This window comes from Camellia sinensis, chromosome 2 (assembly GCF_055761805.1).
Source record: "Camellia sinensis isolate YWXY chromosome 2, ASM5576180v1, whole genome shotgun sequence".
NCBI lineage: Eukaryota > Viridiplantae > Streptophyta > Magnoliopsida > Ericales > Theaceae > Camellia > Camellia sinensis.
The window spans coordinates 230,454,883-230,526,971 of record NC_138962.1 but is presented as its reverse complement, the minus strand read 5'-3'; the positions used below and the strand labels follow the sequence as shown (position 1 = coordinate 230,526,971).

The 72,089-nt window shown below is 40.8% G+C and overlaps 1 protein-coding gene across 1 annotated transcript; it reads right to left on the bottom strand.

The window, feature by feature from the left end:
• Nucleotides 1-46,394: 46,394 nt before the first annotated feature.
• On the bottom strand, nt 46,395-47,395 carry LOC114311912 (Late embryogenesis abundant (LEA) hydroxyproline-rich glycoprotein family). Its single transcript, XM_028258076.2, has one exon. It carries the CDS (start codon nt 47,223-47,225, stop codon nt 46,623-46,625), a length of 603 nt encoding a protein of 200 aa, XP_028113877.1. The 5' UTR covers nt 47,226-47,395; the 3' UTR covers nt 46,395-46,622.
• Nucleotides 47,396-72,089: the final 24,694 nt, after the last annotated feature.

Here is a 72,089-nt window from a genome sequence, read left to right as displayed (position 1 = left end):
GGATGGATTGATGAATTCCCGAAGACGATAGCCACCCCCTTCCCATGAGGGTATTTCAACATCTGATGTAAAGTGGAAGAGACTGCCTTTACCTGGTGCAACCACGGTCGCCCCAAAAATAGGTTAAAGGTTGCAGGAACGTCCAAGACATGAAATTCAATGTTGTGTTGTCCTGGACCAACCTGAGTCTGAATTTTGACAGTCCCCATCACCTCCCTGCTAGTATTATCATATGCTCTGATCACCTGAGTAGTTGGCGCGAAGTCCACGGGCTTCAACCCGATTGCATATGCTGTTCTGGCTGGGCAGACATTGATGGCGGACCCGATATCAACAAGTACCACCGGTATCCACTTGTCTCTACATTCCACGGAAATGTAGAGGGGTTTGTTGTGATTTGTGCCCTCAGGCGGTAGTTCTTTGTCTGAAAAGGTTAATGCCGGGGAACCTCCTCCCGGAAAAACCAGCCCAACCAGCTGTTCCGGTGTAGTATCTATAGAGAGTTTGGACTTGTCCATAGCAGATAAGACAGCTTGTCTATGTACTCGCGACGCCATAAGCAGTCCCCAGATGGGGATGTCTGCTTGTATCTTCTTCAGCTGTTTTAGTACAGCTTCCTCTTCGATCTGCTTCTCCTTCTGTTTCTCAGTTTCTTTATCCTTCCCAGATGCCTCGGGTTGGTCTAGGTGCGGGGGCTTGAAGTACCGCCCGCTTCTTGTCATGTGGTCAACCTCATCGAGGTACCAGGTGTCATCTGGTTGATTGCTTCCCCAGTCTTCGTCTGTGTGGGCAAGACATAAGTCATCATCTTCCCACCACATTCTGTTAGCATCCAAAAGGCACCTGTCCGGCTTGGACATGTTTGTACTCACAGCACTTTCAGCCTGCATGCTCACAGCATCCTCTTTTCTTGTGCGTGCGGCACTTTCGATCCCCTCATGGATTTTGGATTTCCCGGTTCTCTTAGAACCCTATTGTTCTACCTGCGTCAGTGCAGTTTGTTGTTCAACTTTCCCTGCATTCACAATGCTTCTACCCTGAGCGAAATTCTTTGTACCGGCGCTCTCTGGCAATGCACTATGACTCTCGGCCCTTCCGGCCATCACTGGTATTCTCGCCCCTACTTGGCCTTGTTCTGGTTGAAATTCTACATTGTTCGGTTGATCATCTAACCATCCGGTAGCTTCTGCTGACTCCTCATATTCAAACCAGTTAACTGCCGCATCCCCTGATTCTTGGTCACTGAAAAACTGGAGGTTGGCAAGGCCCTCTTCTACAACCGTCAGATTGTCCATTCCTTGTTCAAATCTGTCCCCCTGAATCGTACATAATTCTGCTTCTTCTGGCAGCCCTACACTTAGCTCAGATTGGCCCACCGATAGGATGTAATCACTTGGGTCGTACGCTTCCCCAGCAAAATTTCCAGACTGTTCAAACCCTGCCTCGACCATTCTATCCCCCTCTGTAACCCCTGCTGCGCTATCTTCCACAGTCACCACCGCTGGTTCAGGTTGGATTGTAGAGATGTCCAACATGCACAAAAGGTCAGTGCAGTCGGGAAAGAGCACCTCCATCTTGGGTAGATGGGTAGGAGTAATATAGATGCTAGGATCGTAAGACACGACCCCAGTCTGGATAAGGTTGACTCTTTTGGGAGGTGGAGCTTGGTTATGTGGTGGGAGAGGATTGGTTGTGACGTTGGGTTTCTCTGGAGGTAGAATTATATTTTTGTCAACGAGGTCTTGAATCTCGTGACGCAGCCTGAAACATTGGTCAGTATCGTGACTGTGCTGCTGGTGGTATGCACAGTACTTGGTTGGGTTGTGAGAGGGAAGGAGTGGATTTGGCAATGGCCTCGGCTCTAGGCGTTTTAGATGCCCCTTTCTGATCAAGACCCCCAGAGCCTTAGACAAAGGCATGTATAGTGGGGTGAAGGTTCTTTGGCCTCTGGGCTGGTATTTATTGGTTTGAGTATTGCTTCTGGATGCACCGGAGAAGGGTGTGGCCGCCATGGGCCTTGGAAGGGGAGGGAGAATGGTGGTAACCATCAGCGCCACTCAGGCCTGCGTTATTGTTGCGGTTAAATGTTCTCCAGGGCTGCTCCCTGTCCTGGTCAATCAGACCTTGCTTCATCGCATCCTCGATTTGTACCCCCATCTCATGTAGATCCGAGAAGGTGGGAAAGGGGAGTACAATCATTTTCTGCATAAATTTTGGTTGGAGATTGCGCACAATCATCCTGATTTGATCCATATCAGTGGGCCTCAAGGTCATCATCGAAGCCTTAGCCCGCCATCTGGTCACAAATTCTGAGAAGCTCTCTTTGGGTTCTTGCCTCGTCGTTTCGAGATCACGAGTCGTAATCTCGATCTGGGTATTGTACGAGTACTGTGCGACAAAGGCCTCGGCCATCTCATCCCAATTCCTCTTTACTTCGTCTTCGAGCTTCGCGTACCAGATAGCGGCTACACCCGATAGGGTTCGACCGAACAGCGAAAGCTTTTGTGGTCAGGTTAGGCCCATTGGCCGCAATATATCTGAGAATAACCGGAGGTGGACCATGGGATCTCCGGATCCGTCAAAACGATCGATCTGCGGCATCTTGAACCTATCTGGCAACGTTACGGCCACATCGGTATATCCGTCCTCGATATCCGGAATGGCCTTTACTCCTTGTGATTTCTTAAAGAGCTTCTCAAGCTTGCTCAGTTTCAGAGCTGTATGGTCTATTTCGAACTCGAAGGGAGAGTCCGGGTGGTTGGGTGTATGGGTTTTGGATAGTTGAGGCGGAAGCGGGGGCGGAGCTGGCCCCGTTGGAAGGTCCGTGTCCTCTAGGATGTTCTGGATATTGGGTAAGGTGTTCTGGGTGTTTGGTAGAGCATTCTGGACAGTAGGTGCTTGCTCGGGTAACGGGACCCCTGGTGGAGAAGGAACTTGATGTGAGGCCGATGCTGCATTTTGCTGTTGTAGTCTAGTGATTAACTCGGCCTGCTGAGCCATGATCTCGGCCTGTTGTTTGGCAAACTCATCCCGGTGAATGGCGTCCTGCTGCATGGCTCTCATGGTTTCTTGCATCTGACGCATCATCTCCTCGACTCCTGTCGGTGTTGCCATACTGCCCTGGCTTGTCTGAACTATTGGCAGGTCTATTTCTATAGCAGCGATTGGGATCTCAATCTGACTGTCCACTGACGGGGTAGTCCACTGTTCTGGTGATCTCTGCCCGGATACACTGCGCTTCCTCGGTCTCTGCCTGATAATCGGGGGTAGAGAATGAAACACTGGCTATCCGTCAACCAGATCCTCAGATCGATTGAGCCGACGACCTCTTGTCCAAAGTGCTTGGGGGGTATCTGCTGGGTTTGAAGCAATTGTGCTAAAACTGTCCTAGCAAAAAGATAAATAAAGCAATAAGGAAATAAATAAACAGTTAAATGGACAGCATAACAGCTCAAAATAAATGCACAACACGCAGCAAGGCATAACAACACACGGTCGATAAGCTGAATACACACTGTCCTCAAACACTTATCATTATCCCCGAATCACTGTCCCCAAAACTGAATCTCTGATACCCGCAGATAACTGATTCTTAAACACTGACTGATGCCCGCAGGCCTGATACCCACAATACTGAACTGATGACCGCAGGCCAGATGCCCAAACCCTGTAAACTGATACATGCATTCGTATGGAGACGCACCCCAAAGCACATAACAAGTAAGTGAGAGCCAAAACACCCCTATGTTGGGGTAGGGTTTCCCTGTCCTACTTTGTCAGGAGCCAGGGTTTCACTACGCACGCAGCGGTTTCAAATAACCTATAAACGGGTAAGCAACCTGTCCTAGTTTGGAATGGTCACTATGGATCCGAATATGCACTAGGTCGAATGGTCAAAAAAGGGTGCCCCGGTAAAACCAGGGTTTGTGTTCCCATACTGGCAGAGCCCACAACCGGTCAGCCTTATGGTCATGCCTTGACAAGACAAGCCTCCGGCAAACCGTTTAGGAATAGTAGATGGCAAACACGGTGTCCTAGGCGCACCAATGCAAATGCAATGCAAAAAAACACATAAGTGTAATCAAAACAAGCTATCATGAGTTCGAGTCAAGTTCTCTAAATCCCCAGCAGAGTCGCCAGAAACTGTAGACGTCCCCAAACGCCCCGGGAGGGTGAGTCCCATTCTGTTCATTTGGGGTCACTACAGCTCGAACTCTCAAATCGTCACGGTTCTTAATCTGAAACAAAGAGTCCAAATCCGGCAAATCGTTTTGAGAAAACAGATTTTGAAAGAAGTGCCAAACATGGACTGCTTTGCCAGATACAGAGTCGCCACCTAAATATTTTATTTTGGGGAAATTTAGAAAACCCTGACTCGTTTGCCTAAGGCCACGTGTCCGTCATCACCAAAGTTGCCTCGGCTCGGGAACTTGGGTACGATTGGGGAAGGTCACTTCATGAGTACCCCCGCTCGCCCGATCAAAGATCGGCCTCTACTAACCATGATATCTATTTTTGAAAACATTATGCGTTCTTATTCCGGTTATTAGCCTAGGTTACTACGTGATGCGCACAGCATACAAGTATAGATTGGATCGCCTGAATTGGAACAAAACATTTCATGTTTGTTTGTTTGAAAATGGTTTGATGGTGCTACTCGCAAGTAGGCTAAGACGTGGATTTGCCACCCTCAGGTGGGATTAAGAAAAGATGTTTTGCCACTATCTAGTGGGCTTAAAACTCACAGTTGATGATTTGTTCCAATCTAAATAACCCAACCTTCACCAACAGGCATTCAGGCAGTTATATCACATAAGCATATAGCCTCATGGTAAGCATGCTATTCATGGCAGTCACTCATACGCATGCAAGGATGCTAAAGCATAAAACTTACCGAGTACTCCAAGCCAAAACAAAAGCTAATTAGAAATCCATGCATGATCCTAATTATGCAGAAATGCCTAATGCAACACATGCAAAATGTAACTATAGCAGACTCGGCTATTCTAAACATGGCATATGAGATGCAACAGCTAACAAGTATTTAACTTTGAAATTGAAATACAAATGCAGTTAGTATGATGCGCCGAGCCCGGTGCATGCAAAATAGATGAATGATGCAAACATGCTGTCATACTGTATGCTAATTGAAATATGCCCTAATCTAACCATCATAAGCGGGTAAATAAAAAGGAGAAAGACGTGGTGTTGGAAGACATACATCACACACACGCACACTTATTACAACACTGCCCTCGTGCAGAGGGTCCGAATAAATAATATATAGTCCTAAATGAATGAATAATACAGTCCCGAATAAATACAAAAATCCTAATTAATTTACAAATTAATCTAAGAAAGCTATAAACTGGCATGCAAGCCAGGGACTACCTTGACTTTGATGAATGATGTATGTTTGGGCTGTCTTGCGCGGAAATCCACTGGGATGCCCCAATTAGCCTCTGTTTTGCAATTTATTCTTGGAAAGCGCGCCAAGCACCGGAAGACTGCTGATTCTTGATTTGCTGTAACAGAGAGCAAGAAAGGGCATGGCAATGTGTTTTCACAAATGTATGCATGCCTCGATCCCCGTGCCACCAATCACGCATATCGATGCATGATGGCCGAGGAGTCGAATTGCACGACTCAATATGAAATGAATGCACATGTAAACACAACAAAACCTAAACTCCATCATGGATAATCCGGAGTGTCGGTGACTGGGAATTGAGACACGTTCCGTCACTCGGAGTATGAAACGTACCTCGTTTCCCGTGCTCAGGCTAACTCCTATCCCAAGCACAATGCAATATGCATGACATGCATGAATGCAACTAATATACAACCTAGCATGCACAATGCTATGAGATGGCATACACGATGCACGAGATAACATGGCATACACAATGCGCTAACATACAACCTAGCATACGCAATGCTATGAAATGAAATGGCATACACAATGCACAATGGACTTACACCAACACAAGTGGACCTCAACCACACTCACATAAGTAGCCATGAGATGAAAATGAGACAACTCGAGATGCGTGCACACGTGCATGCAAACCGAGGACCGAACCTAAGGCACGAATGCCACTCTACCAAAGCATGGCAAGGCATGGAACATGGCATACAAGCATGCAAATTTCAGCACTAAAATATGCCCCAAAACAGTCCCAAATCGTGGAAACATGGCTCCCGATGCATGAAATGAAACCGAAATACAAAACTAGGCCTATGCATTGGCCTATAGCTATACAAAACATGCACTATTTGAACATGGAATGTAAAGACAGAGTCAAGAAAGCCCAAAAATAAGTACATTTACAGTTCTAAGCAAGGTCAAACGGCGAATGAAAATGGGACTAAACTAGCATGCAAAAATGGCCCTAAATGTGAGATAAAGAAGCAAGTCATGGCTGCTGGCCTCAAACCCGAGAGGGCCCTTCAACAAAGTTGAAGAGGGGCCAAAAACATGATATTTTCCAGTTGGTGGCCAGACCCAAAACAGTGTACAAGAATGCTCAAAATGCTATGCAAAATAAGGCCAAAAATAGAGTTATAACACAAAGTATAAAAAGGATGCCTCAAACAATAAAATACCCTTAATGAAACATGAATAGGGGGTCAAAATAAGGTCATTTATAGTTCGGACCAGATCCCAAAAACAGAAGCAAAAGAGGCTAACAAATCATGCAAAAATATGGCCAAAAGAGAGATATAAAGGCAAGTGATAAATGAAAGCCTCAAAAAGCAATGAGCCCTTCAACAATATTTAAGAAGGGCTCAAAATAAGCCACTTTTCAGTTCATGATAGAGGTCAAAACAGTTTATACATAGGCCAAAAATACTACACAAGAAGATGGCATACAAGGGAGATAATGAAGCAAGTGCAACAAGGAGACCTCAAACAGGTAAATACCCTTAAACAAACATGAAAAAAAACTCAAAATAAGCCTAGTTCCAGTTAGGGTCAGAGCCAAAAATAGCAAGCAAGTATGACTTAGAAAGGATACAAAAACAAGCTAAAAAAGAGAGAAAAGGGTGCTCACCCTTGAAGACCAAACTTTAGCAGCCTTTTGGACCAAGATGCAGCACTCCTAGGCTCTGGAGAACAACCTCAAGCTGATGGAATGGTGGATGGAAGGGTGGGGCTATGGGTTGATGAAGAAATGAGTGTAGGACTTGAGAGGTTTAGTGCTTGGAAGTATAGAGAGAGAGAGAGATACAACAAGGGAGCTACGGGGGAATTTTTGTAACCCTAATAACAGAGCTGGGGCTGCTGTTATATAGACAAAAGAGGGGGAAAAATGGGGGAAAAATGGAGGGAAAACAATCCAAGTTTCCCTCCAAAAATGCACACCCCCGGATATACAATCTGGAGGGAAACAGAATATACAGCTGTAAGGAACAGGGTGCAAGGATCATGACTGGCCAGCTATCTAGGGTTTAGGTGGTCGGCCGGCTACCTCCCATGGCCAGTTGGCTAGGGGTCAAAAGGGTCAAGATGCATTGGTGGCCGGCCACCCCAAAAAGAGAGCCTCTGATGTGTGCACAACACAACCCTGTGGTTAAACACTAGAAATAGTGAACCAGGAGAGACAACAACCCACTTTTCAAAGGGGTTCAAAAGGTTCAACAACAATTACTGGCCGGCCACCAAATATTGGTGGCCTCCCAGATGTGTACATCACAAATATGGGGTTTAGGGTTCAAGAAAATGGCCCAAGGGTGGTCAACATTGGCTTTGAAGTGAGGAAAAACGGGCGACGGAGGGCGATGGAAGAATAAAACTGGTTGTTTGAACAATTGCTGGCCTCCCACCCTTCTACGGCCTTCTTACCAATGAAACAGAGGTCCCTGCCAAAAACGAACCAAAACCGATGCAAAATGAGGGTTCGGGGGCCGAAACGCACAGTTCGGGGCCCCGAAAGTGGGCTGTTAGGCACCGTAAGTGGTGTCCGACCACGAATTTGGTCTCTCGGACCGCAGTATCCCTCAAAAGGGAGTAAATAAGAAGTATGCCAAAAACCGGAGCAAACGGAGATGGTTAAGCGGTCCTGAACCGAGGCACACGGCCAACGATTCCGAAAAACCAGGAACCGGACTCCAAACGGGCAAAAATGGCCTACGACCATGAAACGTAGCCTACGGCCACTGAGAGATGATCTGCGGGACCTCTCCCTCCCCTCGGGAAGAGAAACAGAGAAAATCGAGCCTGGTTCGCAAACTGAAGTAAGGCGTGAAAGAGTCCGAAAGTTCGAAGGCAAGGCTCGTAGGTAAGACTCCGCGACTTCCGAACGAGCACAATATGCAACATCACCAAGCGCTCAATCGGTGACGTCTGAGTGTTAAGGTCGGTCAAAAATGGGGTGTCTACACTATCTCAATCTATGGGGCTGCCATACAGATTTCAAGCCGAGGATATACCCCTGGGTATTTAAACCAGACTTTAGTCTCGGAAATCCCGAACCTTTGCGTTCTAGGCATGAGCCATTTGAACTCTAGTTTCCACCATCTCAGTTGGTCTCCTAAGAACTCACTGCAAACACAGGCAGGTGGCTATACCAGACCACCAGAAGTCGTTTGGACACGACAAACACCAAAGGAATTGCACCATTAGAGGATTTAAGGTCTCCTAGACCAGAAGATTTAATGTCTCCTAAACTAGAAAGTGCACAAGACAGTGCGAATGATACAAAAAATACAATGTGCACAAGACAGTGCGATGCAGAGCGAATGCACAAAACAGTGCTAAACAGATGCACAAAATGGTGCGATGCTAAAGGTGTACAAAACAGTACAAGCAGGGTGAATGCACAAAATCAGTGTGATACAGATAAGGTGTGCAAGATAGCGCGATACAATGCACTAACAAGTGCAGGTAAGGTGCACAAGATAGCGCGATGTGATATGCAAAGCACAAGACAGTGCGATTGAGGTGCGCAAAATAGCGCGAATGATAAATTGCACAAAACAGTGCGATGCGCAAAATAGCGCGAATGTAAACTGCACAAAACAGTGCGATTGAGGTGCGCAAAATAGCATGAATGATAAATTGCAGAAAACAGTGTGATGCGTAAAATAGCGCGAATGTAAACTGCACAAAACAGTGCGATTGAGGTGCGCAAAATAGCACGAATGATAAACTGCACAAAACAGTGCGATGCGTAAAATAGCGCGAATGATTTGAAATGCACTAAACAGTGTGATACGCTAAACAGCACGAGTGATTTGAAATGCACTAAACAGTGCGATATGCTAAACAGCGCGAGTGATATGAAATGCACAAAACAGTGTGAGTGAGATACAACCACAAGATGCACAAGACAGTGCGATAAAATGCATCTTCTATGCAAGTATGGGGGAATTTTCTACGCAAAAGATACAAGCATTTTCTGTGCAAGTATGAAAGCACATTGTAGACACCCCATTTTTGACCGCCCTTAAGACTTGGGCACTACTGATGGTTTGCTCGGTGTTGAGAGATGTGCAGGGCAAAGAATCAGTTTCTTCAGCTAGAAGAGAGGCAAATCTTTCAAAACACTTTGTTTAGGGTTTTGGAGTTGAAGAAAAGAGGAAAGGAGAGGAGAAAACTAGTTTGGGAGAAGTTTGGCATGAATCCGGGTAGAAGCGAGTCGAGCAGCCCACGCTGAATCGGGCTTATCTGTCTGTACACTTGGATTTTAGCTATGGGGCCACCACCATCGGAAAGCTTACTTCCGGGGCTTCATTTTGCACTCAAGAATCTCCTAGAGCCAAGTCCGGGTGGGGGAGATATGATCAGTTGAAGTCGGGCATCATCCCGGTTGGATCGAATCTGCGTGGCTTCACGAAAAAGGGCATAACTTTTTGCATAGTAGGAATTTTGACACAAGGTTTGCGCCATTGGAAAGCTAACTTCTGGGGCTTCAATATTCATACCCAACGGCCATTTTTTGACATTGGAATCATCTATCGGCAATCTATTTTTCCGACCGGAAAAATATTATGCTGACCGGCACTTTATTTTGGCCGACGACCAAATTTTCTGGCCGGTTTGCACCATTTGCACTCTCCAAGCCTGGTGCATCCCAGCTGTGCCAGTTGGAATGCACCAGCACACTCCCCCGTGCATATATGTTGCTATTTTGAACCCTTGACCACCTTTGGACCCCTCTTTTGCACCCTTTGCTCAAGGCTTCTTGAGGAAGCCTTGACCCCTTATCTTGGCTTCCTCAAGAAGCCTACCAGCTGTCCAAGCTTCTCCAATAAGCCTTGACCTCCCCTCAAACCCCTTTGACCCTTTGTAGCTTGTCTTAGAAGCTTAGCCTTGCCTATATAAGGGGCCTCTCCTCCTCCATTGTTGCGGTTGGATTTTTGGAACAAAAAACCAGAGATATATAGATATATCTGATATATACATACATATATCCCTTCATCTCTTACTATATCTCTCCCATTCAACCATCAAACACCCTTGTTCTTGGGCCATTTCTTCATCAACTCATAGCACAAGGCATCCTTACTCCATTCCAGCAGCTTGAGGCTGTTCTCCAGAGCTTAGGAGCACCTAAATTTGGTCCAAGAGGTGCTGGTTTGCTGGTCTTCAAGGGTGAGTCCTCCTCTTCCCTTTTCTAGTCTTTTCTTGCTTCATATCTAAGCCATAGTTGCTTGCATTTTTGGGCTCCGACCCAAACTGTAAATCATCATATTTTGAGGTCCTCTTCATGTTTGATTGAGGACCTCTTGCTGTTTGAGGACAGTAGCTTGCACTTGCTTCAATATCCTCCTCGAATGCCATAATCTTGCATAGAATTTTTGGCTTGCGTGTGATCTGTTTTAGAGCCTGATGTAAACTGAAAATAGGCTTATTTTGAGCCCCTCTTCAACATTGAAGAAGGGCTCAACACTGTTTGGGACCTCCATGTTATACTTGCCTTTATATCCTCTCGTTGGTCCCCATTTTTGCATGCTTTGGCAGCCTATCATGCTTCTGTTTTTGGCCTTTTTACAGTTCTGTAAATATGCTTATTTTTGGTCCCTCTTCAATGTTGTAGAAGGGAATATTTCAGTTTGGGCTGTGCACATACCACTTGCCTCTTTGGCCACCTTTTGGCCCTTTTTCTTGCATAAGAGCTTAGCCATATCTATGTTTGTTTTTAGGGTTTTTACAGTTCTGTAAAGTGGCTTATTTGTGGCCCCTCTTCAATGTTGTTGAAGGGCCCTAACATGTTTGGGGTCAGCAGCTGTGAGTTGCTTCATAATCTCATGTTTAGGGCCGTTTTTGTATGCCATTTTAGCCCTATCTTTGCTTGCTGTTTGGCCATGTCATAAACTGTAAAAATGCTTGTCTCAGAGCTGTCTTGCTTCTGTCTTCATGCTCCATGTCCATATTGTGCATGCTTTGTATAGCTGTAAGCCATTTCGGGTGCCAAAAGTCCATGTTTCGGGACTATTCCATGCATCGGGTGTGTTTTCGCCTCATTTCGGGGCTGTTTTCCCCTACATTTCAGTGCTGAAATCCCATTGGCATGTTTGCATATCATTTTCCATGCCATTGCATTGCATATGCCACTGCCTCGGTTTGCGTGCCCGTGTGCACGCATTTCGAGGCACTTCATTTTCATCCATCGGCCTCTTATGTGAGTGTGGCTGAGGCTCTCTCATGTTAGTATAAGTCCATGTTGCATTCTATATGCCATTTTAGCCATTGCATTGCATATGCTATTGCCTCGGTTTGCGTGCCCGTGTGCACGCATTTCGAGGCACTTCATTTTCATCTTATGGCCACTGATGTGGATGCGGCTGAGGTCCACTCACATTGGTGTAAGTCCATCTTGCATTGTGTATGCCATGTTTCAATACGTTGTGCATGTTATGTTGTTAGCATTGTGTGTGCCATGTAGTTATATTGCATGTTTGTATGTTTGCTTGCATGCTTAGGTCGCATGTGCATTGTTGTGCATTGCCTCGCCTCTTGACCAACCATGATTGAGGTTGGGTCCCTTGTATGTTTTGTGTGCATTGCATTTGACATTGAAATGCATACTTGACTCTTTGGCCATCATGCATCGAAATGCGTGATTGGTGGCCCGAGGGTCGAGGGCCATGTTCCCTTGTGTCCATTACATGATAGGGAGTGTGTCCATGCATACATGTGCCTGAAATCCTATGCCATATGCTGTCTATTCTCTGTTGCTGTCAAAATTGTCTTCTGCAGGGAGCTTCTGCTGACCGGCATAATTTAGTGCCGACCGGCACTTTTTGAAATGCCGGTGACCCAATAAATAGCCGATGGAAGTTGTGAACTGCCGGTGGGAATTTTCCCTAGCCGGTGGTGCTCTGCAGCATGCAAGGAACCTGTCCTGGAGTTTTGGCAATTTTCAGAGAGACAGGGCAGTATAAACAGAGGTGGCAGTGTTATGGTACGGGCTTTCCGGGCGAGACGGATCCGAGTATGCATCACTCACGCATCCCAAGGCAGGGCTGCGGCCACCTTCTTGTTGCATTTATTTTGTTAATTAATTAAGGGTCTGTAATAATTAATTAGCTAGGATAGTCGATTTATTATTCGGACTGTATTATTCTTTTGGTCCCTCCGAGGGAGGGCAAACTTGTAATAAGTGTGGGTGCGTGTGTGCATGTCTTCCAACCCCCACTTCTTTCTTCATTTTATTTACCCGCTTATGATGGTAGACTAGGGCATATTTAAATTAGCATAACAGTATGATAGCATGCGTGCATCCATACATTTGTCTTACATGCACCGGGCTCGGCACATCATGCTAACTGCACTTGTATTTCAATCCCAAGTTGAGTACTTGTTAGTTGCAGCATTTCACATGCCATCTTTAGGATAGCCGAGCCTGTTTAGAGTGCATCTTTGCATGTGTTGCATTAGCCATTTTTAACATGAACTAGGATCATGCATATGATTACTGACTAGTTTCTGTTTTGGCTCGGAGTACTAGGTAAGCTTTTATGCTTTAGCATATCGCATGCGTGTGAGTGTTGCCATGACAGTATGATTACCATGAGGCTAGCTGCTTAGGTGATATAACTGCTTGAATTCCTGTGGATGAAGGTTGAATTACCTAAATTGGAATAATGCATTAAAACTGTGAGTTTTAAGCCCACTAGCTAGTGGCAAAATCATCTTTTCTAAAAGCCCACTTGAGGGTGGCAAAATCTGCATTTTAGCCTACTTGCGAGTAGCAAACCATTTTCAAAACAAACATGAAATGTTTTGTTCCAATTTGGGCGATTTGGTCTATACTTGTTTGCTGCGCGCATAACATAGTAATTCTAGGCTAACAATTGGTTTAAGAACACACAATGTTTTCAAAAACGGATATCACGGTTAGTAGAGGCCGGTCTTCGGACCGGGCAAAAGGGGGTGCTCATAGCTGACCTTCCCCGATCGTACCCAAGCTCCCGAGCTGAGACAACTCCGGTGATGACGGACATGTGGCCTTCGGCACCGAGTCAGGGTTTCCTAAATTCTCCCATAAAAAATATTTAGGTGGCGACTCTGTATCTGGCAAAGCAGTCCATGTTTGGCACTACTTTTTCAAAAAAATCTGTTTCTCAAAACGATTTACCGGATTTGGACTCTTTGGTTCAGATTAAGAACCGTGACACAAATCGAGTCCGAACTGTAGCATGAGGCCCATGGGCGCGTCTACACACATTCTATGCAATATTGAAAGCATATTCTATGTATGAGACAAGCAAAGCATATTCTATGCAGAATTGAAAGCAAGCATATTCTATGCATGAATCATAACAATGCGCGGCACGTATGCAACAATAGTGTATATGAAAGTTCACATTCTATGCAATAGAGGAGTATCAAATATGTACTCTGGTGCCTTTGATTTGCCTCTTAGAGGACTTCGCAACACACTCAGCTCAAAAAGGGCACACCCTGTTCATATTGGCGAGAGATAACATCTGCATGTGAAACCCTCGGGTGCTGCTTGGACTGCCATTCTGACTTGAAGCAGGCTTACACTTGGGGTCGAGATACACTCATACTCCAGAGGAAGGCGAGGCCTGACAAGATGCACCTGGAATGCAGCCTCGGGTTTTGCTAAAGTTGAAACATGCTAAGATGCTCCAAATTTTCCCTCTTTTCTTTTGCTTTGCAGTCCGGAAGCTAAATAGCTTCAGATAGGTCCTTGTTTTACTATTCTGACACGACCTGGGTTGAACCCTGCGGCTTTATGAAAGAACCAATCCTGTTTTGCACAAATGTGGAGAACGACACGGCACTCTGAGCACAAAACGATTTTTGAAATTGAAATGAGAAAAGGGTTCTCAACCGGGTATTGAGCCTACAACTGACCACAGCCAAAACGACTCAACAACGGAAAACAAAGGTAGAACAACCTAAACACAACTCAACAAAGGATAAACAAGGTAAAACAACCTAAACACATCTATTGGCACTCAAACGACTCAAAACAAGAATCGAGACAAACAAAACACACAAACACAACACTCAGCTATGTTACAAAGGCAAGAGACCTCACGGTGCACGAGGAGCCAGTTTCTCTGGGTATTTTTTTCCCGAAAAATGCTTGGGAGCACTAATTGGTGCTCCCACTAATTAGGTGGCAGTGGGTCCCGCCATTAATGATGTGATGTTTTGGTCTTTGAGTTGTATTTTTTTTTTTTACTTTTTTAATGCTTTAGTGCTATTAGTGGTGATGTTTTTAGTGGGATGAATCATTGTTGTTTTTTCCCACCCTTTCTTATTTGTGATTCTCACATCACTCGACCCTCAGGCTCGGCTTTTCTCACAAAACCCTTTTCCTCACTTTTTCTCTTAGTGCACATCTCTCTATTCTTTAATCTCTCATTTTTTTATCCCTCCCCTTGGTGGTTTATGGATAAACAAGAAATTGCGGGCTCCTGCCCCTAGCATTCTGCTAGATTCTTTTTCTTCTGGGCACAGCTAGTGAGTTCCTCCCACAGAGGAGTTACGCTACAACTGGGTGTGTAGCAAATCAGCAGCTGACACCGGTTGACGATGCTCTGCTCAGGAGTTTAGGTGTGATTAGATGTGTCCAAACAAGGAAGTGGAATATCTTAGTCCATTCCATTTCGTGCTTCGCACTTGGCTTGATACCTTGTTACTTGGAGGATGAGAGAGCTTTCGACATTTTGCTGTTAGCTTCAGTTGTGCCCTTTTCTGGCAGGTAGAGTGCTATTTCTGGCAGGCATGTTAACAATGGGGAAAAGACAGAACACCTAACTCAACTGTGCCCCTAGTTTATCATTTTGACCATTTTTTGTTTCTTCTTTTTTGCTTTTCTACTAAAACAATTTGACCAATATGAGAGTTAGATTAACACACTTGTTCAACTTTTTGATTTTGAAAATCATGCAAGTTAGGTCATGAGCACTAAAAATTTTCCTTTTTTGGGTCCAAGAAAGGGTCCAGTTTTTGGAAAAAAAAGTGGAATAATTTTCGAGAGAATCAATCAACCTCAGTAAGAATCCTCAAAAACTAGTTTTGCAAATGGCCACTGCTTGACCAACACAGAACTTACTCTTGAGATGCACAACCTCATATCCGAAGGAAAATTGCCCCTTGCTTGAAGAGAGCTGCATGGCAACGGAGAGTTACCCCCTGTTTGAACGACACCGCGGCGCATTGAATGGCAACGGAAAGTTGCCCCTTGTTTGAATGGCACCGCAGCGCATTGTAGTCAGTCCTCAGAATGACGAACACAACCAAATTCTCGGATACAGAGAAGGCGAAGATGATCAAAACCATTACATGGGCACAATCAATTTGAAGTGTTTTACGGCTGGATTTCATAATGAAGTTGCCTACGTATCCCAAAGATGGGAATCAAGCCTTACGTAGTTCAGGGTTAAGGTACACTCGGGTATTAACCTCTCCTTTTGCGCTCTAACTTTTGCCAAGACCGCCCTTCCGAGTTTTCAACCTTGCGTGCTCTGTTTTTCTTCTTTTCAATTCTTTTTGTTCTTTTCTTTTCTTTTTCATCTTTTCTTTTCATTTTCTTCATTTTTTTTCTTCTTTTCTTTTCTTTTCTTTTTCTTTGTTCTTTTTTTTCTTTTTCTTGCTCTAACTTTTGCCTGCGTCGCCCTTCCGGGTTTTTGGCCAAGCAAACCTCTCAAGGGTAAAAGTGTAACTTTGTCCATGTTGAACGGTTTGAGATCTTGAAGTCATCTGAATCCAGGAGAATGGCTGTTGTTCGCTGATGATGTAGAAGTCTATCCAATGGAGGGTGAATTTGCCCTTAGTGTTGTGGATAGGAACTCGGTTGTCCTTCAGCAATGTCTTCTTCTTTCTTCCCTTCTGGGGTTTAGCATTCTTACCAATCTTCATTGATTTGTGGAATGATCCATCTTCGGCTCTTCGAGCGCAATCTGGTATCTTTTGCCCCTAGTTCGAGGGGTGGTTCTGATCTAGCTTTGCAAGCTTCTTTTGATGACATCTGATCTTCTTGATCTGACTTCGTTGCCCCTAGTTCGAGGGGCGCTTCTGATTCGGCCACACAGGCCTTACATGGTGGTTGACTGTTGAATATTCTGAATTTAAGTTCAAGGTTCGAAAGCAAGGGGTCGAGTCTTGAGACTGAGAACGATTCTAGGTTGCACAATCTCAAGAGCGTCCACACAGGTCTTCGCAGGACAGCGCACAACATTTTTGAAACCTTTTAAGAAAGCGACTAATCGCTCGTGCTGAAGACAATGTAGGATCAATCTGGATCAAGCCAGGATCCTTCTCAATACTCACATTAGCAAGCATGATTTCATTCATTAAGGGTTTAGCACGTCTCTCTTTCTTTTAGTTGATCAAATTTTGCAAAACCCGAGAAATTCCTCCCTCTTTGTTTTCATCACAATATTCAAAAAGTTAATTAGGTCAATGCAATGATTTTCAAAGCACAGAAAAGCAGGTGAAAAGTACTGTCGTTTCATTCAAACTTCTGGCACAACTGGCACAAGGCAGAAGCGAACACAAGAATGTAAAAATCACTGCTGTTCATTCAAATCTATTGGCATTACTAGCTCCAAGGCAGAAACAGACTCAAAAGAAAGTGAAAAGACAAACATAAAACAAAATAGTGATATCCGAGGTAACATCCCTGGAATCACCCGACTCTAACAAAACAGGACTGACTCGATACAACAAGATAGACCCAACTGACTCAGTATGAAAAGACTGACTCTACACAACGGGATAGACTCTAAACGACATAACAAAACTGACTCAATACCGAGTCAGAAAGTACAAAAATCAACATTCACAAATGCTTAAAACAATGCGTGCCATACGCCACATCTGGAGTAAACTGAGTGCCGCCTGCAGGTGGTTCATCCCCTGATCACATGTTCGCATTATCCCCTAAGTTCACCGATCCAGTGTCGATAGACTTTGCCGAGCTTGGCGCGGCAATGACCCCGTTGTTAATCAAATCTTGCACTTCGTGGTGAAGACGAAAGAAATTGTCGGTGCTATGACCGGTTTGTTGATGGAAGGCACAGTATTGGGCAACATCATGCGTAGCCGGAAGAGGATTCGGGAGAGGCCGAGGCTCAAGGGGTTTGAGATGGCCTTGTCCAACAAGGATTTGGAGAGTTTTGGACAAAGGCATATAGAGGGCATGGAAGATCCTCTGACCTCGGGGTTGGTACTTCAAAGTTTTTAGATTTTTGCTGGACGCACCAGCAAAGGGATTGACAGGTGCTGGCCTGGTTTGCTGATCTCTTCTGAGTGGAGGATTAGAGCTAATAGGATCATTTCTGGTATGACGGCCCTTCTCCCAGTTTTCCCCTTGGCTTGAACTGCTATCATTCTGAGTGACGAAAGTATCCTCCACAATCTTTACAACAACTGCAATCACTTGCTGTTTGTTCAGCCCTTAGGCTCTCAAAGCCTCCACAGCCCATTGAAGGTGTTCATGGAGACCAATGCCTGCCCCTACCTTGTTCTTACCACTGGCCTCCACTTCGCCAAGGGATTGGCCTTCTTCCAATACAACTTGTCCCAAGATTGGGGAGCCTTTTGTCGTGAAACTCCTAGCATGTGATGTGGCCGATGATGGAGCCAATGTCCCAGAGGCCAGATCTGTCGCAGTTCTTTGAAGATCTTCAATCACTCTCTTCAACTCAGAAGTAGTGGGTTCACAGGTTTGAGATGATTGGGATCCAGGTGCATCCATCATGCATAAGTCCATGCTTTCTGGAATGAACATCTCAGGCTTGGGTAGATGGGCCGGGGTGATGTATATGCTGGGGTCATAGGTAGATGGCAGTATATGGATGAGATTGAGATAGGCAGGAGATGTTTGGTCATTGGGGTCTGAAGGTGGAGCTATTGTCCGGTTGTCGATGAGATTTTGGACCTCGTGACGAAGGCGGTAGCAACGGTCGGTGCCATGACTGCGCTACTGATGGTACACACAGTACTTAAGGGGTTATGTCTAGCTGGGAGTGGGTCAGGCAGAGGTTGAAGATCGAGGGGTTTGAGATACCCTCTTTCCATCAAGACTTTTAGTGCGCTAGTCAGGCTCATATAGAGGGGGGTGAAAGTTCTGCCCTGAGCTCGGGCTAGGTCGGTTGTTTGTAGGCTTGGTTTGGCAAAAGGGTTGGCTGTGGCGACTGTATTGATTTCGGTGGGTTTGGGAATAACGCTACTACCAGCATTGGTACTCCCTGTAAAAACCCTCCTTGTCGGTTCACTTGTTCTGGGAATGATCCCACTGTTGAACGCATTTTCGATCTAAACCCCCAGTTCATGCAAACTTTTGAAAGTGAATAGCAGAGCGACTATCAACTTTTGCAACATATCATGCTCGAGGTTTTGCACCATCATCTGTAATTGATCCCGTTCAGAAGGGCAGCGATCTGTCATCTGTGCTGCCTTTACTCTCCACCTCGCAACAAACTCCACAAAAGGCTCTGTTGGGTTCTGGCGGGTTGCTTCAAGCTCTTGGATGGTCATTTCAACTTGGGTATTGTAAGAATACTGATCAACAAAGGCCTCAGCCAATTCTTCCCAGTTTTGCTTCACTGTATTCTCCAACTTGGCGTACCAAGCGGCTGCCACACCCGACAGGGTTCTTCTATACAGAGAAAGTTTTTGTGGCTTAGTCAAACCCATTGGCTTCAGGATATCCAAGAAAAGCCAGATATGTACCATAAGATCTCCAGACCCGTCGAAACGGTCAATATGTGGCATTTTGAATCTGTCTAGGAGCCGTACGGAAGCCTCGGTGTACCCATCCTCAATGTCGGGAATGGAGTTAAGGCCCTATACCTTTTTGAATTCCTTCTCAAGGTTCGCAATTTTCACTGCAGTCGAATCGAGGTCACTAGCATCAAGGGGATAAAGCCTCTCATTAGGCTGCACCAGAGGTCTAAAAACTCGGGCTTGAGCCAACCCTTCTCGAGGATTTGGACCCTGCAAATCTTTAGCTGGCGGAAGTGGGTCAAAGTTCGGCTGGGGTCCTAAAGCTGGATGTGAGGCAGATGTCCCAGATGGGCGCTACATTTCAATACTGGTCTCAGCCTGCATGGTAGTTCCCTGATTTAACGCTGCTATCACGGCCACAAATTCTTCCGAACCCTGTGCCATCACGGTCTGCTAATGATGTGACTGGTGACTGACGAATCAGATGAACTGGTGAGCCTTGACTGGCCCTTCTCTGCCTTGCCTCAGCGAAGGAAAACACTGGCTGCTCTGAACTGAGTCTTTGACTGGACAAAGTCTATCAGCACTAGTCCAATGTACCCAGGGGATATTGGAACCTTCTGAAGCTATGATTCCAGGACTACCTAGCAAAAGAGAAAATAGGCATCATCTCAGCCCATTTTTTCCAAAACAAATATGAGCGTAGCTGAATGACCGTGCTCTCTACCAAATTCTACCCAAAAGTCCGCTTGTAAACTGATACCCTCAGGTAAAACTGATTCCCAAATACTGATGCCCGCAGGCTTGATACCCAGACTTGCAAACTATTACATGTATTCCTGTAGGGACACACCCTAAAAGCACAAAGCAAGCAAGTGAGAGCCAAAACACCCCTATGTTGGGGTAGGGTTTCCCTGTCCTATTTTGTCAGGAGCTAGGGTTTCATTACGCATGCAGCAGTTTCAAACAACCTATAATCGGGTAAGCAACCTGTCCTAGCTTTGGAATGGTCACTATGGATTTCGAATATGAACTAGGTCGAATGGTAAAAAAAAAAAAGCGTGCCCCGGTAAAATCGGGGTTTGTGTTCCCATCGTGGCAGAGCCCGCAACCGATCAGCCTTATGGCATGCTTCCCGAAGCAAGCCTCCGGTAAACCGTTCAGGAATAGCATACGGCAAACACGGTGTCCTAGGCGCACCAATGCAAATGCAATGCAAAGAAACACATAAGTGTAGTCAAAACTAGATATCATGAGTTCGAGTCAAGTTCTCTAACTCCCCAGCAGAGTCGCCAGAAACTATAGACATCCCCGAACGTCCCGGGAGGAGATCCCCCCGTTTCGTTCATTTGGGCTCACTACAGTTCCGACTCAAATGTCACGGTCCTATATCTAATCTCGCAGTGTGCAATGCAAGACCGATGAATCATCAAAGAGTCCAAATCCGGCAAATCGTTTTTGAAAACAGATTTTTTGAAAGAAGTGCCAAACATGGACTGCTTTGCCAGATACAGAGTCGCCACCTAAATATTTTATTTTAGGGAATTTAGGAAACCCTGACTCGTTTGCCTAAGGCCACGTGTCCGTCATCACCAAAGTTGCCTCGGCTCGAGAACTTGGGTATGATTGGGGAAGGGCACTTCATGAGCACCCCCGCTCGCCCGATCAAAGATCGGCCTCTACTAACCATGATATCGGGTTTTGAAAACATTATGCATTCTTATTCCGGTTATTAGCCTAGATTTACTATGTGATGCGCACAACATATAAGTACAGACTGGATCGCCTGAATTGGAACAATACATCTCATGTTTGTTTATTTTGAAAATGGTTTGATGGTGCTACCCGCAAGTAGGCTAAGACGTGGATTTGCCACCCTCGGGTGGGCTTAGAAAACAAGATGATTTGCCACTCTCAAGTGGGCTTAAAACTCACAGTCAATGCATTATTCCAATTCAGATAATCCAACCTTCACCTACATGCATTCAGGCAGGTATATCACGTAAGCACATAGTCTCATGGTAAACATGCTATCATGGCAGTCACTCACACACATGCGAGTATGCTAAAGCATAAACACTTATCGAGCACTCCAAGCCAAAACAGAAACTATGATAGAAATCTATGCATCATCCTAACTATGCTGAAATGCCTAATCCAACACATGCAGGAATGCGACTACAATAGGCTTGGCCATTCTAAAGATGGCATGTGAAATGCTACAACTAACAAGTATTCAACTCGGAATTGAAATACAATGCAGTTAGTATGATGCGTCGAGCCCGGTGCATGCAAAACAGATGAATGGATGCAAACATGCGAGCATAAGTATGCTAATTGAAACATGCCCTAATCTAACCATCATAAGCTGGTAAATAAAAGGGAGAAAGAAGTGGGGTTGGAAGACATACATCACACTCACGCACACTTATTACAACATTGCCCTCGCTCGGACGGTTCGAATAAATAATACAGTCCGAATAAATAATTACAGTCCGAATGAATGATTAAATATTACAAAACCCTAATTAATTAACAAATTAACTAGGAAAGAAAATAAACTAGCATGCAAATTCATGGACCGCCTCAGCTCTGTTCCGAATGATGAAAGATGCATGCTCGAGTCGCCTCGTCGGGAAATTCCATCGCGATGCCTCGTCTCGCCTTTGTTTGCAACTAACTTTAGAAATTTGCACAAGGCTCCAAGAGGCTGAAACTCCACCCTGGGAAGGCTGCCGACCAGATATTGGCTTGGGAAACACCTGCTGACCACCCTTTGTGGTGGAAACCAAAAAAGGTGGTCGGCCTGTCAGAAAACCTGGTCGGCCGACCACTTTCTACCCCTGGATTCTGGTTTTTCTGCAACAAAGGCAAGAGGGAGAGAAAGCAAGATATTTTTAACATATGTGTGCAAGACCACTCTCCCCGTCCTTGTACAAGCTCAAGGGAGTGTAGACCTCGATCCTCGTGCCACCAATTACACATCTCGATGCATGATGGCCGAGAAGTCGAATTGCACGACTCAATGGAACGTGAATGCACATATAAGCAAGTAAAGCCAACAACTCTATCATGGATAGTCAAGAGTGTCGGCGACTGAAAATTGAGACGCATTTCGTCACTTTGAGTACGAAACGCCCCTCGTTTCCCGTGTTTGGACTAACTCCTACTCCAAACACAATGCAATATGCATGACATGCACAAATGCAACTAGCATGCAATCCTAATGCAATGCGACCTAACCATGCAAACATGCAAGGATAAGATGCACACATGCTACTAGCATACACAATGCGACTAACAACCTAGCATACGCAATGCACACACGAAGATGGACATACACAAAGGCATAATCAAAGCATACACAATGTGATGGTCAAACATGCAACAACATGAACCAAATGGCATACAGAATGCAAGGTGGACTTAAACCAATATGAGTGGACCTCAGCCACACTCAAATCAGTGGCCATGTGATGGAAATGAGACAATCGAAATACATGCAAACATGCACGAATGCAAAGGATCGACCCTAAGGCATCGAATGCCACTCTACCAAAACATGGCAAGGGATGAAAGATGGCCTACAAACATGCAATTTCCAGCTCTGAAACATGATGCGCAATGGTTTTGAATCATGAAAATATGGCACACAATGCAAGCTAGGGGGCCCGGGTACCGAAACTAGTGAAGTGCGTTACACTAGAGGTACCCAAAGCAATGCACTAATGGCAAAACCAACCCCAAACAGACCCTAGGCAGGTCTAAAACAGTGGGGAAATGGCCTAAAATGATGGCTCAGAATGCAACGAAATGGAGCTCATTCAATGGTCGGTAAATGAGGCATACAAGCCTAACTCTCAAACGCATTTAAAGAGTATAAAACATGACAATATGGCATTCAAACAAACTCTTAAATATGATCCATAATGGCCCCAAAACAAGGAAATACCTCAGTATATGCATGTAATGGACCCCGAAACTCAAAGCTAAGCAAGTGTATTGAACCACAAGCATGCAAAACAAACACCATTTGACCATGAGACCCAAAACCAGAGCTAAAGAAGTCCAAAATATGCCTAAGATCAGTTTAAGGCATGGCCAAAAAGTGCTAACATGAAAGGCCAAAACAACATGCAACATAGGCTAGTAAGCATGGTTTTCACTACATGTATATGAAGCACAAGAGAGGTCACCAAACCAGCCAAAAACAGATACATGGAATGTCAAATAAACCCCAAAAACTCATGTAAACTCAATCAACACATGCTAGAATGAGGTGCTCCTTTGAGAGGCCAATAAGAGGGTTGTTCAACACATACAAGATAGACATGCAACATGGCAAAACCACCTCTGGAAATCAGTTATGAGGGTCCTAAAACTCACCAAAAAGGCCCTAAAATGGGTCAATGAGGCATGCAATGAAAGGTCCCTTTGAAAGGCCTTGAAGAGGATTGTTTCACACATGCATGAGGGACACAAAATATGGCCAAAAGGGCTCCGGAAAGAGCTAAGGAAGACCCTAAAACTCACCAAATAGGGCCTAAAATGTGACTTCACAACATGCAAGTAGGGGCTCCTTTGTAACGCCAAGAAAGCTAATAAACAAAACAAGGGGTGAGAGGGTCACCCCTTTCTGATTTTAAGTCTTAAAAACACATGTTAGCCACTGAAAATCTGCTGGATTTTAGTGGCTAAAAGGCCAAACCAAGGCCAACACAAATGCTCTAATGCATAGCTCAAAACAAGAGGAAATGAAGCATGCAAGGGGGTAGATAACCCCCAACAGAAAAATGACCTTAAAAAAACATGTTTATAAGCTCAAAAAAAAACTTTTTTAAGTTTATGACGAAACCCAAAAATGCTTGTAAGTAAGGCTAAACAATGAAGCAAAATAAGGGCCAAAAGAGGGAACTATTGTCTTACCCTTGTAGAGCAGAGGGCCAGCAGCTTCTGGACCAAAATAGGAACTCTCCAACCTCTAACAATGAGCTCCTAGGTGCTTAGGTTGATAATGGAGGTGTTGTTCTTGGAGGTGTAATGCAATGGGACCAAGAACAAGGGTTTTTGGAGCTTGGAACATAGAGATATGGAGGGAAAGTGGTTGTATGCTCAAAACAGGTTCTGAACCCTAGCAATGGAAGAGGGCCCTTTCCTTTATAGAGGAGAAGGTCTAAAGCTTCTCCAAGAAGTTTAAAATCTAGCTTAAACATCCTCCATACACGTGTATGAAGGATGCATTCTGAGGCTTCCAGCTGGCACAGCTGGCTTTAACTCATTGAGACAAAAAAGGAGAAAGCTGGCGGACCCGTTCAGGTGGTCGGCCAACCAATTTCCTTGGTCGGCCGACCAGGTCAAAAGGTTCAGGTGGTCGGCCGACCACCTTTTCTGGTTGGCTTGCTACTTTTTCTGGTTTTTCAGGACAAAAAAATGGTCTGCTGAAAAAAAAGGTGGTCGGCCAATGATTAGGGAGTCAAAAAGTGGTCAGCCAGGTGTCCAAATTGAAGCCCCAGAAGTTAGCTTTCCAATGGCACCAGCCTTGCATCAAAATTCCTCTTGTGAAAAACGTTATGCCTGTTTTCGTGAAGCCGCGCAGATTCGGTCCAACCGGAGTGATGCCCTACTTCAATCAACCATATCTCGCCCGTCTGGACTTGGCTTTAGGAGATTCTTGAGTGCAAAATGAAGGCATAGAAGTAAGCTTTCCAATGGTGGTGGCCTCATAGCTGAAATCCAAGTATGCAAATGAATAGGCCTGATTCAGCGAGGACTGCTCGTCCCTCTCTTAACGGTTCATGCCCATTTTCTCCCCTAACTGGGTTTCTTCCCCCTTCTCTTCTTTTCTTCAACTTCAAACCCCTAAGTAAGGTGTTTTGAAAGATTTTTCAAAGATCACATCTCTCTTTCTTTCATTTCCACTTTGTCCTTGCTCGGTTTATCGAAAAACGCAAATTTAACGAAATGCGAGCATCGGAACATCGTAGGAATTTTATTTTCAAAACATTTTGAAAGAGAGGGTTTCAAGATTCAAAATCTTTTGATCAAGATTGTTTTGGTCCAAAAGGGGTGTGAAGTTGAGATTTGACTCTCTCCTTGCCGAAGAAACTGAACTTTTGCCTTGCACACCTTTCTCCACCAAGTAAACCATCAGTAGTGCCCAAGTCTTACGGGCGGTCAAAAATTGGGTGTCTATAGTACACATTATGATTTATATAATGTTTTTGGAGTTTTGAACCTTTGTAGCTATAGCCCTAATGGTTAGAGTTGATGGTCTTGGTTAATGGCATTTGATGGCCCTTGTGATGATAGTCTTCATGGCTAAAGACTCCCCTACTTGTATAAATATAGGCATTCCCCCCCCCCCCAACTTAGGAATATGATTTTTGAAGAGATTTTTTATGGAAAATGAGATAGTGTTTTAAGATAATAAAGTTAGAGAGGATTTTTATACCAAAGAATTTTTTTCAATTTTCTTTTTGTTGGCCCCTTCTTCGGTTCTTGTTAAAGAGAGAGTGCTGCCATTGTCAAGTTGTCACGATCCAAACCTGCCCCTATAGGTTTAGCATAGTAACCAGCCAGTAATCCTTGGATTACCAAAGGTCTCTTAACAGAAAGACTTATTATAAGGGGCTGCGGAAGCGAATATAGAAATATACATTGTCCATAGAGCTGTGTTAACATATGTGAGACATAAGTCTTTAAAACAAACTTATATATATGTATATGTGACGTCATCAATACACTAGTCTTACGTCACCAAAGCCACATGTACAAAACTTTCCAAAACATATTTAAACAAAACAAAAACATAAGAAGGTATAAAAGAAATTCCCTAGACTCAAAACTTGATCAGATCTCAAAAGGTAACCTCTACGGGAGGCACGATGGCTAGCTGACACCAAAACTCGCCAGGCAGCAACTTAAACCTGGTCACGCGCCTGCTTACCTACATAGATAATAAATAAATAATGAGCGAGAGCCCAGTGATTAATAATGGAGTAAAGGGTTTTGATGAATGATGATGTCCATAACATAGTCATAAAATCAGAGTTTATATCAGAAACAGATTTACATTCACATTCTTTTTCCAGTCAATAACAGAAATCAGAATACATGTTTAATCTCACATCCATTAGTACTAATCGATCACACACAAAGCATCAAGGGTCATACTTGTCAGTTCCATATAGAAACCTCCGACTGGGTATGGATAACTTGCCAGTTCCATAAAAGAACCTCCAGACCGGGTACGAATAACTTGTTAATTCCATAAAGGAACCTCCGGCTGGGTATAGATAACTTGTTAGTTCCACAAAGGAACCTCTAGACCGGGAACAGATAACACCCTTGAGCCATGGAATTGTTGCCATGAATACTTTTTAAAATATGGACAATCATTCATTTATACAAAGCATAGCATTTTAGAAAAATGATCATTTCATATCATCAGAAAATAATTAAAGTTAAACATAACTTTACAGAGTTATTACTCACAATTAATAGATGGCTCCAAGGAAAATAGACAGAATGGCCAAATCAAATGTCTTGTGACGCGTGACCTACACAGTTACAGAACGAACAGGTACTGAATTATACACCCGAAAATATTAACTTAATCCTTTCTTATCTTGGTGTGTTCCTACTTCTTATCCTCACTATTATGTCTTAATTTGGCCTAGGAATGCCTAGGATACAATGAGGATGTAAAAATGCATTTGAAAACACTTGGTCAAAAATGCTGGAAACAGGGGTCCCGCTCGAGCGGACATACAAAATGTGAGTGGTCGCTTGAGCGCAACTTTTGTCACTCGAGCAGTCTGTAAGTTTCGAAAAAGTACTGGTTGCTTGATTTTTCTGTTCAATGCTCGCTCGACGCTCGCTCGAGCGTGAGACTCATGTCCTCGCTCAAGCACAACTTTTGTCGCTTAAGCGGTTTGCAAAACATGCAAACTTCTAGGAACTTGCATTTCACACTCGAGCTAACTTTTGGTCGCTCGAGCGGAAGTGCAAGATCACAGAGTGGTCGCTAAAGCGCAAGTTCTGTTGCTCGAGTAGAGAGGTAGAATCTGGAATTTCCAGATTGCTCTGCCAAGTGCAACTCGATTTCAAAGCTTTAAAATGCAACCTTTGGCCCCAAACTTGAGAAAACACTTGTAAACTCAGAAAAAATCATGCAATAAGGTTCAATACACAAAATCAAAGCCCAAAAGCAAGTGAATTCCTTCAAAACTAAAACTTGATCAATATGTATACATGCCATGCATTTGTTGCCAAGAACTCAAACCTTTCAAAACTTGTACAAATGGAGTGTTAAAGTGCAAAATCACAAGAGCTCCTATAATTGAACAAAAATAGGTCCTTGCATGTAAAAATTGGTTGAAGTCTACACTCACAATCCATGAAATGCACATTCATGTATGAAATGTTCATTTTCTCTATATTGCTAGCTCAAATCTTACATAACCCTACTCAATCCTCAAGAATTCATGTCCTAGATATCTTAATTATACAATTTAAGTGTTGAATCCTTACCTCAACTTCTCAATGAAGCTCTAGATGGTGAATCCACAAGGATGTCAAGCCAATTCCCTAGAGTTTTCTAGCAATTCCTCCATTTCTTCTTCTTGAATTCACTCTCTCCCTAAGCTCTCACTCTCCCTCACATTTTGTTTGCTTGAGAGGCTCAAAGAGGTGTAAAAAGAGGAGTTGAAGCGCATACTAGCCTTATATAGGCTTAGTTAATGGTGATTAGTTAAAGTTAATCAAATGGACACTAATTATGCTAATTTATTCGTTTTGAATTGAATTTCAATTGAGCCTACTATAATTTACTAAAAATTCCAAATAACACATATATTAAGTCAATTTCTTGATCAGATGCCGATAAGGCCTTCAATTTACAGAATAGAATAAAATCAGAGACAGATATTTCTACACAGAACAGATAAAAACTCATTTAACACATAGCACACGTAATGAATGCAAAATTTCACTTTAATTTCTTATTAGGCATAATTAATCATGGTTAGCCAGCCAATCACAAGTCGGGGTTGTTACACAAGTTCACCAAAACTATTCAGAAGGTACTTCTACATTAGCTAGTTTCGACCATTGTATCATAGAAGACATACGCCAGCGTACCTTCAGTACCCATCGAGAGGCAATGAATCTGTTTTAAGGAAACTGTGGTATTACATAGGTTTCGATTTACTTTTTTTCTTATCATATGTTCTTTAATTTTTCTGAATTTAGTTTATCTCAACAAATTACAATTTTTAGTTATTCATGTTAATAATTTGTTCTATTAGTAATATAATCAAATTCATTTTTGTATTTTTAGTTGTGTAGTTTATTCTATATTTCATTCTTTAATAATAATAAAAATATTTTGTCATTTCTATTTAATTTATTTTATATATTCTTCTAATATTATTATAGAAAAATATCAACAATCTTAAAACAGAGTTTTTATAAATAGTTTTTGATAAAACAATTTAGTTTTTATTTTAATTTATTCCTATAACTCTTGGAATTAAAATTAATTTAATTACTTAGAATTATTGAATTGTTTTGAGTTGTTTATTTCTAATAATTTATTCATGCAAATTAGTTTATGTTAATTAGTTGTTATTACATGAGTTATTTGATTGTTTTTGTTTAAGTTGGTAGGAGTTTATAAAAATAAAATAAAAAATTTATTATTTAAGATTCTTACTATTTTATTTGATTGGTTTGTTATTTGCTTTCTTTTGTAATTAATTTTCTTTACAGGTTTACCTAAGCGAGAAAGGATGATACATAATACAAACAAATAAAATAAATTGGAATTTGCGTGGAACAATGAATAATATTGGACTTTTGGAATTTTAGTGAATTTAATTATTTACTTTATAGTTAAGTTTAATTTTGGATTTAATATTCCGTATTGTTTTGAAAGTTTGTTAAATAATTTTGATTTAATTCAATTAATTATATTCTGAAAAAATAACAACAGTTCGTAATTGCAACAACTATACATAATACAAAAGTTGCAAAATCATGCTGGTATCACTTGTAGAAGGGAAGGAATAGACATAATTGAAAATAACTTTAGTTACTGTTGCGGCCCAATCGCTAGGAGGTTATGTTGGGTCAATCCCACATCGACCAAGGTGGGACTCTCACTTCCACCTTATAAGCACATTGGCCTCCTCCACTTGTCAATAGGCCTACGAAAACTATGAAGGGAGGGGGGGGGGACCAGCTCCCTCTAGCTGGAGCCTCAGGGTTTTGTTCCTTCTTGGGAGAAAAGGCCTATTGAGGATGGAAGAGCTCATGGCTAGAAAATGTGGTTGTGACCCTCGTCAATATACTATTCACTTTGGGGTTGAGGGAGGTGGTCCCCCCCCCTCATAGTTTTCATAGGCCTATTGATAGATGGAGGGGGCTAGTATTATAAGGTGGAAATGGGAGTCCCTCCCTGGTAGATATGGGATTAACCCAACAGTTACCATAATAAGCTCTCTAACCAACATCATTTTATGGCATAATTAAACACCACATGTAACTAATTTTAATTTGATGAAGGTCTTCATGAGTAAACCAGAGAAGTATACAGTTGTGTTCTTATGTTGCATTTTTCGTCTTTTACATTTTTCTTTCTTTCTTTATTTTCTTTGTAGACTTTTGCGGCTCCCACCTACATGATGTGGAATAGGGGTGGGCGCGAGTTGGTTGCTGTCACAGAACCTCCAATTCGCCATCTGTCCGCTAGATTGGCAAATTAGAGAAAATCAATCCGCATCCGTTTGCCAATCTGGCGGGTGTGGATTGAGTAGATTGGTAGATTGGCGGATGGATACAAATCTGTTTGTCAGTTTAAAATTTTATAAATTTTCAACATAATTCAACTTGTGCATTTCCTCGAAAAAAAGAAAAAATATTGTAGTTAATGACTTAAAAAAGTATTACAAGCATTGCATGTCTCATCCAAAGGAAGAAAGTTTGAAACTTTAGAATATTACAATCACGGCATGCCTCATTCACATATTACAATCACAACATGCCTCATCCACATATTACAATCACGACATGCCTCGTCCACATAAAGTATTACAATATGTGGTTCTTAAAATATAAAAATAATTCAAATCACCAAAACCATGAACAGAGCAGTAGTAGAGATTGTATGCCTCGGTATTGTTATATCTATATCTGTTTTTGAAAACAAAAATCAACCAGCATATATCATCTTTTTTATTTATTATTTTTAGAGTTATATTTAAAAACCAAAAAATATAGATAAATACTACATTTATTTTTTTCAATACAAAAAATATATTCAAGTTGAAAACTCTTTTTCAAAAGAATATTTAAACTCTTTTTCAATTGAAAATACAAACAAAATATTTAAACAAATTAAAAATACAAAGTCATACAAATTACTAGGGGTGCTCATGGTTTGGTGGTTCAGTTGTTGCCAAAGGAATCTCAAATCCGTCATCCGTCCAAAACTAGACGGATTGAAAAAAATCAATCCGCAACTGTCCGGTCGTAATCACGCATCTGTCCAAAATGCGACGGATTGGTTTGGTTCGGTCGGTTTGGGCGGATCGGTACATCCGCTACTCACCCCTAAGGTAGAAAGCCACGTCAACGTTCGTGTGCCATTCTATTAACGGAATTAGTTTACTGGCCCACCCATACAATGGAGTCCAGATCTTTTGCCATGGTTCCCTGTAGTAATCCCTACGGTGATACCAAAATAACCACGTTTTGGCACCTTTTTTTTTAATTTGTTTTTTTGCATTTTTCCTTTCCTCTCCTTTTATTTTCTCTCAGCTCTCAAACTAGAGAGACGAAGAGGGAAGACGATGATGCGGTGACGATTACATAGTGAGGTGACGTCCGCGGCGACAAGGTGACGCTCTTCCTTCATTGCTCCATCAAATTGTAGAGAATGTAGAAAAAGATAGTTAAAGAGAGAGAGAGTATGTAGTAACTGCAACAGAAGGCATCAGAGTGGAGCGGAGTGGAGTGACGCTTTTGCCATTGATGACACCAAATCTCTTTGAGAAGTTTAGTCTCCAGACCTTCATTCACCTTTCTACCAATTTATATACCACACACACACACACACACACACAAACACACATATATATATTTACGAAAATGAAGAATTTTTATTTTTTATTGTTCCTTTTCACTTCAATTAAGTGAAATAGTGGTGAATCTAAGGGTTTTTGTTTTGGGGGATTAGGGTTTCTAATGGAGTCCGAATCTATGCCATTGTTCGCTGTGATGCCCAAAAAGTGTAGCCTCGCTGCCGCCTCGAGTCGCCATGCCGACGACGAGCAACAATTAAACTCCGTGGCTTACTATGTATGGCCAAACTTTTCCCATTCTCAAACACGCCAAATGCACTTTTCAGATCTAAAAGTTCATATCCCAAACATCACAATACAACCAAATAGTGCTAAGAATGAATCAATTGAACATAAAATGGCAAAATGACAAGAACCCATGTGGCAAAACAAGCAAATAAACAATATCCAGAAGGCAGTGAAACATTTCAAAATCAACACATTCAGATCTAGAAATTGTAGGACAATCTTCACTGTATTTAAAAGATTTAATTCTATTGTGTACACAACGACAAATAGAATTTAAAGAAATAAAGAAAATGAGAGAATTTGTTTGATTACAAAAATCAAACTCGAAATAAAAATAAATAAATAAAAACAGATTTTATTTTGTTACAAAAACAAAATTAAAATCTGATTTAAATAAATAAAAACAACACTGAAAATAAATTAAATAACTTACTTGATTTAATTTCTTTGAATTATTTTCTGATCAAGTCCAGTGTTTGACACTGTGTCCTTAAGACAGATTCGTCCTCTCCACGGTGCTTTCAGAATTTGGACGTCTATCTCCCAGGATGAAATGATCTACCACAAACAATAGCAGCACTACAAATTGTTTGCCTTACGAACACACTAAGTGTTTACACTCTTTCTTTCGGAAATAAAATGCAGCAAGATGAAGAATATAAATAGCAGAAGTGAAATACGAAATTTCTGAATAGAAAACATCAAATGAGGGTGGTCCTATTTATAGATGTGAAGGTGGCTCTTGGATTTGAATTGAACAGGTATGATACCTGTTGGGTTTTGAATTCAAACAGATTCAACAATTCAAACAGATAGCAATTACGGGAAGGGCCCTGTTTGGGTGTGCATTAATTCCAAAACAGTTTATTTCTGTTTGAAACCGGGAAGGGCCCTGTTTGGATGAACAAAAAATCCAAACCAATTTAATTTGAATTCTGGATTTTATTTTTAATAAAAAATAAAATTAAATTCAAATGTTTTTGGCCCAAAAAGATTAGAAGCCCAACCACACACCCGCGCCCAAGCCCAAGCCCAGGCCCAGCCCAGCCCGCCCGACCGACCTGACGGACGGCGGCGGCGCGCGCGCGTGTGTGGTGATTTTTGGGTCCAATGGGTCTAGCCCATTTTGCCCATAACCTCTCCCTCTAAAACACTTGGGTACCCCTTGGGGCACACCCCAAGTATCTCACCCTAAGCCTTATAAACCCTTTCAAAACTTCCCACCAAATCAATGTGGGACAAGCCAATTTACAACCTTAAGGAATTTCAACCAAAACTCCATTTCCATGGAGCATACTTTGGCTTCAATTTCCCATTCACTCGGTAATGGTTTTGAGCAACCAAATATACCACGTGAATCACAACGCGGCATAGAACGCGTTACCACTTTGACCCGAGTAAATCGACACTCGGGGCCCACCTAAAAAATAGACCGAACTTAGGAAAAAATTCTGGTTTTATCCAGAATTTTATAACCATTTCCAACAATCCCCCACATGAATGGAATTTGATGACAACGGAAATGCAACAATATGCAGACTTTAACGAAAGAGTATAAGTCGAAAATATCTTGCATCAGGATAGGTAGTTTTCGGCTTTGAACCTTCCCTAGTGATAACCTATCGGACTTACTGGCTAACCAATGGACGCGATGCCTTGAATTGTTCAGCCGTTTGTGTAAGCCAAGACAATAGATTTCACACAAAATATCTTCTAACACATCGTGGTTCTCACTGTTGTGTTCATTTTGGCATTGAACGCGCCTGGTTTTTATAAGTGTTTCTAGAGAATTTAGCCTTTGCATTCTCATAGAACCGACCCCAGTTCAACACTCATATAGGTGATTCTTATTGTGAGTATCTCTTTATACTCGTCTTGATTTTATGTCTTAATCAAGATATAAGTAATCATTAAAAGCAAAGCTTATCCTTATACCCCTGCAGACAACATATGTTGCAGATATCACTCTCACCATAGGAATGGGTAGGAATTTTAATCCCTTGGTGATTTCTGGCGAGCCATACATAACTTAGTTGTCCCTTTGAACTTAGTTCTTGGGATCTCCAGTCATATAAGTAGGGTTACCATTATGACGACTCTTATGTAATAGGCTTTAATCCCATCCCCTTCGATGAACTATACACTAGCTCTTTTGTCAAACCTTTTGTTAACGGATCCGCAATATTCTCTTTAGATTTTATATAATCTATTGAGATTATTCCATTTGACAACAATTGCCTTACGGTATTATGTCGACGACGTATATGTCGTGACTTACCGTTATACATGTGATTCTGTGCCCTGCCTATTGCAGATTGACTATCACAATGAATACAAATAGCTGGCACAGGTTTTGGCCACATTGGAATGTCTTCTAAGAAGTGACGAAGCCATTCTGCTTCTTCACCTGCTTTGTCTAAAGCAATGAACTCGGATTCCATTGTGGATCGTGCGATGCACGTTTGTTTCGTGGACTTCCAAGAAACAACAGCGCCTCCTAGAGTAAAGACATATCCACTAGTGGATTTTGAATCTTTAGTATCCGATATCCAATTGGCATCACAATAACCTTCGAGTACTGCTGGATATCGAGTAAAGTTCAAACCATGATCACGAGTAAACCTTAGATATCTAAGAACTCGAATGATCGCTTTCCAATGGTCTTCTCCAGGGTTACTAGTGTACCTACTCAATTTACTGATAGCATAAGCTATATCAGGACGAGTACAATTCATTAGGTACATTAGGCTTCCAATGATTTGGGAGTATTTTAATTGAGACACTGCATCACCTTTATTTTTCGATAAATAAAGACTGATGTCTACAGGTGTTCTAGCTAAATTCAAATCATCCTTGATAAATTTATCAAGAATTTTCTCAATATAATGAGATTGAGATAATGCATATCCGTCAGATGTTTTAGTAATTTTCATTCCTAATATAACATCTGCGACCCCCATATCTTTCATATCAAATCTCTTGTTAAGCATCTGCTTAGTTGATTTGATCATGTTTTGACTGCTTCCAATGATAAGCATGTCATCCACATAAAGACAAACTATGACATATCCTTGGTCAGTGTTTTTAACATAGACGCATTTGTCACATTCGTTTATCTTAAACCCATTAGTAAGCATTGCATGATCAAATTTTTCATGCCATTGCTTAGGTGCTTGTTTTAATCCATAAAGGGATTTTACAAGTCGACAAACTTTCTTTTCTTGCCCTGATACTACAAACCCTTCGGGTTGTTCCATATAGATCTCTTCATTTAGATCACCGTTTAAGAAAGCTGTTTTAACATCCATTTGATGTATTTCTAAATTAAACAACGCTGCTATAGCAATAAGCATGCGAATGGATGTTATTCTTGTCACGGGGGAATATGTGTCAAAATAATCCAGACCTTCCTTTTGTCTGTAACCTTTAACAACAAGTCTTGCTTTATACTTGTCAATTGAACCATCTGCTTTCATTTTTCTCTTGAATATCCATTTATATCCAAGAGGTTTAGAACCTGGTGGAAGATCCACCAATTCCCAAGTATGATTTTGCATAATGGATTCAATTTCATTATTAACAGCCTCTTTCCACAAAGGTGCTTCAGGACCTGTCATAGCTGCCTTAAAGCTTTGAGGTTCATTTTCTAACAAGTATGTCAGAAAATCTGGACCAAAGGATTTTGATGTTTTTGCTCTCTTACTCCGTCTTGGTTCATCATTAGTTAAATCCTGTTGGTCGAGACTATTACTAATCTCTTGTGTTTGATTGTCATTAGTCTCTTGACTTTGTGTACAATCATAAGTTCTTTTCTGTGAACTTAATTCCTGTCCTTTCTTGTAAGGAAAGACATGTTCAAAAAACACAGCATTCCTTGACTCTATAATAGTGTTCACATTTATATCAGGTATATCTGATTTATAAGTCAGAAACCGATATGCACTACTATTCTGAGCATAACCAATAAACACACAATCTACTGTTTTTGGTCCTATCTTAGTCTTTTTAGGAACAGGTACTTCAACTTTTGCCAAACACCCCCACACTTTTAAGTATTTGTAGGAAGGTGGTCGACCTTTCCACAATTCATAAGGAATGCTTTTGGTTTTCTTGTGGGGTATTCGATTAAGAACATAATTAGCAGACAATATTGCTTCCCCCCACAAGTTCTGTGGTAAGCCTGAACTTAGTAACATGGCATTCATCATTTCTTTTAAGGTTCTATTCTTCCTTTCAGCAATTCCATTTTGCTGTGGAGAATAAGGGGCTGTAGTTTGGTGAATAATGCCATGTTGTGCACAAAATTCATTTAATGGTGCATCATACTCACCACCCCTATCACTTCTAACCATTTTAATGGTTTTACCAAGTTGATTTTCAACTTCTGTTTTGTAGAGTTTAAACATTTCTAAGGCTTCATCTTTACTTCTAAGTAAATAAACATAACAATATCTTGTGCAATCATCGATAAATGTTATGAAATACTTTTTGCCACCTCTAGTTTGAATAAATTTTAAATCACATACATCAGTATGAATTAATTCTAGAGGTTCGGTTTTTCTTTCAACCGATTTAAATGGAGCCTTAGTTAGTTTCGCTTCTACACAAATTTCACATTTATGATTAGGATTAATTTCAAACTTTGGTATATAATCTAAACCAATTAATCTACGCAAAGCATCAAAATTCACATGTCCTAATCTACCATGCCATAAATTTGACTCAAGAATATAAACAAAAGATGTGTTATTCTTATTCATAGCAACTTTCGGTACAACTGTCATTACATTCAACTTAAAAAGACCATCACTCATGTATCCCTTACCAACATACATACCACTCTTTGTTAATACAAATTTATCAGACTCAAATACAAGCCTAAAACCATTTTTACTTAACAAAGACCCAGAAACTAAATTCTTCCGGATGTCAGGTACATGCAGTACGTTGTTGAGGGTCAGTTCTTTCCCTGATGTCATCTTCAAGATTACTTTCCCTTGTCCAGCCACAGTAGAAGTAGAAGAATTTCCCATGAAAAGTTGTTCACCATTTGCAGCCTCATTGTAGGTAGTGAACATCTTCTTGTCCGCACATATGTGACGAGTTGCTCCAGTGTCAACCCACCACTCTTTGGGATTTCCAACCAAGTTAGCCTCAGACACCACAGCAGAGAGGTTGATGTCATTCACTCCGTCAGAGCTGTAATCCAATTCTGTTACATTGGCCTGATTGGTGGTCTTCTTACTTGTACTTCCATGATTCTTCTTAGGGCGGCGGCAGTCAGAAGCTCGATGTCCAGTTTTGCCACAGTTATAGCATTTTCCTTTGAACTTCTTGCTACTATCGCCTTGTTTAGGACCATCTCCAGTAAACTTTCTCTTTTTGTTATGTGGTTTATGAACTTGTTCAACCACATTTGCCTTGGACTCAATGGGATTTTTCCCATTCCTCTTTTCAGCCTTTCGGTTATCTTCTTCAATTCTTAATCTTACAATCAATTCATCCATAGTCATCTCTTTGCGTTTATGTTTTAAATAATTTTTGAAATCTTTCCAAGCCGGTGGTAACTTTTCCACTAAAGCAGCGACTTGGAATGACTCGCTAAGAGACATACCTTTTGAATGAATATCATGCAAAATTATTTGAAAACTTTGAACTTGAGATATTACCGTTTGGGAGTCTACCATAACAAAGTCTAGAAATTTACCGACGACAAATTTCTTCATGCCGGCATCTTCTGTCTTGTATTTCTTCTCCAAAGAATCCCACAATTCTTTTGCTGTTTTCAGAGGGCTGTATACATTATACAGCATATTGTCAAGGCCATTTAGGATGTAGTTTCTGCACAGGAAATCTGAATGTTTCCAAGCATCTACAGCGGCAACAACTTGCCGATCACTTTCACCCTCTTTAAGTGCTGGAGCCTCTTCATGGAGAAACCGGACCAAATTAAGAGTTGTAAGATAGAACAGCATCTTCTGCTGCCATCTCTTAAACTCGGTACCATTAAATTTTTTCGGTTTTTCTCCATGATTGATTGGTACATGAACATGGTTCTGGATAGGGACCGATGTAGGTGTAACAATAGGAGTACCACTGCCAGATGCAGTTTCAGTTGTAGTAGCCATAATCTCTGATTACAAAAATCAGAAAATATTAAAATACAAATTAATTTTCTAGTTACTAAAATCAGAAAATAATTATAACAACAAAATAATTTTATTTTCCTTGTTACTAAAACTTGAAAAATAAAATATCACAAGAATTTTCTGTAATACCAAATAATATTCTGAATTGTTAATGACACCAGTATCGTACTACTAGTAGTTGTCAAAGAAAAGAGACAGTATATTACTACTATCTGTCAAATAGCATAAATCACTATTTATTTTTCCAACCAGAATATTAATTTGAAAACACAGAAAATTAAATACAATGAAGATACCCAAAAAGGAATCTGTCTTAAGATTGTTGGACAATCTTCACTATATTTAAAAGATTTAATTCTATTGTGTACACAACAACAAATAGAATTTAAAGAAATAAAGAAAATGAGAGAATTTGTTTGATTACAAAAATCAAACTCGAAATAAAAATAAATAAATAAAAACAGATTTTATTTTGTTACAAAAACAAAATTAAAATCTGATTTAAATAAATAAAAACAACACTGAAAATAAATTAAATAACTTACTTGATTTAATTTCTTTGAATTATTTTCTGATCAAGTCCAGTGTTTGACACTGTGTCCTTAAGACAGATTCGTCCTCTCCACGGTGCTTTTAGAATTTGGACGTCTATCTCCCAGGATGAAATGATCTACCACAAACAATAGCAGCACTACAAATTGTTTGCCTTACGAACACACTAAGTGTTTACACTCTTTCTTTCGGAAATAAAATGCAGCAAGATGAAGAATATAAATAGCAGAAGTGAAATACGAAATTTCTGAATAGAAAACATCAAATGAGGGTGGTCCTATTTATAGATGTGAAGGTGGCTCTTGGATTTGAATTGAACAGGTATGATACCTGTTGGGTTTTGAATTCAAACAGATTCAACAATTCAAACAGATAGCAATTACGGGAGGGGAAAACAGTTTATTTCTGTTTGAAACCGGGAAGGGCCCTGTTTGGATGAACAAAAAATCCAAACCAATTTAATTTGAATTCTGGATTTTATTTTTAATAAAAAATAAAATTAAATTCAAATGTTTTTGACCCAAAAAGATTAGAAGCCCAACCGACCGGACGGACGGCGGCGGTGCGCGTGTGTGGTGATTTTTGGGTCCAATGGGTCTAGCCTATTTTGCCCATAACCTCTCCCTCTAAAACACTTGGGTACCCCTTGGGGCACACCCCAAGTATCTCATCCTAAGCCTTATAAACCCTTTCAAAACTTCCCACCAAATCAATGTGGGACAAGCCAATTTACAACCTTAAGGAATTTCAACCAAAACTTCATTTCCATGGAGCATACTTTGGCTTCAATTTCCCATTCACTCGGTAATGGTTTTGAGCAACCAAATATACCACGTGAATCACAACGCGGCATAGAACGCGTTACCACTTTGACCCGAGTAAATCGACACTCGGGGCCCACCTAAAAAATAGACCGAACTTAGGAAAAAATTCTGGTTTTATCCAGAATTTTATAACCATTTCCAACAGAAATTCACATCCCGAACATGAGTATCATTTTGGTCTTTCGTTTGGCAAACATGAGGATCATTTTGGTCTTTTGTTTGGCTGGGTTGTGCGAGTCTGAATCCTCACTGCCGCCATCACTCTCCTCTTCATCTCTCCAGTCGATGGTTCGTAGATGTTGCTGTGAAATGTTTGAGAGCTTAGAAAGAGAAGAAAACAGGGTGAAAAAAAAATTGTCCAAAACGTCGTTCTGGCCCACGGTAGGAACCATTGCAGAGAACAACGACAGAGGATTTGGATTCAAATACAATGATGATAAACTATGCAATGTTTTTGATCAATATTTTATTCTATTTATAGATTAATACTTTATACTTTGTTTTTTTAAATTTTAACATAGAAGTGGTGGATTCCATTATTTACACCAATAACTACTCATTTAGAACTTTATTAGAGCTTGAATAATTTCTTATGCTAATGGCTCATACTAAAGGCTAAAAATTCATAACTAATACTAATTTAGGATATAATTTACGTAGGCAATACATCATTGTTGGATAAGTGTTGTAAATTCGGTTTACGGAGGACTCACCCGTGGAAATGAACCTGATGCCCCCATTGAGCTTCAGCTTCACAAAATTTAACTAGGAGATGCGATGCCCAACACCAACACCAGCACCAACACCAACAGCAACTGGACTATATGAATCAAATTACTCTTTTCTTTATTGCTTTATGCTTTCCCCCATCGGTTTAAATAGCTACGGGAATCGAATGGAACAAAAACTTATTTATATCATATGGATACGCCCACTCAAGAAAATCAGAAATTATTTAGTAGGTTAGGAATAAGGAAAATTTTACTACACACACTCCTTTATAAGGGTGTACCATATACATCTTAGTTATGTCATTTTTTTCTTTAATTATGACAAATTTTATTTTTTAGTTATAACAATATTTTCGTTATGACTCATGAGATTTTTAGTTATGCCTTATGTAGTATTTGGTTATGATTATTATTTTTTGGTTATGACTCAAAAAAGTATAAAGTTATGTCATTTTTTTTTTCTTTATAAATAGAAAAGAAGATAGATTTTTTTTAGTTATGACTCAAAAAATATAGAATTTACCATAACCTTTTCCTAAGAATGATGATACGTATAGTTTATCCATCCTCTCCTTATCATTAAGATTATGTAATTCAATTAGTCTTTTACTATTGATTTGGTATACAACTAATAGGAAATTCTTAGAAGACAGAATAATTATTCAAAGAAAAGTCTTTAACTCAGCATGATTTTTACATATACATTGCGTGCGTACATAACCTTCTATGTCTAACATACGTAGAATTCGATCATAAATCATTTATTATCTTCTAGCCTTGTGTGAGTGAGCGTGCCGGTATTGGATTGTGTTAAATTTTGTGATCAAATTTTGTAACACTGAGAATTATTATTATTATTTTTTTAAGAGTAATATTAGTGACATACTTTTAGACCCACACTTTCAATCATAATAATATGGCAAGAGGATTGGACCCTATATTATTGGGTGTGTAATAAATCAACAGTTAACATATATCATAACGGGAGATTATAGACTACTCTTGGAGTTCCATGGGTCCATACTTCCCAACCAATCATCATTTATTATGCCCTCTCATATTCCTTAATCACTCAATATAATATCCCACCTACCCATCTTTTTCCATCAATCACAATATTATGAAATACCTGTTATATCGCCCGGGGGGTATCTGCGTACTAAACAGTTCAAACTCTCGATTTTTTTAATTTAGTCTTATAAGTGCAATGTGAAACATAGATGAGAGTCTAAATTTGAAAACTTTTGTAAAAAATCTATTTTATTGCAAAACATTTGCCAGAAATGGACTACGTCATTAGATTTCAGAGTCGCCACCTAATATTTTAAAAAAATTAGAAAATCCGTGACTCGTGCCAAAGTCATTGTTTGTCGTAACCGGAGATGTCTTAGTTCGGAATCTTAGGTATGAGGGAGGAAGGTTATTAATTGAGTACCCCCGCTCATCTGATGAAAAGATTGGCCTTTACTAAACCATGATATGAATTTTATTGACTTTCTATGCTCATATTCTGATTATTTAAGAAATCTTAAATTTTACTATATGAAGCAAAACAAATATAGACCTTATCATTCATTTTGAACGCTTGATTCCATGTATTTTTAAAAGAGTTTTGAAGATGTGCAACTCAAAAGAAATTTAGCTCACAAGCATGAAATCGCTATTATTCTAAATTAAATGGCACAACCTCCATCCATTGACATTCATAGAGGTATATCACATAAGCAAGAAGCCATATGGTAAAATACTTAACATAATAAGAAAAACACACACAAACGGAATATTAAAGTATAAAATTTCACAAATTTACTGACATCCTACAAACAACTGCAAAACAAAGTTAGGAAATATGCATGATCTTATATATAAAAATCTTAATGCAATACATACACAAAATGCAATTAAAGATTTGGCTACTAAAACATGACACGTGAATTTTGGAGTAGCGCACAAAATTACATAAGAATTTATTAAACCCACATATGCAAATGAGTCGAATCTAAATGCATGAAAGATAAATGCAAAGTATGGATATTATGATGAAAAAAAATATGATGCTATTTATAAAATATGGAAACTAAGTAAATAAAAGGGATAAAAAGAAGAAAAATGCATGATAGCTCGAATTTGTGTGGTCCGAATGGCTCGAATGTTTTAAAACATCGGGCCATGAAAATTCGGGTTACCAAGCATTGTCGTAGAAAGAAATAGGGTTGAAGACATATATAGGAAGGGGTAGGAAGAAGCGAGGGTTGATAATTATTACAACACTGAATAATTATAAAAGCAAATAAAAAGACCTGGGATTAGAAGATTATTACAACACGAACCGAATCTAACAAATCATATGAATAAAGATAAAAAAATATTAGGAAAATTATGAAAACAATCCCTATACTTTACACGATGTGTTAATTTGGTCATTGTAATTTCAATTTGCTCAATTTTACCCTTTAATTTAACAAATTATGTCATTTTAGTCGAATAAATAACGGTTGTTAAGTTATTTTAACGGAAAGTCAAACAATGTATCAATTTGGTTTCTGTATTTTTCACAATGTGTCAATTTAATCAATGTAAAAATCGAGAAAATTGAAACTACAGAGACCAAATTGACACATCGTGTAAAGTACAAGAACCAAATTGATACATTATTTGACCTTCCGTTAAATTAATTTAACAGCCATTATTTATTGAACTAAAATGACACAATCTGTTAAATTAAGGGGCAAAATCGAGCAAGTTAAAACTACATGAACCAAATTGACACATCGTGTAAAGTAAAGGGACTATTTGCATAATTTACCTAAAAATATTTTTTTAAAAAGCTACTATTCATTCGTCTGCGGTTACTATTCATCACTAGAGGTACTATTCATCGTCGGGTTACTATTTACCACCGGATATTACTATCTACAACCGCAGGTTACTATTCACCGCTGGTCACTATTTACCCGGCGGGGTCAAATTTTTAACAAATTAGGTGATTTTGACCAACCATTTAAAATAGTAAATTATAACAGTTTATTTAAAGTAATAAATTACAACATTTTATGTACAATAGTAAATTACCACAAATATGTGGGTGGTATAACTTTCCCTTTAAAATGGTAAAACAATTATATAAAAAAAAATAATAAATTACAACAAATATATGAGTGGTATAGTCTTTCCTTTAAAGTGATAAAAATAATTATGAAAAACTATAAATGAAGTGTATAAACAAGTTGTATCATATTTTACAAGTAAGTGAACGTTTGTGAAAATTCACATGTCGAAAAAATGATGAATTTTGTAATTTACAAACTTTTTTCTAATCTTCCCCAATTTCTCTCTTTTTTTTTCCTCAGTTCCCCTGTCCCTTTTATTGTTTTTTTTTTGGGGGTGGGGGGGGGGACCAGTGGAGGCAAAATTTTCAAATGATTCTTGTGCACTTAATAAATAATTAACAGTTGGCACATGCGATACATGTGCAATTTAAATAAATAATAATAAAATAAAATATTTATTATATATAGTGTGTTAGTTAAGTGATAAAAATCTTCTTCATTTGACATAACTTTGAAGGTTCAAGTCTCTTCCTGTTATCTATCCAAATTTGTTTTTTCTTTTTTAAATAAAAAAGTGGACACATGGTAGCATAAGAAATCAAGGCTTCGGAATACATAAGAAGTGTTCACTTTGTATATAGTATACATAGATAATATATAAAAGGTATTATTTTTTCTTTTTTAAATAAAAAAGTGGACACATGGTAGCATAAGAAATCAATGCTTCGGAATATATAAGAGGTGTTCACTTTGTATATAGTTTAGATAGATAATATATAAAAGGTATTATTTGTATAAATATATGTACAAATATATAAAAAAAAATATAAAAATACACAAAAACATGTAAAATTAAAAAATAACAAAATAAATAGACTAATAAAATATATTTTAGTGAATCAAATATCTAAAATCTAGGCTAAATTAAAACTTAAATTTTATCTTCTACTGAATTTTTTTTGAGATAACATTTTTTTTTCATTATTGAATAATTAAAATAAAACGTCCAAATCTTAAAACATATCAAAATGAGATAACTACACTACCACGTGTTTATACTATAAAATTATAATCGTAACACACCATTGTGGTATCATTATAAGAAATTTTTTAGGGTCTCAGACATATTTTTTCTTTAATAAAAAAGGGGTCTTTGTGCTTGTACATCGTCGGCTGAAAACCTTTTTTTTTTTTTTTCCTTTACCTCACATTCTGTGACGAAGAAGAAAACCAAATGTAAAGGCAGTGAAGGCAGGGAGCTTCTATTTACCCACACCAAACCCATTCTATACACACACTTAATGAAAAGGATGTGCAAAAAAATATATTGAGAAGGATGTGCAAAAGTATATATTGTGGGTGCAAATAGAAGCTCCCGTGAAGGCACCACAACAACTTTCCCTGCTTTCGGAAGTAAAGGACAAAAAAACCCATGTAACGCACGAATCCGGATCCTCGGCCGCCCTACCCGGCGACCCTACCCGGCAGCCCCCCAAAACGACGTCGTTTTGGGGGTTTTTGAATTTTTTTTTTTTTCTTTTCTTCTTCTTCGTTCTGGCCGAAGAGAGAGAGGAAGAAGAGAGAGAGGAAGGGGAGGGGAGGGTCGCCGTCGCAGGTCGGACGATCGTCGCCTTGCCTCGCCTCGCCTCGCCTCCGCCGTCGCGGGTCGTCCAGCGCCTCCGATCGTCGCCTCGCCTCCGCCTCCGGCCTGCCTCCGCCTCCTCCTCCTCCTCCCCCGGTGATTATGGCCCCCCTCCCCTCCCCTCCGGCCCACCGGCGGCTCCCCTCCCCTCCCCCTCTCTCTCTTCTTCCTCTCCCCTCCCCTCCCCTCTGGTTCGGCCAGAACGAGGAAGAAGAAAGAAAAAAAAAAAAAAAAAATCAAAAAACCCCCAAAACGACGTCGTTTTGGGGGGGCTGTTGGGACGGCCGCCGAGAACGGCCGCCGAGAATCCGGACTCGTAACGCACACCACACCACCCCAACCGCCTATCCAAGTGCATATATTTTTCAGCTTACGATGAATGCATAAGTTTATTTGTTTTAGCGACAAAAATTAATTCTTAATTATTAGATTAAGATATATAAACGTTAATTTATTCACTCTTAACTCCGGTTCAAAACTAATGGACCTCACCATGGATGCATAAGTTGATTATCAGAGCTGAAAAGATTGTTTAGTCAAAAAAAAATCTACATTATAAAAAATTAAAGTTTTAGAAACTAAAATTTATGGATAAAATCATTTTTTAAGGACCAAATATTTTTGTTGCAAAAAGTATCTTTATTATATTTTTACTAACGAAAATTAGACATTAATGATAAATTATTTTTCTTTTTAGAACTAAATTTTTTGTCACAAAAAATAAATTATTTTGAGGTCAAATTATTTTGTTCCTAAAAATCTATTTATTAGTGTCATTTTCAAAATTGTCCCTAAAAGTTTTGTTTTTGACTTTTCGAAACGACCTTTTAGCGAATATCCTCATGAAGATAGAAATTGGTTCCTAAATGTCTTTTGTAACAAAATTTTCACTTTTAGAAACCAAAACATTTAGGCCTTGTTTGGTTTGGCTTTAGAAAAAAGATTTTGGAGAAATTTTTTGGAAATTTTGTTTGGTTTATAATTTTTCTCAAAAAATTTCCAAAATTATTTTGTCTCTCCTACACATCAATCAATCATTTTTTCTCTCTCCTCTTTCAATTTCAATCACTTTTTCTCTCATATACATCAACTCAATTACAACAAAATATCAAATCATTCCAAATTCCGAAACTATTTTCAAAATATACAACCAAACAAACTACAAAAATTTCTAAACTCTCTTTTCAAAATATTTTTTCAAAACTTATCTCCCAAAATCAAACCAAACAAAACCTTAGCCTCTAAAATTCTTATATATTGTAGTGCTACCAAAGTGGAATACATTGCACTTGTTATAGACATAGACATAGTGCTACCAAAGTGGAATACATTGCATTTGTTATAGACATAGACAATTCATTTTTGATGCCTTAATTCTTTCTTCTTCTTTTTTATTTTTATTTTTATTATATTTAAGTAAAGTGTTAGTACTTGGAAGAAAAACGTTGTTTGGTTTCATAAAACAAGATTTACTTTTTATGAACTTTTTTTTTTTTTTTTTTTTTTTGGTGTTTTTACGAAATTTTTTAAATATTTTTAATAATTTTTTTTAAAAAATTTTTAGATACACTAAACATAAATACATTTAAAAGTATAATATTTATAAAAAAAATCTTTAAAAAATTCACTAAATATAAAAAATATAAAAATATATAAAAATTCAATATATTTTTCGTATTCTTGTGTATTTATTAATTTTTTATATATTTTTTATAAATATTTTATTTTGTAAATGCATCTAAGTAAGGTGCATCTAAAAAAAAATTGCTTAAAATTTTAAAAATATTCACTAAAAACAAAAAAAAAATGCTAAAAATAAAAAACTCAATTTTTAAAAAATTAAATTGAGAAAATTAAAACTAAATACAGTAAATAAGATTAGGAATGGAGAGAGAGAGAGGGGGGGGAGTAAACAGTTTGTGAGGAAGAAGGACCTCTATGATTTCTTTGTAGATATTTGATATTAAGTTATTATCATTAACCAGAAACAGGCAGGCAATCCGAGTGATGTGTGCTTTCTTTGATCTACCTTGAGAGATTTTTACAGATTTATTAATTAAAACAAAAAAGGGAGAAGCATTAGTTGATTACAAACAAACTAGAGTCTCTTCTTGTCTCTGTCATTAGTTTTTTATTATAATATATTAAATATCAACTTTGCATACCGGAGATGTAACCAGAGGGACTTGACCCACAAAGCCCTTGCCCAAACGCAGCAACACATCACACTTAACATATACTCCGTAATGCCCCGTGGTTATTGCCCCAGCCTTCCACCTCAGCTTCCCCAACAAAACCAGCCTCAACCCAACCACCCCGTTGGCTTCATCCATCCCCAGCCCATAAGACACCTCCGGCGACACCGGCACCACCGCATCACGGCCACCCAGTATTGGGGCCAGCTGCACCGTGCTGTGTTTCTCTTGATAGAGAGGCGGCAGGGTCACCGGGGGCGTGATCATCTGGTTATGGTAGGTTACAAAAGCCGAGAGATGGTCATAGAAAATGGAGACTCGCTTGTTTGGGTTTCTGGTAACGATGCTGAACTGCATGGTGGTGGATAAGAAGGGAGGGGATGTGTTGTTGAGGTTGAAGACGCCGACCCCCACCACGGTGAAGGTGGGATTCTGGGGACGGTAGACTAACCAGACTGTGAGAACTGTGATGCCGGCTAATACAAGGAAGATGAATATACACCCACACATGGCTCGCCCAAGATCTCTGCGCTGCGTGGGATCCTTTGTCATTTTACCGTGTGGTGGAACTCCTCCTCCTGCTTTCGTTTCTTCTGCTATGGAAGAAGATAGATTTTTGAGAATATCTGTATATCTATATCTATGTCTATATCTATATTTGAGAGAGAGAAAGAGGGGAAGGGTGGTCGTGGAGAGTGGAGAGTGAATAAAAGAAAAAAATATTTTAAAACTCTAAAAGAAAAGTTTTAAATTAACATTAATTTATTCTTTTTTTTTTTTTTTTTTAAGTGCATTATCGGCTCACTGGAGCTACTTTTAGAACAGGTCTATTAAGGCTCTCTATCGGCTCTGATAAAAGAAAAAGCTGAAGAATCTATGGGACACATGGAAGGAAAGAGGGAGAAAAAAAGGAAGCCAAAATTAGGTCTCTTTCCACCCCCACACCCATAAAACTTGTTTTCTTCTAATTTATTTGGATCAATTAATGGGTGTTATCTTTTTCTTTCTTTTCTTTTCTTTTATTCTTCCACGCATTATCCTTTCCTGTGCTTTTCTTCTTCAACTTTTTGTTGGAAATTTTAAACTTTTTTTTGGATTGCTCTCTTTCTTGCTCAAAAAACACATCACCTGTTGTGAAATATTTGAATAATTATTAAAAGATATGTAATTAAAATTTTAATAAGTTTTGGGTCAAAGTGAAAATAGAAGAAAGTTTTACCATATACAAAGTGTGGTATGTCATGTAGTAAACCACATGGTGTAATGAATAATGGTGTATATGAAAGTTTTTATAGCAATCCCGGTTTTCTCTGTTGTTGTTGAACTATAATCCGGACTTGGTTCCGTAGATCTGTTGTTGTCTTATCCTCATTTCTATCCCTTACTCTTTGTTTTAGTGTTTTGGGTTGTGTTGGGCGTGTTTCGAACAGGTTGGTTGAGCCTTAATCCCATTCCTTGTCGCGCAGATTTTTAGTGGTACGCTCGAGCAGATCTTCTTACGCTCGAGCGGGGTTTTCACAGTTCCAGTATTTCGTGCCTCTGCAAAACTTCTGCAGGTGTGTTTTTCACGCTCGAGCGGGTTTCCTTACGTTCGAGCGGGTCGCGCTCAAGTGGGTCTGTTGGCGCTCGAGCAGGGTGAGCATTGTCGGTGAAGATACTGAGAGAGGAGAATCTAAGCTCGAGCGGACTGGTTTTCGCGCTCGAGCGGGTGTGTTTTGTTCTTGTGTCTTGGAGCTCGAGCAGGCCTTCTTGCGCTCGAGCGGGTCCAGTTTTTGTACTTGACGCTCGAGTGTCTTCTTATCCGCTCGAGCGGGAGAGTCGTATATCAGTTGACAGCTAGGCTATTTTAGATCACTTTTTACATCCTCTCTCTCTCTCTTACTTTTCTAAAACTCCATTGGAGAGCCTCTCTCACTAGAAACCCACATTCTCTTTAGGGATTGATCTAGTTAGAGTATTCTCCTACCCTTTGGCCTTTACAAAAAGTGTGTTGATCATTGAGGACTACATTTTGATCCGAGAAATTTGGTATTTGGAGCACTTCCGAGTTTAGCTCTTCTTCTCCTTGGGTTCTACATTTAAGGTAGGGATTTCCTTGTTCTTTTTCAATACTTCGTCTATAGATAGACATGTGGTAGTTTTGTATTGCATGAAAATCATATCCACGTTAGATTTGTTTGAAATCATGAGAAGGAACCTAGGGTTGGTTGTATGAAAATAGTTATTTTATCATTGATGGTTGTTTTGGGCTAATTGGAGTGTAAATTAGCATGTTGTAGTTGAAAGAAGAAAAAGCCCCAAATTATATTTTGATTTGGTAAATTAAAATGGTGGGTAGTTAACCTATGTTGTAAATCCCTATTGTTAATGTGAGTTGGGTGAAGGTGTTAATGCCTAAGGGGTTAACTTTGGCTTTGGAATGGTTTTGGAAATGAATGTAGTGGACTAATGTGAGTTATGGCTTTATTATCAATGGAATTGGTTTTGTAAAACAAAAGGGATGGAGTTGGTTTTGGTGAAAACAAAAGGAAATGGAATTTGTTTTATGAAATGAGAAAAGTATCTTTGATATAAGTATAAAAATTGGATTGTTGTTTCTTGAATATTAAATACACACACGTGGGGGGTTGTATCTTTAACTACCGTGTTAGAGTTATTGTTGGGTTTGTGGTCTCATAGTAATTGAGTCTCTAATAGATGTACTAATACTTGCATCTAGAGGTTTTGTCCTTGGTCATCTGTGGAGGATAACATGGTTGTGTTGAATTGTCGTGTATGCATTATACCATTGTTGATTGAACATCGTATGTGATGAAGTGTTGAGATATATTATATATGTATACTTGCTCAGGAGGAGGTAGTTATGTGTTCATATACTTTAACACATTGCTTGTATCTTGATGGTTTATGTATATGTATTATACATGTTGGTTATGTCCTGTTATGTTTTGGTTAGTGGTGTTATACCTTGCGCTAAGAATCAGAGGTACCGTGACCTTCCAGCTAGCGCCTGGAGAACTAACTGCGCTGAGAATCTAAGGCACCATACCCTTCCAGCTAGCGCCTGGTAAACTGGCATGTTGTTGTGAGAGGTGTGTCTTGGGCTTACTACACATATAGCTAGTAGAGCAAAGTTTTGTTGTTGATGTTTCAATGTGTCTGGGAATATCATGGATTGTGTTGGTTACGGTTTTGGAGGGCCGAGTTGCCTCATTGGTTTATCTTATGCATGTTGGTGAGTTGTTATCTCCCTTTTTATAACGGTGCATGTATAGATTTGATTGTATCGGGAAGAAGCCAAAATGTCATTTTTTTGTCTTTTGGAAAGTATGAAGGAGAACGGATATTTTAAAGAGATATATGTTTTGAAAAGGCATATCTGTGTATGTTTGGAAAATGGAAGTGAGTAGTGGGCTTAGTGAATTTATTTCCTAAGGTATTGTTAATGTTATGAAAGATTAGGAACGGGGGTTAATGAAAAGAAAAGAAAATTGAATCGCCTATGGCATTGATTGAAATAGTTGTTTTCAAGAAAAGTTCATACTTATGTATATTTTGTATAAACTGTCACATTACTATTCTAGTATGAGATTGGGTATTCATGATCATAGCTATCTGTAATCCCTACTGGACTATATGTTCATCCCACGTTGTTGAATCTTTTTCAGGTGATGAGCAGAATGTGCTGCAAGATTTGGATCTTCTTATTTGTTGGCCACGGGGCCTCTCTTGTATTGGCGGAATGCCATATGTGTAAAAAGGTTGCACCCTTCTTCTTGATTCGTTAATGATGTAAGCCCAAGGGCAATTTATTTATTACACTCACGTTGTATTTACTTGCATACGAATAAGAGCAATGTTATTCACTTCTACGAGTTGAATATACGAGTTTATTTCCGCATGTTATCTCTGAAATGAAATTAAGTAAATGAAATTGGTAATACTTCGAGTAATAAAAAGTGGGGCGTGACAGTTTTATCACTTATAAATAGGTGAGTTTGCATGGTAATGAAGACATAGAAAATTTGTGTATTACATGTGTAATTTTTTATTTCTTATTCCATTGTGACTATTCCTTCTTTATTTTCTTTAATTTTATAATACATTATCAGCACGAGATTATAGCCAGTTGAGAAGACAAAGCTACTGGGTAGGTGTAATAAGTATAAATAAATTCTAAAGCTAATTTTATATTTCCTTAATATGTTTATATAATACTTGACATGGACAGGCCCACGAGGCATACGGCCCACAGCAAACCACCACGAACCCATTGCTTAGGACCAATAACATAACCCGGTTGGCAAAGCCCAGGACAGCTAGAGGCCATCTAGACATGGGGGCCAATGGCATTCGGGCACATGGCAGGTGGAACACGAGCCACATCAGCAGACAAAGATCTGCAGAGTTATTACCACAACACATCACCATTAATGCACCCCATCACAGCTTTTATTACGACAACACCTCCCCGTCGGAACAGAGCCCGCTCACCCTGAACAAGGTAAGCTACGGCACAGACTTTCGGCGGAAGGGGGCACGTCACAAGGGACAGTGAAATGATTACCAAAGGATATAAGCAAGAATAGAAAGACAAGAAAAAGGTTAAGTTTTTTATCTCTCCATCTCCCTCTCTACATTTCATGCTTCCTCTACTAATTCTCACGCCGGAGGGATCACTGGGGGACTGCCCCGTTCCCCTTTGGACTTGCATGCAGGTCATTTGACGGAATCATCACCCTAAACCAGAACCTGAAGAGCCTGGACCAGCCCAACCCATCCACCCCGGACGGACAGCATTATCAATACTAAATATATTATTTTTTGTTAAATTTAGTAATCATGTCAAATCTTTCAACATTAGAATTCTCACCTCTTGACATTTCTAGAAAAAATTATTTATCTTGGATTCTTGATGTTGAGATCCACCTTAAGGCAATGAATCTTAGAGATATCATAAAACATGAAAATGAAGCATTCATGTAGGATCGCTCAAAGGCAATGATATTCATTCGCCATCATCTCCAAGAAGAATTAAAAAATGAGTACCTCATGGTAAAAGATCCACTAATTTTGTGGAATAGTTTGAAGGAGAGATATGAGAACTAGAAGACCGTAATCCTTCCAAGAGCGTGGTATAATTGGTTACACCTGAAGTTGCAAGATTATAAATCAATTGGTGAATACAATTCTGCTTTATTTAAAACATCCGTCAGACAAGAGGCATAGCGGATCCTGACATTCCACATCCTCCTTCTCCCAGCATGAGGGTAGTCGATAATCTCCATGACGGACCCCAAGTTGACTTCCTTATGTTGGGAGAGAACGGTGACACCACGAGCCTGACGACTTCATCACATTCTTATGGACCTAGGTGATGGCTTTGCTTACCAGGGGTGTGGCCTGCGCAGTTCCTGAGGCTGCCGCTGCTGCTGTTGGAGGTGCCCTTGTTACCGGAGGTACTCCTGCTGTAGCTCCTATTCCTAGGCTTCTTGCGATTCCTACCGAGGTTGTGTATATACAACCGGATGGAATGATTGAGCAGATCCCTCTTGAGCATATCGAAGAGAGGGATCGCAGACTGGTGATTGCTCCCAACATTGAGTAGGTACACACTTCTTTATACTTCTGTCCGCTATGCTTCTCATTTCTTTCCACTGTACTCTGTACTTTATCACCATGTTTCACTGTACTCAACTATTTTGCAGGTGCCCACAGCGTATGCTGATGATCTCCTCTAGATGATTGATCAACTACTCCTTATGGTATGGAGGAGACAGATTGCTTTGGCCACTCACGAGATTGAGGTATTCTTTATCACTAGTTCACTGTTGTTTCCATGCTGTCGATATTTCTGTTAGTCTATACTGATACATGTACTATTTTCAGCTCTAGCCAGCACCAGCAACATCCGCAGGACCTCCTCTAGCTGAGAGGAGAGGGAGACGGGGCCAAGTGAGAGGTCGATGTTGGGTTGATCGGGAGAGAGGCCGAGCGAGGCAGTGCTCACCTTCTGAGGAGTCTTTTGATGGGTCTACGATCCCCGAGGACAAGGGAGAGGAAGCTAACTTGCAGTCCAACAGCTCCAGCAACGACAGTGATGTACCTCATCTGCAACCAAGGAGGAAGAGGGCCAGGATGGGTTGATGATTCACTTTCTTTTCTTTTCTTTTCTTTTCTTTTGCTTTGTAGTTCGGAACTATGTAGCTTCAGATAGACCTATGTATTTTTATTTTTTTTTGAAGATTTTTCTTTTGGGGTGTGAACCCTCTAGTTATGAAAAGAATATTTTGCACGAGTCCTCTTGCTTGATGTGACATGTAATGAATGAATAGTGTTGGCACGATAATCTTGTACACCACTGTTAACAAATGTGAATGCTTGCTCTTGAATTGATTCTTGAATCCGATAATAACTTACAACCGGTCAAAATACAAAATACAACTCGATGACAGAAAAACAAAATGAAAATAACCTAAAAACCCTAAACAACACTCGATACAAACAAGACATGACTCAAAACACAGCTTCGATACGCCAAGGTGAGGACCTGCCCTCTCCGCAACTGCTCTGGTCTGGGCAGTTATTGAGAGCAGGTCGGCTTCCAATAGGTATAGCTGGCCCCCAATGAAAGCCGGTTGGCTCTAAAAGTGATGTCGATCAGTGCATTGCAGCTGTCATACACTGTTCCTTCTCAAAGTCTATAAGCAGTGATCCCAAGCCGTTTTCTTGGTAAAACAACAAAATTTTGATATTTTGCTCTCAAGATGGAGATTTTTCTCAACAATGGTGCCGTTTGGTATAGCTGTTAAAACAGATTATAGATTAGAACTTAACAGAATATAGATTATGACTTTAATCAGAAATTGTTAATCTGTTTGGTATAGCTGTTGGATTATAGATTTAAGTTGCTGAGTAGTGTTTGTTAAATAAGCTGTGAGTAGCTTTTTCAATTCATTATTATTTTTTATTATTCACTATCTGTCTATATTTTTCATAAAATAATAATATTTTATAGTCCATTTGGGTCTTTTTCTATTTTTAAAAAAATAAAAAATAAAAAAATCTAAAAGTATAACCGTGAATTAACATGTCCACAGCAGAAGCTGATAATCAAAAGCAAGGGGTGAGCAGCTTCTCAGAATCAGCTTTTTTGACTTAAAATAAGTTGTTAGAATCAGAAGTTGTTTGAAATAAGTTTAACCAAACAGTCCAAAATAACTTTTTAAAAGCCAGAAGCCATAAGCTGGCTCAAAAAAGCCCCACCAAACACCCCCAATAGGCTCTAAGATTGGATTGCCACCTTAGACGGCTCGGAAAAAGTGAACTTTCGTGGTTTCGGCCTAAATGCTCTTTTTCCTTTGAGCTACACTTCGCTTTGCTTTCCGTTTCTCCATGCCATGGTCCGGTACTGAAGCCCAATTACACATATATTTCGCTTCGGATCACAAGAAATGTGTCCAACATTTAAAGAATTCCAAGCATTGATGGAATCCCCGACGCGATGAAGAAATTATACCATAGTCCCGTTTTGGCCATGCTCAAGCCTTGGAACGGATGTGTGGGCTTCCATTATGCAAGGCTCGGTCCTTGGCTCATGATGGGGAATTGGACATTCCCAGCTTAGTTCATCAGTTTTCTGCCATTGGAGACAATAGTGACCTCCCCTAGCGGGGCTACCAGCAACATTCTCTGTGCTTGTACCTGTTTGAGCAATTCCTTCTTGCCCCTAGTGTCGGCGCGACCAGCATTTGGTTGATCGAAGTGGCCCAATGTCTAAAAGAGAGCAAAAGCTGCATGGGCTTGGCACTAGTTGAAATTTGGATGGGTCCTGATGCTTTTTGTTGGTAAGAAACTACTCGATTTGTAGCGAGCCCACTGTTTCTCCAAGTATCATTTTCCATCCCTCTTATTTATGATCCTCACACCATTCAACACTCATTCTCTGTTTTTCTCTCTCGTCCTATCTTACTTTTCTTTTCACATACATCTCTCTATTCTTTCATCTCTCTTCTTCTTCATCCCTTCCCAAGTATAGTTGATTGATAAATTAAAAGTGGTGGACCCTTGCCCTGAGTACTCAACTCAAGCTTACTTCTTTCTCCAATGGCTTGTAGATTTCCCTTCAGAGGGGTTGTCGTGTGACTAGATGTGTAGTAAATCTACAACTGACATAACTTGGCATTGCCCCTGACTTAATTTAATTAAGATGAGCTACAACGTGTCCCATCAGCCGGGCATACAGTTGATTGGCCTCACACACTGCGTGTTCTATTTCCCCTTTCAGTTTAGACGCCAATTTGGACATGATCAGATACGCCCAGATAAGGATGTGGAATACCCGACTTCATTTCCCATTCGTGGTTCACATTTGCCTTGGTGTCTCACTGCTTGGAGGGCGAGGCAGCTTCTGGACCCTGCCCCAAGCTTCAGTTATGCCCTTTCTGGCGAGTGCCTGGCTTGGCTTGAGGACAAAGAACAAGTTAGGCCATCTTTAGCTGCAGAAACTTCCACGAATTCAAGCAGAAGACATAGAGCTACCTGATTTAGCGGCGCCCCTAGTTTTGCTACTTTGATCTTTCTTTTCAAGTTTTATGATGTAAAAGCAACTTTGATTTGATTAGAGAGTTGAAAAATGTACTTGTGTTGAAATCAATAAAATTAAAGTTGCGAGTACTGAAAAATTTCTCTTTGGTCCCAAAATGGTCCAAGTTGTAAAAGATAAAATTTGAGACAAATCCACTTTTATCAAAACTTTTCAAAATAATTTTCAAAAGTGATCACTATTTGACACACACGGGATCAGCCCTCAAGATGTATAGACCCGAATCAACAGATCAGAATTGCCCATAACTGCATCTGCCATACCGGCCCTTCTACCAACATAAAAGCTATCTGATAATAGAAAAGAGATGACCTGATGAAAATGAACGAACATGACAGTTGAGTGGGAGATGATTACGGTCGTACTTCGAGATGAAGTTGCCTATGTATCCCAAGGATGGAAAATCAGGCCTTACATAGTTCGATTTAGGTTCACTCGAGTATTAACTCTCTCCTTTTGCGCTCTAACTTTTGCCAAAGTCGCCCTTTACGGTTTTCAACCTTGCGAGCTCAACTTTTCTTTATTTCTAATTTTTCATGCTCTAACTTTTGCCTAGGTTGCCTTTATGGGTTTTCGGCCTAGCGATCCTCTCAGGGGTAAATTTATTCAACTTATCCATATTGATCGGCTACAAAAAAAATCCAAGCCATCCAAATCCATGAGAATAATCTCCCCTCCTGACTAGAGTGACTTGATGATATAAGGACTAGTCTAATTGGGTTTGAACTTGCCCCTAGGCTCATAGATGAGAGCCTGGTTGTCTTTCAGTACCATGTCCCATTCCTTAAGACTCTTAGACTTAACTTTTTTGTTAAAAACCCTGGTCATTCAGCGTTGGTAGCCCTGGACATGATACGATGCCCTTAGTCTCCTTTCATCAAATAGCATCAGTTCCTCAAATCTACTCTGTTGCTAATTTGCTTCTATTATCTGACACTCGGCCAGAACTCTGAATGACGGCACTTCGATTTCAATTGGCAGAACAACCTTCATCCCATAGACGAGAGAATAAGGGTTGCCCCTGTTGATGTTTGGATTACGATTCTGTAGCCTCAGAGCGTGAATGGCAGTTTATCTGGCCAATCCTTATAGGTTTCCACCATCTTTCGCAAGATGTTCTTGATATTCTTGTTGGTGGCTTCAACAACTTCATTAGTCTGTGGTTTATATGTTGATGACTTATGAAAAGCTATGTTATATTTCTCAAGTAGATCCACCACCTCTTTCTTGAAGTAGGAGCTATTATCTGATACAATCTCGTTCGAAACTCCATGCCTGTAGATGATGTTATTTATGATGAACTTAGCCACATGCAATGCCTTCAATACAGAGTCAGACTTGGCGTCCACCCATTTCATGAAGTAGTCAATCGCCACCAGAATGAACTCGTGCACATATGACCCCTTTAGCTAGACGACACCGATAACATTAATTCCCTAAACTGAGAAAGGCCATTGCGAAGTCATGTTCTAAAGCCTTGAAGGCGGTATGTTCATATGATTAGCATGGACTTGACATTTGTGGCATCGTCGAACAAATCCAATACAACCCTCTTCTATAGTTGACCAATAATAGCCCTGTCTGAGAATCTTCCGAGCCAACATTACACCATTCATGTGCGCCGCGCACTTTCCTCCGTGGATAGCCTCCATAAGACGTTTTGATTCCTCTTCCTCCATGCATAGCTTATACATTCCCAGATGATCTCTATTATACAGCTTACCCCCGCAGATGATAAATTGGACGGCCAGGCAGCGTATTCCCTGTTTGTCCTTGTCACTTGCCCCTGGTGGATACGTCTCTTTTTCTAGAAAGTTCCAAATATTGTAATACCAGGGGTTTTTGTCTTGCACTTCATTTACCGCAGCGACGATCTGGTAAGTAGGCGTGTACTTCTGCTCAATGATGATTGGACGCATCTTTACTCCTGGCAGAATGTCTACCATGGAAGATAGAGTTGCTAACGCATCAACGAACCGGTTTCTCTCCCTCAACAAATGTGTAAACGTCAGTTTTTCAAACCTAGGAATTAGAATATCCAAGGCTTGATGATACATCTTCATGTTCTCTTCCTTGACCCTTCAATCCCCGTTAGCTTGAGAGACAACCAAATTCGAATCTCCGATGACGTCCAATCTTTTTACCCCTAGTTCTATGGCAGCTTCCAAACCAGCAATGCACGCATTATATTCTGCTTCATTGTTAGACACTTTGAAACGGAGTTTAAGCGCTAAGGGTATATGGGAATCATCTGGTGTTATGAGCAACACACCTATCCCATAACCGTACTTGTGGAGAAGTGGTTTTGGAAATATTCTTCAGATCCTGGGAGACGCTAGTGATCCTTAGCTAGTCACCTGAAAAGACACAAACACTCCGGTCGGGGGTGCCGAAATTAGCACTCCGACGGACAAGTCAGTTCTTGTACTCAAAATAGGTTGTCTTCTAAGTTAAGCAAAAAGTGATTGTTACATACCTTTCTCAATCCATTGTTCCTGTATTTATACCTGTTCCTTTTGATCTTCGGGGCCAGGGCCTACTTTTTAATCATTGTCCTTTCTCTTATTTGGCTCTAAGGATCTACACTTATTCGGCACATGTATTATATTCGGCTTCCCATTCTCGTAGGATACAGCCGATTAATATCAGTCTTCTAAGGTACGTACCTTCTAATTTTGCCATTATTCGGCTCCCACAATTGCCCCCCGAACTCCCCATTGATGGTAGTTAATCGGTGTGTTTGGTCTTGAATTAGAAAAGTCAAAATAGGTCAGGCAGCTTCGTGTACCCCAATACAGATGTCAGAATGCGCACACCTTTTCGGTCATCATTACACTTTCCCGTCTCATTTGTGCGTCTCGCATTTATTGCGATTTGAAATTTCAGTCCTTTCGAGTGCACATTTCATCGAGTATTCGAGACTCTTGGACCGCCAGCGGGTATCCCTTCTCTAACTCGCATTTTCTGCAATTCTTCTCCGTCTATCCTTGCCCCGTTTACTCTTCGTAAGTCTTCTTTTCTCTTTGCAATTCTATTTTCTGTTTGTCATTTTGATTTCGGCGGAACCTTGAATCCCCGCAAAAATGGCTAAACACTTGAAAGACCTCATTTCTGAGGGTCATATTTTCGGATTTTGGCGACACTTTTCCATTCCCGACAATGTCCACTTATCTCTTGTAACGGACAGTACTCTTGATATGGAGAAGGAGGATCAAAATACGATCGTCTTCCCTCTCTTATCCATAGCAGAGGGCGGAGTCCGTTTTCCCCTACATCCATAACTTAGGGCCGTCCTTCGCTATTGGAGTCTAATTCCTTCTCAACCCAACGTAAATTTCTTTCGAATCATCATGGGGGTGATAGAGTTGAACCGACGTCTTAGGATCAACCTTGGCATTCCGGCGATTCGGCACTGCTACGCTTTGGCCAAATCTTCCGGTCAGCTGGGGCGATACTTTCTCAGGGCCAAGGACACTGACCATCACTTGATAACCATGCTTGCTAGTTCTGGTAAGAGAGTTGACGACGTAATGGTCAATGTCCGAGGTAATTGGGAGTTTGGTGAAGGCGAAGACCGCCTAGACCCTATTCCCAGACGGAAGGGTGATCCAGGTTGCCATGTAACGCCTCGTGTTTGTTGATCTGCCTTTTATTCAACTTTTTTCCTTTAATTATCCCTTGTTCTTTGCAGGCAATAGATTGAAGAAGGTTCTTCCCTCAACCGATGATGTAGTCCTTAAGGAAATTAAGTCTGCACTCAGATACTTCGGCCGTCCAAACATACAAAAGCAAGGGTGAGCTGCTCACATACTCCTCCGATACGAACCTACTTATAATACATTCTCGGCCGCTGACGGCATTCCAATTCCATCCAGCGATCAACACCTTTCGGCTCTTCTCTTTCCCAGCTTCAAGAGCCTTAGGCAAATTGGCCTCGAAGATTCAGATTCGGGGGAAGACGCGGAGCCGACGGTAGAGGTAGTTACCGAACCAACCAGAGAGGTCGCTGAGTCGGGCAGAGTTTTCTTCTGGAGATATTTTTGCGAATTTGGGAGACCTACCCGGTGATTTTTTCGAAGGTATGGCTGGGGAAAGCCTTATGCAGATGGTGCGAAAGAAAAATGCCGAGCAAATGGCTGCTTGAAAGAAGGCCGAGGCCGCCCATTCTAAGCCCACCTTGATTAAAACTTTTGTACCCGTTATTGAAGAGACGGCTCAGGTTGCTGCGGCCGAAGTGGGAAAAGAGGTTAAACAACAGGTCATTGACGAACGGCTGATTCCAGAGGAGCGGGGCAAAAAGTGTAGTGCCGAGGGAGAGGCTGGGTCAGAGATTAGCCCTGCTTCCAAATGGCCTCGTTTAGAAGAGTCGGACGTGGTTGCTCCTTTTATTGTTCGGCCAAAGATCAAAGATACGCCAATCTCTTCTGATGCATCAGCCATTGAGGATCCAGCCGTGGTGTTGAGCCTGGCGACTTCAATTTCCTGGCCGACTGACAACGCAGCCTTTTGCACCGTGCCGGATGTTATGGCCGTAGCCCTATCTGCGCAGTCGGCGCTCCTGGTAAGTGCATCTCAAATTCTCTTGAATTCATTTTCATTAAGGTATCTAACGATCCCAACTTGATTTGCAGACGGTTGGCAGGATCGCGAACCTAGGCCGCCGCCTGCATGATGCCCTTGGCAGGATTGATCGTTTGCAAATGGAGGCGGACGGTCAAAAGAGTAGGGCCGAGTTTTAAGTGATGAAAGCCGCAATGGAGAGTGCGCGAGCTGAAGTAGAGGAGGAGAGGGCTCGCTCAACTTAACAGCTCCGCTCTAATGTTGAGAGTAGGGCAAATGCGAGCGAAGAATCGCTCAAGTTAGCCAAGGAGGCGCTTGCCGAGGTGGAGGTTCAGTTAGAGGAGCTCAAGGCGGCCAAGGAAAAAGCCGATTCTGAGGCTTCTATGGCATTTGAGGCAGGAAAAAGCGCCAACTTCAAGGAATATGTAGATAAAGTCCCCAAATTCGAGAATCAGGGGTTCAGACATGGGTGGCTCAAAGCCCTTGCTGCCGCTAGAGTTAACTTGGCCTTGCCAATTCCCTACGAGCAAGTGGACGTTGAGCCACTTGAATCTGACCCCGAGGATTAATTTAGGAGACATTTCAATTTTATTAAGTATTTTTAATTCCGATGTAAGTTTTTGTTCGGTAGACTTTTGTTGGTTCAGGGTAGTTTTCATATATAAATTGGTTACTATTTGCGCTCAATTTATTAATGAAAATTTCCTTGTTATTTCACCACCACTTGTACACAGTTTCTGAAGTTATGTTAATGAAGAATGTTTTGCCTTTAACTACTTTAGATAAAATCATTGCTGTGTTTGAGCTTTCAGAGATTGAATATCTTATGACAATATTGACTTATCACTCATATGCCGAGTATTCATGAGCCAGCTGGAGCAGTTGAGCCGAATAGATTGATGAATCTACCCTTGCCCTAGTTGGTTCATGATCATTCCGACACCGGATGGGACGACCTTAAGAATTTTGAAAAATCGATTCGTGAGCCGTCTGGGGCACTTGAGCAGAATAGATTGATGAATCTTAAGAATTTTGAATAATCGATTCATGAGCTGGCTAAGGTAGTTGAGCCAAATAGATTGAGGAATCTGCCCTTGCCCCAGGCGGTACATGATCATCCGGGAGCCAGACGAGACGACCTTAAGAATTTTGAAGAATCGATTTGTGAGCCGTCTGGGGTAGTTGAGCCGAATAGATTGATGAATCTGCCCTTGCCCCAGGCGGTGCATGATTATTCGGGAGTCAGATGAGACGACCTTCAGAATTTTGAATAATCGATTCCAGAGCCAGCTGGGGTAGTTAAGCCGAATAGATTGATGAATCTGCCCTTGCCCCAGGCAATGCATGATCATTCTGGAGCCAAATGAGATGACCTTAAGAATTTTGAAGAATCGATTCGTGAGCCGTCTGAGGCAGTTGAGCCAAATAGATTGATGAATCTGCCCTTGCCCCAGGCGGTGCATGATCATTCGGGAGTTGGATGAGATAACCTTAAGAATTTTGAATAATTAATTCCTGAGCCGGCTGGGGTAGTTGAGCCGAATAGATTGATGAATCTGCCCTTGCCCCAGGCGGTGCATGATCATTCAGGAGCCGGATGAGACAACCTTAAGAATTTTGAAGAATCGATTTGTGAGCCGTCTAGGGCGGTTGAGCCGAATGGATTGATGAATCTGCCCTTGCCCCAGGTTGTGCATGATCATTCGGGTGCCAGACGATTGAGGTTTTCTCAATTAATGAGATTACCTCGAGGGCGCTGCCTTTGTAAAGGATAAATGAACAAAGGTACAACCTTTATGAGCTTAGTAAACAGCTGACTCCAGCTCTTGGAGGAAGATTTATCGTGTGAATGTCGAACAGACTCTTCTTTAACAGCAGAGGGGAAGCGAGGACGCTAGCTGAGCTAGGTGGAGACATGAATCGAGGTGGTGAGCCTTCGCGCACAGGAAATAGGAGTTCTAGGGATCGAGAGAGGCGTCAGTCTCCTCGACGTCGAAGTAGGTCACCCAGGTGGGACAAGCAGTCGCAGGGCAGATCTCCGTAACCCCAAGTCGAGAGGGGATCTGACACGAATCCGTGCCCATTAAGCTTTACGGTATTTGTGGGGAATAGAACCATGATAGAGGCGGACTCGATCGTTCGAGACCCAAATGTAGCTGTGACGACCCAGAATTTTTCCCTCCGCTCGAGCGGAGGATTTGACGCTCGAGCGGACTTTTAGGGTTCCCAGCAATTTTGCAGACGGCTTGAGATTCTGGGAGTTGAGAATTTTCGCTTGAGCGAAGGAGTTGACGCTTGAGCGGACTGCCTTATTAGTCTGTGCGCGCTCGAGCGTAGGTAGAAGCGCTTGAGCGTGAAAGGTAAGATTGCCCTTGACATTGTAGTAGTGTATTTGGAACCTTCTTATTTTATTTTGGAGTATTGATTGAGATGGTAATTTGATGGTAAAGTAAGATTGGACCAAAAATCTTTAATTCGAACAATTCATTACATTCAGCAGTTACTATTTTGCCCTTTTCTTTTTCCATACTTCAAATTTGTATGTGAGGTTAGAACCATTGGAAATCTTATTTCCGGGGCTTCAATTTGGACACAAGAACGACCTAAAACGGAGTCCGAATGAGAGAGTTACGCATGTTTTGAAGTTTTGGAGTCTGTGCTGGGAGCAGATACGCTCGAGGGGAAATAAGGACGCTCGAGCGGGTTTGGCGAGTACAGCAACGTAAAAACCGGATTTTGAGATCTTTTTCCACATTTTCTTTTTCCCCTCTTCTTTCCTCTTCTTCTAAGTCCGAAACCCTAGCCTCAAAACCTTGATTTCCTCTATTTTGATCAACAATCCACCATGGTTTTTGCATCAAGGATGGAGAACAAGAGAAGATCAATGTTTTTACCCGATTGGAACTCGGATTTGCGAAGGCTTCTTCTCAAGCTCACTTTTTTGCTTGATTATGGAGGTAGGGGTCCTAGTTCTCTTCAATACTTACATCAAGATATAGATTTGTGGTCTTTCCATTGTATAAATGTACGAATTTGTATTTTTGAGCAAATAGAGTAAATTATGAGATTTTGGAATTTCGGGTTTGAAGCATTGAGGGTTCAATTGATGGGTTAAGGTGATGGAGTATGACCCTTAGATGTATAATCAAGGAGAAAATTGGGATGTAAGGTCATGGTATGAGAAGTTTGAATTTTTATGGAAAACTTTTATTTTTCTTGAAACCCTAGGTTAATTTGTGATGATAAATAATGATTTTGTCCAAATTGAAAATAGAATCATGGAATTGGTGGGTTGAATTATACGTGTACAAGTTTAATTGGATTTTTGAGATGTTTTGAAATAATGTTAAAAATTTGCGAATGAACTATATCATGAGCATTGTGAATCATGTTAAAATGAGAAAGGAAATTAAGGGAAATGATTTAGAGAAGTAATGTGTGACTTCATATGTGTGTAGGACACGCTTCGGGAGGAATAAATGCTCCACGAAAACACGGTGAGTAATAGTACGAAGATATACATTTTATTTATCATTGATAACTATTATCACTAACGCTTTGTTTCTTGTAAGTGTTACACGAACATGTTACACGAACATTTATGATGATTGAAAGTCAATGTGAACGTTGAAAGATTGGCATACATCGGTATGACTTTAAAATGACTATGTTCTGTTAATAACGAATAATAATTCTCTGTTATTTATAAGCAAACCACGTCGTTTCTGAATGAATATATGGAATTATGTTCATCTTTAAACCAAGTATCTGTATGAAACTAAGATTATTCCATTGTGATACATATGGACCTAAGGTCGTTAAGAACCTATGACAAACATGCAAATGTGTAACATTCCTATGGGACTCACGTTAGGGTGTGGGTTATTCTGTCCTTATTAAGCGTATGGTAATGATATATGTGGCCTCAGTTAACAGTTGTTATTATTATTATTCAGTTGTCTGTGAGACACCTGTATTAATTTGTAACCAAGCTATGGGAAACTTATGGGCATTATTACATAATGGTATTCTACGAAAAATGGGATTATTCATATTACTGTTCCAATTATGCTATGCTAAGACATGATATAATGATTCAGTCTTTAAGACTTATGAAATTCTGGTATGGAGCAAAGTGCTGTACGGAACTAAGTACTGCAATGCGAGTTACCTCTAGAATCCGTATGAGCCACCTCTTGAGTCCATACATATGTGAAAGTTATGAGGCCAATGGCCATTTTGTATGAAGTATGAAACAAAGTGCTGTACGGAACTAAGTGCTGCAATGCGAGTTACCGCTAGAATCCGTACGAGCCACCTCTTGAGTTCATACATGTAAGACAAGGTATGAAACAAAGTGTTGTACGGAACTAAGTGCTGCAATGCGAGTTACTGCTAGAATCCGTACGAGCCACCTCTTGAGTTCATACATGTAAGACAAGGGCTTTATGCCATTACACGGGCTTTATGCCATTACATGAGCTTTATGCCAATCTGATAAGGGCTTATGCCGTCCTGGTATGAAACAAAGTGCTACACGGAACTAAGTGCTACGACGTGAGTCACATCTAGAATCCGTGTGAGACACCTCTTGGGTTCATATATCCATATGTTTCAAGGGCTTTAATGCCAATGTGTTTCAAGGGCTTCATGCCAACTTTTCAAGGGCTACGTGCCATCTTTCAAGGGCTTTTATGCCATATGTTTCAAGGGGCTATTATGCCAGATATTCCAAGGGCTTTTTATGCCAGATGTTCCAAGGGCTTTTTATGCCAGATGTTTCAAGGGCTTTAATGCCAATGTGTTTCAAGGGCTTTATGCCATTCTGATAAGGGCTTCATGCCATTTTGTTAAGGATTTCATGTCGTTCTGTTAAGGGCTTAAAGCCACTGTGTTTAAGATTGGGGCCAAGGCCGTTCTGTAAAGGATACTTTAAGTATAAATGATTTTGAACATGACTATGCTATACAATGTTTAATGAAATCCGTATTTTGAGCTACGAAATGTTTCATATGATAAGTAATTTCTGAAATGAGAAAAATGCTATGAACTTCTGATATGTTTATGATATGATACGATTTCTGGATAATTTTCCCAAAATGCCTAGACGCACTATGAAACCCCGAATATTCAAGATATGACAAGTTTTCTGAAAAAGATACTTTGCTATGCATACAGAAATAAATAAACCATATGTTCTCTTTATTGATAAATGCATGGATATGTATTATAATTCACGCTGAGCATTGAATTGTTATGTGCTATTATTCATTGAGCTTGACTCACTCTATTCTATGTTTGTTTCTGTAGGCACTCAACCTGGAGGTCAACCTTAACTTGTGGCTTTTGTTACCCAATTGTCAATCCCTAAGTATCTAAGCTCCTAGATGTTGATCATTCAAGTTATGGAGTTTAGCTAAGTTTTTAATTTGTACCCAAAATGTTTGTTAAGATCGATGTATATGTATATGTACATAGCTGTCTTCAGATGCACGTCTCTGTATATTTATCTACATTATGTAATTTGTGATCCTGGCATGGTAGTGGTAGCTCAATGGGTATTATGTTACGCTATTATATGTTAATATATGCTTCCGTTCAGGCCCCATGGGTTATATTCATCAGGTTTTATGTCCGTTTCTGAGGTGGTCATGCCCAAACTTTTAGGGGCAAGTTTGAGGTGTGACAGTAGCGGTCGAGTTTGCTCGACAAATTTTTCCTCTCGAGGTTCAGCAAACAATGGTAGGTCGACAGGACTATGACGTATTTCGCTAAGGCATTCACGGGGAGGTGAAGGGGCTTTACACTGCCTATGAAATTGGCATGCGGCTGCGCGCTGCCCATCAAGAATTGGATAAGAAGGAGGAACGTATTCGAAATTTGGAGGCTCGCGCGGAGGCGGTTGAGCGTGAGTTAAGGAAGACCAGGGCGGCTCAGGCATAACCCGCCGGGCAGGGGAACCCAATTGTGGAGGAAAGGGTTACCAGTCGGCTCATCAGTACCGCGCTCGCCGATTGTGAGACGGCGAGTATATTTGCAATGGAGTCTGTGAAGAGGAGGGCCTATGAAAAAGGATTTCATGAAGGCCGAAAAGTTGGAATCGAAAAGACCAAGGAGAAGCTTGCCGAAGAGGTTTGCCGATGTGAGAATCGTGGATTTAGGCACGGTTGGATCAAGGCATTTCAAGCCGCGGAAGCTCTTCGAGCGTCGGGCATTGATTTGGCATCGCCACTCTACCACAGTAAACATTTTTCGTTTTCCGCTTTTGAAGTCTAGAAAAGTGAGGATGAGGGTGATGCCGTATAAGAATGCGCATTGTAAGGTTGAAGCGCAATAAAAACTATGTAATTTATTGTTGGATTGAATAAAAACGTTCTATTATAAATATTTCGTCGTAGTTTGTATTCGGCATATACGTGTTTCGTTTTATTACATGGATGTTTGAATGAATGTACAAACATTGATCGTATAGTGATACACCGACTTATAGGCGGGGTCGGCCCAATCCTGATGGCCATTTATTCTTGAATGTGGCCACCGTAATTTCAAGAGGCCAAAAGCCAGTACGTGGAGTGGCTGTGGCAAATTCTAGTCGGCGCGAGATCTAAATGCTTGGCCGGTTGGATTGATAACACTGCCCCTGTCCCAGTCAGTGCATGTGTTCCAAAAAGCTGTTTGGGTAGCCTAAGGCCTCGTGTCTGTCATCACCAAAGTTGCCTCGGCTCAGGAACTTGGGTACGATTGGGGAAGGTCAGCTATAAGCACCTCCTCTCGCCCGATCAAAGATCGGCCTCTACTAACCATGATATCTATTTTTGAAAACATTATATGTTCTTATTCCGATTAATTAGCTAATCTTACTATGTGATGCGCACAACACAAAAGTATAGACTAGATTGCCTAATTTGGAACAAAGCATTGCATATCCGTTTGTTTGGAAATTGGTTTGAAATTTGTTACTCGCAAGTAGTCCAAAACATGGACTTCGACGAGTTGTTCCAACTCAAACAATCCAACCTTCACCCACAGGCATTCAGGCAGTTATAACACATAAGCACATAGCCTCATGGTAAGCATGTTATCATGGCAACACTTATACTCATACAAGGATGCTAAAACATAAATGCTTACCGAGTACTCCAAGCCAAAACAGAAACTAGTTAATATGTATGATCCTAGTTCATGTTAAGATGGGTAATGCAACACATGCAAGATGCAACCACAATAGGCTCGGCTATTCTAAGATGGCACATGAGATGCTATAGCTAACACATATTCAACTTGGAATTGAAATACAATGCAGTTAGTATGATGCGCCGAGCCTGGTGCATGCAATACCGATGAATGATGCAAACATGCAAGCATAAGTATGCGAATTGAAACATACCCTAATTTAACTATCATAAGCTGGTAAATAAAAGAGAGAAAGACGTGGGGTTGGAAGACATACATCACACACGCGCAAGCTTATTACAATTGTGCTCTCGCTCCGAGGGTCCGAAAGAATAATACAAATTAAACAAATAATTAACTACTCTTGCTAATTAAATATTACAAAGCTTCTAATTAATTAAAAAGTTAAATACAGCAGGAAAGTGGCCGCAGCCCCGCCTCAGAATGATGGGATGATGCATGCTCGGTTCGCCTCGGCTGGAAACCCAGTACCATGCCACTGTTGCCTCTGTTTACACTGCCCTGCTCCTCTGAAATTTATGAAAGTTTCCAGAATCCTTCTAAATCACTCCCTGAGTGTTGTGGAATATCACCGGCCACAATTCAAATCCACCGGCCATGGGAGTAGACTTATCGACCAAATATTGAACCACCGGCTGGACACTGATGGTCGGTCGGCACCAAGAGTGGTCGGCCGGCCATTTCTTCCTGCAGAGCCCTGTTTTGACAGCAACAGAGGACAGGCAGTGCATGGTATGGAATTTTCAAAGCAATGTGTGCATGGCCACTCTCCCTATCATGCTATGGGCTCAAGGGAGTTTGGTACTCGACCCTCGGACCACCAATCGCACATTTCGATGCGTGATGGTCCAAGAAGTCAAGTGTGCATTTCAATGTGAATGAATGCAACAAAACACATGAGTGCTACACGCCCTATCATGTTGAGATCAAGGACATCGGCGACCGAGGATTGAGGCGCGTTACGTCACTTTGAGTACGAACGCCCCTCATTCCTCATGCTTGGTTTGACACCCCAAACCAAGCATAATGTAATGCAAGTATGCAATGTGACTCAAGTATGCAACATGTCTCAAGCATGCAACATGAGGCTAAGGTAACAAATATGCCAAGTGCAATGTGCCAAACATGCAAGATACAATGCAATGCAACCTATCATGCCAGCTAGGATATGGAATACAACTAGCTAAACAACATGCAAACATGCAAAGATGAGACAATGCAAGTATGGAACCAAAGTAATGCAACATGTCAAAACATGCAATGGTGGACTTAAACCGAAATTGGGAGACCTCAGCCCATCCCAAAACAATGGCCGAAATGATGGGTGAAGGCAACAAAAATGCAAAGCAAATAAGCTTAATAATTGGTCCATTGCTTAGACCACGATGCACAACCTTCAAGCATGAGTGAAATGCGATGAATATGAGGATATGGCATTATAATAAACTCTGAAATCTCATGAGGAGTGATGCCAACTCAAACAAAACATGCAAGTAAGGCATGCAATGGGGCCCCAAACTTGAGGCCAACAAGGAGGTTCAAACCATAGCTATGACAACCAAACCTCAAAGGACCAAAATGGCTAAAAACAGTCCTAGGGCATTCCAAAATAAGACTAGAACATGCATGGAACATGATCAAAACATGCCAAGAAATGGGCCCAAAACAAAAGGCATTCAAAGCCACGAAAGGGAGCATTGCCCTACACCCACCCCAACCAAAAATGGCATGGACTAGACAACCAAAAACAGAGTTTTAATACATCAAAATGCACCCCAAAACCCACTGATATGGCAACCCAAAGCCTCAAACACATAGGCATACACCAAGGCCCCAACATGGAGCAAAAGGTCACATCTCTTCAAGGCATTGAAAGGGTAGCAAATGCAAGCATGTAAGCACAAAACATGGACTGAAATGGCATAATAAGTGATTCTAAATCACTGAAATAGCCTAGGTAATGCAAGCTAATGACTCACACACTCAAGGCTCACAAGCCAAAATGCAAAGAGGCTATACCAAACACGGCAAACATGATCAAATCAGCACCCAACAGACCTTAAGCATAATGAAATATGACCAAAAGCTTCATCAAGTCAAGCTAGAACAAGCAAGCATGGAGGTCTAAAGGCAAGATGCATTTCTAGGCAAAATAGAGGAATACAAGGCAAGTATATTATGCATGCAAGGGGTCAATAAACCAACATAGGACAGAGGTAAAACATGCTAAATAAACTCCAATTAACCTCTGAAACAAGACCAAACAAAACTAAGCATGCATGCTATCCTTATGAGCCAAAACATGAACAAATGAGACACGAAGGGAGAGGGGTGTCCCTCCCCTATGCAAGACTTCAAAACCTCTTCTTCACTACTAAAAATCCTCTGGATTTTAGTGATGAGAAGGCCAATGAACAAAAGTATTCAAAGCTCAACCAAAGAAGGCACAAAAGGGGCCAAACAAGGTCTACGAGGAGGAGGTCGACCCCAAACACAAAAAAGACCTTAATAAAACATCTTAAGCATGAAAAATCAGAGTTTTTATCAGTTATACACTAAGCTCAAAAAAGCATGCAAAGTAGGTTAAAAGATAGTGCAAGATTGGGGAATATAAAGCAATAGTGTTTACCCTTGAAGAATACTTCAAGAACAGCAAGTCCAGCCCCCTTTTTCTGATCAAAACCAACTCAAAACTCCAAGAACAAACTCTCAACACCTCCAAAACCAAAGTATGGTGTAATACTAGGTGTTTTAGTGCAAAACTAAGAACAAAACACCCTTTTAGGCCCTCTAACACACACAAATGAAGAGAGAGAGGGAGATATAGAGAGAGTGGTGTATATATGCAATATAACTCTGATTTGCTGAACCTCTTCAAAGGAGAAGGAAGGCTTCCTTTTATAGAGGAAGACAAAGGGCTGAGCTTCTAAGAGAAGCTAATACAAAAGGGTCAAGGGGGGTCAAGCTTCTCAAGGAAGCTAACTCAAAGGTCCAAGCTTCTTGAGGAAGCTAAGACAAAGGTCCGAGCTTCCTCAAGAAGCTTGAGCAAAGGGTACAAGCTTCTCCAAGAAGCTTTGAACAAAAGGGTGCAAAAGGGAAAAATCCTTCATACACGTGTATGGAGGACAAGTCCGTGCACTCTAGCTGGCACAGCTGGCATGCACCATGCCTGAAAAGGCGAAAAGGAGGTATCGGCCAGAAAATGAGTCAATCAACCAAATGAATGGTTGGCCGACCACACAAAAAGGCCGATACACCTAAGGGAATACCGACCGACCAAACATTTGGTCGATAGAAAAAAAACAAGGCCGGTGGCATCATGCCACGGCCGGTGGGTTTCAGGGATGGCTAACAAGCCTCTTCCCATCCTCAGAAGCACAAAACACAAGTCCTTGGTGCAAAACCAAGCACATAACAGGCAAGTTAAGAGATCCTGAGACAAGGCACGCGGTCGAGGCCTCCGAGAACTCAAAACAAACACGATCATGGATGATCACCGAGCGTTCAAATGGTGACGTCCAAGTCTTGAGGACGGTCAAAATTGGGGTGTCTACAGGTAGCTAGGCCGTGGTGAATGTCAATCGACGTTCGTGTCTTGGGGTTTTGGCGTTAATGAAATTGCCTTGAGGTCACTGCCAGCATTTAAAAATAAATGGAATGGACTCTTCATGCCAGTGACCTCATTAATATAACGCCATTTGTTGCATGGGGTTATATAATATTGTGGATGTAAAACAGAGTTTCTTTAATCAGCCAAACTCGAACTTTGGCTGAGCTTGATGCCGCAATGGATCACAGCAGAGAATTCTCCGGTGTGGGAAGTAGGTCGTTAAAAAAGAAACGGGAGGCGCGTCAGCCTCCAAGTCGTCGAAGCAGATCACCCCGAAAGGAGACACAACGACCGTTGCCCTTAGCCTTCCTTGTCTTAGATCTTGGCCTTGACATTGTCGATGGTGTCAGAGGGAGGTCCAGAGATACGCTAATTCGGGCACGGTTGGATTAAGGCATTTTGAGCCGCGGAGGCTTTCCAAACGACGTGCATTGATTCGGGGCCTCCGCTGTATCAACGTGATTAATTCCCCTTTTCGCTTTAGAAGTTAAAGATAGATATTGTAATGTTCGAACGCGAATTGCGTCTATGTAATAACTGTTTGATTAAATAAAAAGTTTTATTTCAAATGTTTGCGTCTTACTCTGGATTTTTTATATGCTTAGCTAAGCACCTTATTTCGAATGTTGGCATGTTTTGTTTCGTTTTGTTCCGTTTTGTTCGTGTCGAAGGGTGCTCCAAATTCGGAGGTATGATCTGCCATAGGGTGTTACGCGTCAGAGGTGCTGCAAATTCGGAGTCTTAATCGGCCTAAAGACTTCTTGCGCTGATGGGGCTCCGTAACCGGCGTTTCGATGCGGAGACTTTAATTGGCCCTAAGGTGTCATGCACCAAAAGGGGGCTCCGAATCCGGAGACTTAATTTAGCCAATCGTGATATCCACGAAGGGCACTCCAAATCCGGAGTCTTAGTCGGCCCTAAGATCTCATGCACCAAAGGAGGCTCCGAATCTGGAGACTTAATCAGCCCTAAGGTGTCATGCACCAAAGGGGGCTCCGAATCCGGAGACTTAATGTGGCCAATTGTGATATCCACGAAGGGCACTCCGAATCCGGAGACTTAATCGGCCCTAAGGTGTCATGCACCAAAGGGGGCTTCGAATCCGGAGATTTAATGTGGCCAATCGTGATATCCACGAAGGGCGCTCCGAATCTGGAGTCTTAGTCAGCCCTAAGGTGTCATGCACCAAAAGGGGGCTTTGAGAAATGAATTGAGCGATGAAGAGAAATGGTTTGCATTGCAGAAGTGATATATATACAAGTATTAAAGTCCACAGGTCGGGTCAGTGATAGGGTTCTCATAAAATCTCTGCTTGTGCCGATTGCGAGGAGCCACAGATTTCTTCAATGCCATGGGCTGTCGGGAAGCGCACAAGCTGATGATAAGTGCTTGGAACGGCCTTCATAATATGTAACCAGGTTCGCCCCATGATGACATTATACGGCGA

Bases quoted from the DNA above. Each gene is read 5' to 3' on its own strand.
- LOC114311912 (XM_028258076.2), bottom strand. From the start codon at position 47,225: ATGACAAAGGATCCCACGCAGCGCAGAGATCTTGGGCGAGCCATGTGT.